At 39.8% G+C, this 72,089-nt stretch overlaps 1 long non-coding RNA gene across 1 annotated transcript; it reads right to left on the minus strand.

Moving 5' to 3' along the window:
* Nucleotides 1-18,552: 18,552 nt before the first annotated feature.
* LOC107766076 (uncharacterized) lies at nucleotides 18,553-24,118 on the minus strand. The gene is made up of 3 exons (XR_012695661.1): nucleotides 23,810-24,118; nucleotides 21,590-21,660; nucleotides 18,553-18,735 (listed from the first exon to the last, which is right to left on the minus strand). It is a non-coding gene; the product is annotated as an uncharacterized LOC107766076 (long non-coding RNA).
* Between the last annotated feature and the right edge of the window lie 47,971 nt (nucleotides 24,119-72,089).

Below are 72,089 nucleotides of genomic sequence, written 5' to 3' on the forward strand. Positions count from 1 at the left end.
GGGTTTCAAACCCTCAGAACATCATTTTCAATCATTACTCACCTCGAACCGGCTAAATCTCTAGTTCGCGACGCCTTTACCCCTCGAATCGGCCACCATGCGCGTCGAATCTATCCAAAATCAGAACGAGGACGTCAAAATATGCTAAGGGAACAAAGCCCAAGCGAAAACAATCAATAAATGGGACAAATCTCGAAATTACCAAAACCCGACCCCCGGGCCCACGCCTTGGAATTCAATAATTTTTACCTCAATAGATTCCTTATCTCCCCACGAATTCATACATATCAAAGTTCAGAAATCCGACCCCAAATGGTCCTTCAAATCCTCAATTAAAGGCCTAAGTTCCAAGCGCGAATTTTCCCCAATTTTAACCTTTGATTTCTATAATTTCTAGCTTTAATCCATGAAATAATAGCATAGGAATGAGTTTTAAGTCCAAATTTCTTACCTCAATGAAGTTCTATTGAAATCCCTCTCTCAAATCGCCCAAGAAGCTCCCAAGCCGAAGTGAAAAATGGTGAAATGGCTCAAATTCACGAAATGAAATTATATGTTCTGCCTAGTTGTTCCGCATCTGCGGTACAATAGCCGCTTCTGCGGTAACGCATTTGCGGTTATTACTCCGCTTCTGCGAAAATCACTAAACCGGCCATTTCCGCATCTGCGACTCCCCAGATGCAGTCCTCTTATCCGCTTCTTCAGTCCCTGACAAATTCCCATAAACCACTTCTGTGACCACTCTCTCGCATATACGGCGCCGCACCTGTAGTTCCCAAACCGCAGGTGCGAAAACACCAGAAGCAGCAATTTCAGCAGCTGCAATAACATCTCAACTTCTCCATTAACCACCTGAAATCACCCTGAGGCCCCTGAGACCACAACCAAAAGCACAAACATATTCCACTACCTTAGTCAAATTTGTTCCAATCACCAAAACACCTCAAACAACATTAAATCACCCAAAACACATTGGATTCAAGCCAAACTTTCTAAAATCTTCCAAATTACGCTTTCGATCAAAAACCCAACCAAACCACGTCCGAATGACCTGAAATTTTGTACATACGTCCCAAATGATACAACAGAACTAGTGCAACTCTCTGAATTCCATTCCGACCCTTATATCAAAATCTCGCCTATCAACCGAAAATTGCCAAAATATCAACTTCGCCAATTCATGCCTAAATCTACTCTGAACCTCCAAAACTTATTCCGATCATGCTCCTATGTCATAAATCACCTTCTGAAACTAACCAAACCCTCAGAACTCACTTTCGAGCCCTCTAACATATAAGTCAATATCTGGTTGACTTTTCCAACTTAAGTTTTCTTAAAAGATTATAATTAAGCGATTTTCAATAAAATGTAGTAAAAATTATAATTACTATATATACTACTAATTACTTAATTAACTATTTGTAAAATACTTGTTTTTCCTAAATTGCAACACTAATGTCGAATTTCACATAATAATCTAATTAACTAGAAATTAAAGAGTAATTTATCAAAATAATTATGTATCCTATGTAATGTATATATAAGAATTATTTTCATAATCTTAAAATAGAAAATATATTTGTAATCACATAATGTTAATACTATGCGATTAATTTTAAAAAACTAATACTTAATTAATTTGTAAAAATACGTATTTGTTCCTAGAAAACACTTTTAAAAAATATTTATTATAAATTATTAATTATAAATAAATAAATTTAAAAAGGGCGGGTCAAAATTGGTTGTCAGCAGCTGCTAAATGAGAAGGTTTAATCATCAATTTATAGAAATTCAAAATAGTTTTCTCTTAGAGAAAATACTACTCAAATATGAGAGATTTATAATTTTCTTTTCTATTTATTCTTCCTTCAAGAAAAAGAAAAACCAAATATGATACAAAAAATTGGTCACGTCCAATCCTATTCTCTATATGAAAGTAGTATTGTGACGATTCGGCCAGTCGTCTCATGGGTTACCGCTCTGTTTTCCCAATTTCTACTTCTTTATGCTTCGTTATCCGTGTTTTGTGGTATCGGGTTGGTCAGATCGAATCCGAAATGATTTTGGTAAGGTTTGAGCTATTTAGTCTCTTTAGGAAGTTTGAGTTGGAAAAGTCAACCGGATGTTGACTTATGTGTTAGAGGGCTCGGATGTGAGTTCTGATGGTTCGGTTAGCTTCGATAGGTGATTTGTGACTTAGAAGCGTGCTCGGAATGAATTTTGAAGGTTCGTAGTATATTTAGGCTTGAATTGGCGAAGTTGAGATTTTGGCAATTTCCGGTTGATAGGCGAGATTTTGATATAGGGGTCGGAATGAAATTACGAGAGTTGCAATAGCTTCATTGTGTCATTTGGGATGTATGTGTAAAATTTCAGGTCATTCGGACGTGGTTGGGTTGGGTTTTTGATCAAACGCGTATTACGGAAGATTTTAGAAATTTAGGCTTGAATCCGATGTGTTCTGGCTGATTTGATGTTGTTTGAGGTGTTTTGATGTTTGGAACAACTTTGAATAAGATTTTAGGATGTGTTGGTGCATTTGGTTGAGGTCCCGGGGGCCTCGGGTGAGTTTCGAGTAGTCTATCGGATCATTTTTGGAGTTAGGAAATTGCAGAAAATTTGTTCCAGCAGTTGCAGACATTTTGGTCTTCGCGTTCGCGAAGTGTCTACTGAGGGAGGTGGAAGGTTAGCCTTCGCGTTCGCGAGGCTGGTGACGCGTTCGCGAAGGGCATTGTGCATCGCGTTCGCGGGCGTGTAGTCGCGTTCGCATAGAAGGAATTGAAAGGCCAAGCTTCAGTGGAAATTAACCCATCGCATTCGCGGTTGAAGGATCGCGTTCGCGAAGGTTAATCTGGGAAAGTCATCGCATTCGCATGGGTTGTATCGCGTTCGCGTAAGAGAATTTGGTCAACGGAATTTCTGTGCTTCGCGAACGCGAGGCTTTGACCGCGTTCACGAAGAAGGAAATTAAGGCCTGGGCAAGATGTTTTTAACTCGTCTTGTCCGTGATTTTGGGTCTCATTTCCTCCATAGTTGGCCATTTTGAGAGATGTTTGAAGGAGGTTGAAGAGGGATTCAAGGGGAATCGTTGGGAGGTAAGTTTCTTGGACTTAAAACTTGATTATTATGTGAATTTCACCCAGAAAATCATAGAATCTTAGCCTAAAATTGAAGAATTAGGGCTTGAAATTGGAGACCAAACATTTGGGATTTGAAGGGCCATTTGTGGAAGAAATCTGATGTTCTTGGTATGTATGAACTCGTGGGGAGATAAGGAATCTGTTGATGTGAAAATTTTCGAATTTTGAGGCGTGGGGCCTGGGGGTCGGGTTTTGGTAATTTCGGGATTTGTGCCCTTTATTGATTGTTTTCGCTTGGGCTTCGTTCCCTTAGCATATTTTGATGTCCTCGTTATGATTTTGGATAGATTCGATGCGCGTGGAGGCTGATTCGAGGGGCAAAGGCATTGTGAGCTAGAGGGTTAGCTAGTTCGAGGTGAGTAATGATTGTAAATGATGTTCTGAGGGTTTGAAACCCCGAATTGCACATCGTAGTACTATATTGAGGTGATGCACACGCTCGATGACGAGCGTGGGGTCGTGCACTATTGGGGATTGTGGCTTGGTCCATCCCGATTGATGATTTTACCACGTATTTGATTGAAAACTATTTGCTATCATCATTATTTGGGCTGAATGCCATATTTGGGCCTAGTGCCAACTATTTGAATCCTACAGAGCTTTTTATTGATATATCCTCACTATTTTGACTTTACACTTGAACTCAGTCATGTTATTTTCCACCTCTTTTCATACTCAGCCATGTTTACTCAGTTTTAAGACTTAAATGATATTTTAAATGATGTTTGGGCTGAGAAACACTGTTTTACTATTGCCCGAGGGGCTTGTGAGTATTTTTGACTGAGTAAGGCCGAGGGCCTAGTTGTGAGGAAACACTGATACTGATTTGAGGTCGAGGGCCTGAGATATATACGCCACGAGGTGGCTTGATTGATATGAGGCCGAGACGAGGTGGGTTGGTTGATATGAGGTCGATGGCCTAGATTTGATGCCACGAGATGGCTTGTTATTGCGCTTGGGCCGTAAGGGGCCCCTCCAAGAGTCTACACACCCCCAGTGAGCGCAGGTACCCATTGTGATGTGAGATTGAGCCCGAGGGGCTGGTGTTGTTCTATGTGATTGCCCGAGAGGCTGGTACTGTTCTGAGATGTTGCCCGAGGGGCGAACTTTTATTTGTTTACTTTACCTTAACTACCTGTCAATTACTTGTTTACTTGTTGAAAGAGGATTTTACTTGAATTTCCACTGTTTTACTGCTTTTAAATGGTCTTACTGCTTCATTATAGAATGCCTTGTGCCTTATGTGTTTTCTTACTTTCAGCCGTTATTTACATTTGTTACTCACTGAGTTGGAGTACTCATTTTACTCCCTGCACCCCTGTGTGCAGATTCAGGCGTAGCTGGCACCGCTCCCGAGTGCTGATTCATTCCAGCTTCAGGCGGATCTTCGAGGAGTCTTTAGGTAGCTGTTAGCGTTCGCATCCTGGAGCTCCTCCCTATCTATCTCCTTTATGTTCTTAGTTCAGTATTTAAAACTCTGTAGTTACATTTGAGGATTCAGTATTGCTAGATGCTCGTGACTTGTGACACCCCAGTTAGGGCTGTGTTGGGTTGTACTTCCGCACTTTATTGACATTATCTGCTACTTAGTATTGTTATATCATGTTTTAGACTGAATTTATGTTATTTAACTGTTTAAAGTGAATTAGGTTTAATTGGCTGGTCTTGTCTTCACGAGAGACGCCATCACAACCAGGTTTGGGTTTAGGGTCGTGTCAAGTATGGTCATTCGCAATAATAAATCCAATAAATATTGGAGTCGAATCCCACATGGAGTAGGTATGTGTTAGAGTGTCCACATGTGTGTAAACTGGGTGATTCTTAATGTAATCTTTAAACAAATAAAAAAAGGCACTAGGATTGCTTGCCCTTCATGTAGACTATGTTTTTGGGTATACAAATGTTCAACTCTAGTTGATTAAGCATGTGTTATGGTATCAATTTCTATTCTACCAACTTAATGTCTTCCAACACTTAAGACGTTTTTACCCCAAGTTGCTCTTTCAAGACGATTAAGGCTCAATGATAAGTAATTGATTAACCCAAGTAGAAATCACACTATTCCTAGCTAGATTTCATTAGTCAATGGTTAACCCACTTAATTCCTTCCTAATTACGTTGTACCTAAGCTAAGTTTAAATCTTTTTGGCATTAGCGAAGCTAGTAGGATGTTGAATAAGTTCACATTTGCGAAGATTTATTCGCTTTTGCGAACATTTATTCATTTTTAGACTTTTTCCATGCTTTCATCGAAATGTCATATCATATTCTAAATTCTCATAATCAATCTATTCTTACTTGTGTTAGTCTATCCTTACATGTCTTAAATGACTTGTTTAACACTTGTTCTACACCATACTTGATAACTTGCTCTCATGCTTTAGTTGAACTTGTTGCCCCTTTTATTGTTACATGTTATTTCTTTTATTGTTGATTATCATTACTTGAAGTCATTATACGTGTCATCTCTTTCATTGTTGATTATCATTATTTGAAGTTATTGTTACGAGTTATCTCTTTCCTTGCTATTATTCTTATTTGAAGTCATGTTATCTCTTCCATTGTGAGTTATTTGTATCTAGTTTTTGGTTAAACATTACCTTTCTCATTGTTGAGCTATTGGTATTGAAGTTGTGAAAGCTGTATCATTTTGAGACGAAGTTGATAATTGTTGAGATATATTTTTCATTGAGAATTTTATATTTATTGTTATTGTTGATATTCTTGTATACGTTGTGGTGGACCGTGGGCTATTGTTGTTGTAATATTGATATTGTTGATTGTTGGTAAGTTATGATATGTGAGTACTTGTGTTACGGGTTGTTATTGTGATGTGATTGTCACACATCCTTTTCCTACCCCAGAAGGGAGTATAGGAGAGTTTTTCTAATTAAAGTGACAACAACCGAAACGAAATTATTTATTTATAATTCAGAGTCTCCACTTGGGATAATTTATGGTGTCCCAAGTCACCGGTTTAAAATCCCTAATTGAGAAAGTTTGACTCTATTTTACAGTCCGCAAAACACAGAAATCCGGGTAAGGAATTCTGTTAACCCGGGAGAAGGTGTTAGGCATTTCCGGGTTCCGTGGTTTTAGCACGGTCGCTCAACTATTATTATTGGCCTAATTATCTGATTAATTACATATTTTATTCCTATTGTGCATTTTTAACCTTTCACCGCTTTTAATTATTTATGGAATTATTCTAGAACAAGTTACGATTGTCGTACACTTGTTTGTTTGGTACACATTGTGAATCGCGTCACGGGAACCGTACCCACGATTTACAATATATTTAAATTATTAACATTATTAGAAGTAGGGGCCGGGTCACATAAATGTACCTCCGGATTTGAAAATTATGTATCACAACTACGTCACGAGAATCGTACTCGTAGCTATGATAATTTTTATTATAACGCGCCTAAAGCAAACTACGAAGGTTCATGAATATTAACGGCCTAAGCATGCTCCTAACTGGTGATGTAATAAAAGTAAAATAAATAAAACTAACAGAAATGAAATCAGTTTCATGCTCATTCCGTTTTTAACTTCTTATTTCATGCATTTGACCAAGCTCAATCCTAAAACATGAGAGCTATTAATTACTAATGGGCTTTGGTCATTCACCGCTCCCCACGGTCCCATCACATTCGCAATAATTCATTCAAACAATTTCACAATTTAACCGCAACAATCAACATAATAAGGCATCCAAGAAAGTAAACAAATAGATAAATCGAAGAAGTTAGAAGAGCATGAATCAAAGCTATCGAGGGAACCATATAAAGATCTTTCGTTCACCCCTTCCCTTCCAGTTCTTTATCAACTCTTATCACCTAGATAGTATAATCACTTAAATCGAATTCCGCATAATTAAATGAATCCAACTAACTGAAAGTATTAGACAAATGAGCTCATTTTAACACAAAAACATGTGAAATTCCCACTTCAAAACATTACTATCAGAGAAAGTGACCAAGAGATCGACTATCATGTGCGACATGCTGAAATTTTCCTATTTAATAGTGAGAACGACCTGACGAAACATGATATTTAAGCTGTAAAATATTTGACAAAATTAGCTTATTCACAAGTGACTTCACTAATACTTGGACTTTAACAAGAAAAGGATGCATGTCTAGACTAATATCTCGAACTTATCACAGTATGCATGCCTATAGGACTATTATTCGACTTAGTAGGGATTCAAATGTGCCTATTGTCGCACTTCCTTTTTCCTACACCCCCGGGAAGGTATATGTAAAGGGAGTTTTTCCAATTAAAGGACAATCGAAACGGGATTTATTTTAAGAAATTCAGAGTCGCCACTTGGGAGATTTATGGTGTCCCAAGTCACCGATTGAATCCCGAATCGAGGAAAATATGACTCTGTTTAACAGTCCGCAAACCAGAAATCCGAATAAGGAATTATGTTAATCCGGGAGAAGGTGTTAGGCATTCCCGGATTCCGTGGTTCTAGCACGGTCGCTCAACTATCATATTCAGCTTATTTATCTGATTTTAATACATGTTGAACCTATGTGCCAATTTTAGCTTTCAACCGCTTTTATTCTATTATTTTTAGAGAAAGTTGAACGTCGTTTAAAACGTGTCTTTGGATCGCGTCACATGAAATGCACCCGCAATCCTGAACACATTTTATTCAACGTTTTTGGGATTTGACTTGGGTCACATGAAATGCACACCCGAGTTTAAGAAGGTAAATTATTAAAAGCGCACCTAAAGTGACTAATGCGTTATTATCTTTGGGGAGGGCTGTGAAATTCGCTAAACGGCCCATCTCGAATTCTAAGTATTTTATTATAGACATTTAAGAGGACCCCGCAATTTATGCATTTTGTTTAGCAGGGCTCGCCTCATTTATTATTTAAAGGCCAGCCTAAAGCAAACTACAATTTTCTACTTAGTTTGTCTCTAATAATAAAAGAAAAGGCCCTAATTAATTAGTATTGTTCAAGAACTAATATACTTACGCCCTTGACTTTTATTCAAAATTTCAGTAATTCCCTTGGGCTTCAAGCTCAGCCCAGTAAGAATAAAACACAGTCAAAACTCAAGTTGGGCTTCAGACAGACTTCATTCAGGCCCAACCTTGACATTCAGGCTTATTAACTTGCAAATGATGGAGCTATTTCACATTTATTCAAATCAACACTTGACATACTCATATGCTCATCTCAATAAAATTCAAAACAGCTAGACATCTAAACCGACTGGATTGGATTTATATTCTAAAATTCAGATTTTTCTTATCTATTTACCTACTTTTGAACTTCTGGATATTACTAAAGGCAAAACAAACAGGGAAACGTGAATTGAATTTTAACAAAAATAGTCATGAATATAAACCTCAGATGAGCAGGCTAAGTAACTTAATTACGAAATTTTACTTACACTAACACGAACAGGTTAATAGCCTAACTTCACACTTTATTCACATCTAATCATCAAACAGCTAAACTAAACTACTTAATGAAACGCAGATGTTGATATGAGTAACTAATCTACTGATATTAGCTAATGCAATACAAAGTTGTTTGAGACGTCTCTTCAGCTTGAAATTAAAATTAATGTGGATATCATACGCTGATCTCAAAATCAATTGCAACACCCAAACAATTTCTGATTTTTTTTATTTTTTAAAACAAAACCGTTAAACTAAAGCAAGTTCTAAGCTATACTAAGGCTACAGCTGGATAACCACAAATTAACAGTCCCAAACAATCCAATTAGGTACAAATTACGCAGTCCGAGTTTCGTGTGAATATAAATCCAATTAGACTACACTACACAGTTACATATCATTAATATCTACTTAACTACAGATGTATAGTCGTCTAAACATGCATCATCCAGTAAACAAATGTCTGAGTACTTTCATTTCATGTTCATCTCAAAGCTACATCGATTTGAGTTCAAGTGTGCACCTGGAAATGAAAGAAGGAAGCAGAAAAATGAGGTATCAGCAGTAACCAACAGCAACAGTAGTATTCAACACCTGAAAATGAATCAGTAGACTAATTTTGAAACCAAGGGATGTGATACGATAGTCAGACCCTAATTTCAATCTTAGTGAAACAGCAGACCTCAAACCCGACTCGACTTAAACCCTTTTTATTATCAGCTAACCAGGAATTGCTTCCATACTAGGAGAAAACTTCAGAAAATACCAAATGACTCAATGAAACAGTGTATTTTTCTGAAATTCTGCAAACGTTTTTGATTTTTTTTTTCTTTATCTATTTCTGTGTATCTCTCTTCCTATATCTCTCTTAGAATCCCTTCCAAGTTTTCTTAGTTCTCTGCCCCTGTATATCCAGTGTATCCAGAATGTATATCGAGTGTATACCGCTCTCTCCGCCCCCTTCTTTTTTTTTCCTCTCTGAATTTCCTAGCCTTCTACCCTCTTTGAATGTTTTCCCTCTCTCAAAATCTCTTCCAAGTTTTCTTAGCTCTCTGCCCCTGTATATCCAGTGTATCCAGAGTGTATATCGAGTGTATACCGCTCTCTCCGCCCCCATCTTTTTTTTTTCCTCTTAGAATTTCCTAGCCTTCTACCCTCTTTGAATGTTCTCCCTTTCTCAGAATCTCTTCCAAGTTTTTTTAGCTCTCTGCTCCTGTATATCCAGTGTATCCAGAGTGTATATCGAGTGTATACAGCTCTCTCCGCCCCCCCTCTTTTTTTTCCTCTAATATGATTTTCAGATCCTTTAAATGGACATTCAATTAGTGCATTTTCCACTACAAATTCAACTTTTCGTTTCTTTAATCATCCACTTAATGTTCACTCAATTAGTGCTTTTAGTTAATTTGATAATGCAAATACTACCCTACCACTATTAGAAGCTTCTCAATTAGTAAATTGGCCCAACCAGATTTTCCTCTTCTTATTCTCAATGGGTTTGGCTGAGTTTTGGTTTTGGGCCTGGCTAAATTGGCCCAACCAGATTTTCCTCTTCTTATTCTCTTTTCCTTTTCAATTTTCTTTTCCTTTTTCTTTTCAACAATTAAAACTAAAATCCTAATTAATTATAAAACACCAAATTAACTTAAAAATACTAATTAATTCTAACTAATAATTATCACAAATAATTAAATGCCAAATTAAAAGAAAATCACACAATTTGACTAAAATTACAAAAATATGTAATTTTTTTTTTATTTTTATTTTGGTAAAACATCTAATTATTAATTAATTCCAAAAAATGTAAAAATCAAATCTCAAATGAAAATGCTATATTTTTGTATTTTTAATGCATTAACAAAATTAAACATGCACACAAACATATGTGAACAATCAGGAAAATCACACAATAATTTCTAAAAATAACACATAATTAAAGAAAAGACCTAATTATGGGAATTCTTTTAGAGTAATTCGTATGAGGCAAAATTCGCGTGCTCACAGCTGCCCCTCTTTGTCCGGAAACATGAAGAGTTTTCGTGCAAAGATAAAGTGAGCGGATACGAGCGATTTTTGCCTGTTTGAATACTCCGTGGGGAAGCATTTTTGAAAGATTTGACCGAACCTCTGCTTCAAAGGTTTCCTACATATCCTTGGCTATAAAGGAATCAGGTCAATGTAGTTCGGGAAGTTTTGGTAGCTGGGACTACCATGAAGCTGCGGTTTTGCTGTTACTTCTGTTGCTGCTGCTGATACTGCCTACGGACCTCCTTATTACACCATGACAAAAATGAAGAAGCTAGACTAAGCTATAATCTATGCTTTACAAAGATTTATTTCCAAACTTGATCTTGTGACTGATGTTGCCTTGTCAATTTGTGCTTCCTCCGCTGTTTCTTTACTTATGGCTCGACTTGTGGTCTTCCTTCTGATTTCTACTGGGGATTTTTGTTGTAACCCTCCGCTTTACTGAATTCAAACTTCAATGTATTCCTCTGTTATATGGGCGGGCTCCCAACTTCAAAACATGAAAAATGTAAAGACTTAAATGTATTCCCTGCTCTCCAGGCGGGCACCTGACCGCTAAACTTGAACTGCTTCTCCTTGTTCTCCAAGCGGGTACCTGATTTCTAGACTTGAAATGTATTCCTTGATCTCCAGGCGGGCTCCTGACTACTAACTTGAATGTATTCCCTGCTCTTCAGGCGGGCTCCTGAATTCAACCAAAATAGATGAAAACAAAGGAAATTTTGCTGCCCCAGTTTGGGTATCTGGGAACATATGTAAGTGTAAAACGAATCACATTACCAAATATCAATAAGAACTTGAAAACTAAAACTTGAATTGTACTCCCTTGTTCTCCAGGCGGGCTCCTGACTGTTGAACTTGAATGTATTCCCTGCTCTCCAGGCGGGCTCCTAACTGCTAACTTGAAATGTATTCCCTGCTCTTTAGGCGGGCTCCTGAATTCAACCAAAATAGACGAAAACAAAGGAAATTTTTCTGCCCCGGTTTGGGTATTTGGGGACATATGTAAGTGTAAAACGAATCACATTACCAAATATCATTAAGAACTTGAAAACTAAAACTTGAATTGTACTTCCTTGTTCTCCATGCGGGCTCATGACTGCTGAACTTGAATGTATTCCCTGCGCTCTAGGCGGGATCCTGACTGCTAACTTGAAATGTGTTCCCTACTCTTCAGGAGGGCTCCTGAATTCAACCAAAATAGACGAAAACAAAGGAACTTTTTCTGCCCCAGTTTGGGTATCTGGGAACATATGTAAGTGTAAAACGAATCACATTACAAAATATCAATAAGAACTTGAAAACTAAAACTTGAATTGTACTCCCTTGTTCTCCAGGCGGGCTCCTGACTGCTGAACTTGTATGTATTCCCTGCTCTCCAGGCGGGCTCCTAACTGCTAACTTGAAATGTATTCCCTGCTCTTTAGGCGGGCTCCTGAATTCAACCGAAATAGACGAAAACAAATGAAATTTTTCTGCCCCAGTTTGGGTATCTGGAACATATGTAAGTGTAAAACGAATCACATTACCAAATATCAATAAGAACTTGAAAACTAAAACTTGAATTGTACTCCCTTGTTCTCCAGGCGGGCTCTTGACTGCTAAACTTGAATGTATTCCCTGCTCTCCAGGTGGGGTCCTGACTGCTAACTTGAAATGTATTCCCTGTTCTCCAGGTGAGCTCCTTACTGCTGCTCTTGAAAGTATTCCCTGCTCTCCAGGCGGGCTCCTGACTGCTGCGCTTGAAAGTATTCCATGCTCTCTAGGCGGGCTCCTGACTTCATTGAAACAAATAAAACAAAGAAAACTTTCTGCCCCTGTTTGGAGGTTGGGAACATATGTGAGTGTTAAAATGAATCATATTACCAAATATTACTAAGAATTCGAAAGCTAGGTCCCATTATCCAGGCGGGTACTGGCAATTCTTACCTAAACGAAAATTTTAAATCTAAGTTATATCTTCTAAAGGTGTGACTTCCGCTAAATCTTGTTGTCTAAGAGGGTCTTAAAGTTATCCCATTATCTAGGAGGATCCTGAAAACTCCTAATTACATCCTATCTTAGACATGCAAACTTTGAAACCAACTTATATTCCCTAGGGTATATTCATGCTACTTATGATTGTTTTGATTTTTTTTAAACTAGGTCTCATTTTACAGGAGGGTTTTGAAAATCAAAAATTAAACTTGTTTAGTGACTGCCTTTCTCCACGGAGGGTTTCTCCGAAACAACCGAAATTTCCTGCCCCTGTTTTAATCAAAGAAAAATTTTGTCAGTTTAAAATGTGGTGGTTGGTTTGTGGCCTTGACTTTGAGGGAGATTGCTCCTTCACTTCCCATGATAACTGATTTCCACTCGAGGACCTTGCTTGTTTATGGACTAACCACTTTCTCAGTCATCTTTATCACAGAAAATACCCCTTCTCCGTTCAGACCCAATTCCCTTTATCTGTTGCATTGCTCATGAACTGACATTTACCAACCTTTGTGTTTCATCGAAAATACCTTTGATTCGTTCACCTAACACCCTCCATCTTGTTGCATTGTTCTTGGATTGATATGTACCAAACCTTTGTATTTCACATGAATCCCAAAGCACGTCAATTACGTCCACTCAATGTGCATATTGTTCTTTCCTGACTTAACCCACTACATTGGACTTGAGGTCTATTGCTCCTTCACTTGCCATGACAACTTTGATTTTTGCTTGGAAGACCTCGTTTGTCACTCGTTAAACACTTTCTTTGTTGATCTCATCACAGAGAATACCTTTGACCCGTTCACCCAACATTCTCTATCTGTTGTACTATTCATGAATTGAAATATACCAAACCTTTATATTTCTCATGGACTCCAAAGCATGTTGATTGCTACCAACTCAGTGCGCTTGTTGTTCTTTCCTAACATATGCTACCTTGATGTGCTGGCCAGATCCCATTTTGTGCAATTGGTAAGCTGGAGGCAAATTTTGAAGTCATTTCTCACTTGTTCTGACCAAACCCACTCAGAAAGAGGAAGTAAACAAGACAAAAGGAACAGAGTAAAGGACAAAGGAAAGAAATGATTCCTAACAAGAAAACTACAAAGTAGAAACCTATCAGATGTGGATACCAACTCTAATGACCATGACATGCACCTGTGGCCTATTCTGTTGAGCAAGTCTGATGTTCAACTCCTGTTACACCCCTAAACCGTAAAACTGGGCTTCAATGCTCCGATTATCCAATCTGATTCACAATCCTTATTCGACCTGTGGTGCCCGAAGGGTTTTCACCATCAAGCCTCTCTCATTTTTGATTCTTTCTCTCCACTTACCGTCGCCTTACGGTGCCCGCGAGGGTTTCACCAATAAGACTCTCTCATTTTTGGATTCTCTCATCTCACGTCGCCTTATGGTGCCCGTGAGGGTTTTCACCAATAAGACTCTCTCATTTTCAACATTTTTCTGCTTGGACCAGAGTGTTTCCCCTGATATGAATTACCTTTCCTTGCTTGACTTGGCATCTCTCGAAGACTGATCGAAAGGTCTTTCTCTGGACCGTGATGTGGGCTTTTGGATGGGGTTAGAAAGAAAGAGTATCAAAAGGCTCAAAACAACTCATCATGGGTTCACAATTACAACTTTCGGAATCAGATTTCTTACAACAAACACAACTTCTGCCCCAGTTTCTTTGCTTGGGGACTTTTGGATTTTTATTTTGATGGGACCGAACCGTGAGGTTGCCTACATATCCTTAAAAAGAATCAGGTCGAACGTAGTTCATGACATAGGAATTGCTATGTTGTTGTGATTTTTCTTTTCTCTTTCTCTTTTCTTTTCTTTTCTTTCTTCCTTTTTCTCTTTTTGTTGTTTTGTTGTTGTTTTTTTCTTTCTTCTTTTTCCTCTTTTTTTCTTCTTTTTTTTTCCTTTTTTTCAATTTTCATTTTTTCTTCTCTCCCTTTTCGTTCTTTTCTTTTCTCCTTTTCCTTTACTTATCTTTTACGCTTGTTTTTCTGATCTTTGCTACTGATTCCGAAAGAGGGGTATGAAAAAAAATAAACAAGGCTCAAAGGGGTAACAAAGGATAAGGTATTTAGATAGCAGAACAAAATTTCTTCGTTATTCCAATCATCAAAACATACCAAGTACAAACAACACAATTAAACAAACCAAGGAAAACATTCGTAACATCTTTTGATTGCGGCAGACTTGATGACCATATCCACACATTCGCCTTCTACATCTGTTACATACAAAGCACCATTGGACAACACTCTCACTCTCATTACCATGAACGACCCCTGTCAATTTGGGGCAAACTTGCCATTGGCTTCAACCTGATGCAGCAGGATGCATTTCAATAGGGTTTCTCTATGTTCTATCTGCCCCAGTTTCACGCAATTCGGGCTTGAAATGATCTCAAAATGCCTTTACTTATTTCCCTCAAATGTCCCTATCATCTTCAAAATTGTTTTATTTCTTCATGACTAAATTAACTTTTTAAGACCAGGCTGAGAATACGTGTGCATGTCATGTCACTAGAGTTAACAGGAAAAGAACTATAAAAGGAAAAGAGAACTCAACAAAAATGACTAGAAATAACAGAAAACAGAAAATTGCATTAGACAGATGGTGAAAGGGTTTGAACAGCAGAACAAATAGACTAAACCGGGGTTACAACCTTAGAACAAACCTAGACAACACTAAACGAGCTACTACGACTAAACAAACTAGGCAAAATAAAAGGATAGAAGGGTTTGAGTCACAAGATAATATCCGGATTACAACCTTGAAAATAACCCGGACAACAGAAATGACAACAAAATAAACCACTAAAACTCCTCTCCAGCTGACCAAGAAATGGAGCGTCTTTCCAATTACCAAGAACGACATCTTAGCCACTGAGTTCCTCATCAATATTGCCAAGACCATTACTAACTTCAATATCATCAACTTCAGTCAACAAGTTCCCAAGAGGGTTTGCGTGCTCCCTGTCACAGTCATTGATCACAATTACCCCTTCTTAAATCATTCTTTCTATTTCCCTTTTCAAGGAACGACAATCTTCAATGCTATGCCCTTGGACATTAGAGTGGTACATGCATCGTACAGTAGGATCAAAGACTTTTGCATATGGGTCTGGAGTATAGCCGAGGAGCGGCTCAATCAGGACAGAATGCTTTAACTTTTCAAATAAGCTTGTGTAGGACTCCCCAATTGGCGTGAAACTATTTCTTTGTCTTTGTTCCCTTCCCTGCCCCTATTTTTTTGGGTTGTTGGGTGCTCGGAAATGTTGTGAAGGCAAGAATGCATTATGCGGTACTGGCGCTTGCCATAGGGAGTGACCTGGTAGTTAGGCAGATGACCAGACATTGTTCGGAGAATAATACTGAGGTGGATTATGTGGAGCTCGGGGATAGGTTTGGGGTTGGAGTTGAGGCTGGGTATATTGGTGAGGCGTACCCTTTGGTCCATGTCGTGACTCTAAAACGACCATGGCAACATCATCGTGTTCCTTCTGACCCAGCGAGCTTCTTGTGTCGTTCTGAATTGCTTGTGTTGTGGCTTTTAAAGCAGAATAACTCATGATCTTGCTAGACTTCAGCCCATCTTCTACCATTTCTCCCATTTTTACCACATCATTAAAAGACCTACCCACATCCGTGATCAAATGCCCAAAGTAAGTTGGTTCTTGAGCTTGAAGAAAGTAATCGACCATCTCTTTTTCTTCCATGGGAGGATGGACTCTGGAAGCTTGTAGCTTGCTCTCTCCATTTGAGCCCGTATTCCTTAAAGCTTTCATTAGGCTTCTTTTGTATCTTGGCGAGGGACATGCGATCTAGGACAATTTCTATATTGTACTGAAAGTGCCTGGCAAAGGCCTGAGCCATATCATCCCACGTGTACCACCTGCCAGCATCTTGGCGGGTGTACCACTCCAGAGCTGCCCCACCCAGACTTTGACTGAAGTACGCCATCAATAATTTGTCTTTATTACCGATGCCTCTCATTTTACTGCAGTAGCCTCTCAAATGGGCCATGGGATCTCCATACCCGTCATATAAATCAAACTTTGGCATCTTAAACCTATCAGGCAGTTGGACGTCAGGAAACAAGCACAAGTCTTTGTAATCCACGCTCATCTGGCTCCCTATCCCTTTCATGTTTCTTAAAGACTGCTCTAAGATTTTCACCCTCCTGGATATCTCATCTTGCTCCACTGTCTTAGCAAGCTTTTCAGTTTCACCGGGAGGCTCAAAAGGAGGAGCGATAGAGTATGAATCTGAGATTTTGAAAGTTGGTTCTGGTGCATAGTGTTGGGCATCAAGGACTTTGAACACAACCTCGTTAGAGGATCGAGGAAAAGTAGCTGGGGGAGGAACTACAAGAGCATGAGTGGTCAAAGGGGCGGGATATGATGTGCTTTTGAGGGGTGGAGTGTGAAAAGGTTGTAGGGAGATATCAACAGCAGTGGGAACCTGGACTTGTGATAGTGATGTGATAGTTGCAGGGTTTTCAGTGTAGTTAGTGGGGAATGAAGGTGGAGGATGCCCCCTGATCCAAGACTGATACATTTCTGCCATCTGCTGTTTCACCCTTTGGAAGTCCTCTTTCAATTCAGACTCCGACTTCACAAACTCCCTTGACGGGTCAACAACTCTTGTGTCCAAGTTTTTGCTAGTCATGGCTACCTTGCCCTTTGGCCTTGTGTTGAATGGATGAGTTACCTTAAGAACCACAAACCAACCACCCTTCTTTTGTGAATATAACAAAATGAAGCTATCACGTTAGCGTTAGGGCATTTAATAGCAAAAATATCACATTGCGTGCAATGCACCTAGCAACAATTAATGATTCTAGAATGACTTCGAGGGTCATAAAGTCACTTGGCATCATCCCAATTTGTCCATTTCAACCTCCCTTTTCTTTGCTTTTCTAGCACTTGCTTGATCATTTTCCTTCCTTTTTTTTTCTTCTAATTATCACTCCTTTCTTTCCTCTCATTTCTCACGTCCCATAATTTCACCCTTTTTTTCTTTTCTTTTTCCCCCTTTTTCCCCTTCTTTTTTTCTTTTAAAAAAATAAAATGATTCGATCGAACCTTATGTAGGTTGCCTACGTATCATGACGCCGCATGAATCAGATCTTTGCGTAGTTCTGGAAGAACCGGAATAAAGTAAACAAACTGACATTCTCCTTTTTTCTTTTTTATCTTAGCGACTACTCTGATGAGAAAAGAGAAATAAAACCAGCAAATCCTTTTTTTTTTTTGAATTTTCTAGACTTAAACGTTCTATGACCTATTTTAAACTCAAGATTAACGGGCATGTTTTTTTTTGTATATATCCTTTTGACACAAATACTCTATTAAGGAAATATCCTAGAAGAGAAAAATATTTTTTTTTGATTCTTTTTTTAGGAAGAAAATCTAAATAATAAACCACAGAAAAAATGTTTTGAATTTTCATTTGATATCCTGACGCAAGATTTCGAAACAAGCAATGAAAAAGATAAAACAGAATATTTTTGGATTTCAATTTTGATGGCCTAAAGAAAAAATTCTAATGATAAACAAAAGATAAAGTATGCTTTTTTTCTATGTACAATATCCTAAAGGTCTAATGAAAATAAAAAGAATTTTTTTCATCTTTCATTAATTTCCCAAAGAAACACCTCACAAGAAAAACTTTTTGAATTTTAGAACTAACACCTTAAAGAAAGCTTTTTAAAGAAGCACTAAAATAAAATTCTCTTTTTTAAAAAAATTTTTGGTCCTAATATAATAGAGGAAATATAAAAACAATTCATTTTAAGTCCTAGATATTAATTGCCTAAAGGAAAAACCATCTCAAAGGAGAATTTTTTTTTATTTCTTATAACAAAAACGCAAAATTTCTTTTTTTTTTTTTTTGGATTTTCGACTTGTAACACATTTCCACAAACAAAATAAGAAATACAATAACAAAAGACTCGGTAAACTTAACTTGACTATTACAAACTCTAACATCACTTAAAAGACTAAATACTACTATACAGGACTAGAAAATAAAACAAAAACAATTGACTCAAAAACATAAAATGGCTCCTCGAGCAGCTCCTGAATGCATTGATCCTGTGGTATCTGTCATGCTCAAACTTCAGTAAGTAGATCCACACCTGTATGAGAAAATTTAAACTAGCACTATGTGAGACAATAACATTCCCTAAGACACATGCAAGACATGATTGAGGCTATTTTTGCAAAATGACTTATTTGGCCAAAAGGTGGCTAGAAGTGCAAAATTTGGTTATGACCCCGCAAAGCCAAGAACCTAAGATTTACTAGGAAGACCTGGGTTGCCTACGTATCACGCCCCGAAAGACGAGAATCAGGTATGCGTAGTTCGGGCAGATTGGATACGGGCGAGAAATAAAAATAACAACTAATTCAGAGAAAAATATTTTTTATCTTTTGTTTTGAAAAATGATGAAACATGTAAACTCTTTTTGGATTTTCTTCTTTTTCCTTTTTTTGGTTTTCTGATTTTCGAAAAATGATGAAAAAGTACAAAATCTTTTTTTTTTGAAATTTCAAGCTCTTTTTCTTTTCTTTAACAACAATGTGACAGAAAAACATAATTGGGCCTTCCTCGCTTTATCCTCACACTTCACCTCTCTTTTTCTTTTTCATCTACCCTCAACTATCATTGGTCTGCCAAATGACCCTTTTACCCTTGAAGAAATGCAATATGTAGCACATAGAATGCATCAAGATGGTCTGTTATTTTGGGTACACCTGTCCTAGACGGACCCAACCCCTATGTTGAGTCCCCAAAGTCAAATTCACGTGATGCAACAAACGTACCTACTAGGGATCCGGCATGAGATTGTGTTATTCTAAATTTAAATCTTGGGTGTATTGTTCTAGACCTGGCTTACCCCAGCGGATAACTCGAGCCGGGGGGAGGGGGCAGTGTACCGGGAATACAGAAGTTTCACCGGCTTTGCAACTTGTCCGAACCTCGTTCTAAAATTAGGATATGACTCTAACAGAAAAGAAGTCACGCGAAGTGCACACTTCCCAGATGATTTAGAAGACTCAGAGAGAGGAGGGTTTCGTAACAATTTATATATAGTCCAACCAAATATCAAAGCGGTAAAAGCAGCATTTAGCACATTAGGCCCAACCATGTAAATAAAACCAGACAATAAATAAAGCCAAATATAACAATTATTCTAAGCTCGAATTCTTGAACCCTGAACCAGAGATTCTAGGTTCGATCCCCAGCAGAGTCGCCAGAGCTGTCGCACCTCCTTTTTCCTACACCCCCGGGAAGGTATATGTAAAGGGAGTTTTTCCAATTAAAGGACAATCGAAACGGAATTATTTTAAAAAATTCAGAGTCGCCACTTGGGAGATTTATGGTGTCCCAAGTCACCGATTGAATCTCGAATCGAGGAAAATATGACTCTGTTTAACAGTCCGCGAACCAGAAATCCGAGTAAGGAATTCTGTTAACCCGGGAGAAGGTGTTAGGCATTCCCGGATTTCGTGGTTCTAACACGGTCTCTCAACTGTCATATTCAGCTTATTTATTTGATTTTAATACATGTTGAACCTATGTGCCAGTTTTAGCTCTCAACCGCTTTTATTCAATTATTTTTAGAGAAAGTTGAACATCGTTTAAAACGTGTCTTTGGATCGCATCACATGAAATGCACCCGCAATCCTGAACACATTTTATTCAACGTTTTTGGGATTTGATTTGGGTCACATGAAATGCACACCCGAGTTTAAGAAGGTAAATTATTAAAAGCGCACCTAAAGTGACTAATGCGTTATTATCTTTGGGGAGGGCTGTGAAATTCGCTAAACGGCCCATCTCGATTTCTAAGTATTTTATTATAGACATTTAAGAGGACCCCGCAATTTATGCATTTTGTTTAGCAGGGCTCGCCTCAATTATTATTTAAAGGCCAACCTAAAGCAAACTACAATTTTCTACTTAGTTTGTCTCTAATAATAAAAGAAAAAGCCCTAATTAATTAGTATTGTTCAAGAACTAATATACTTACGTCCTTGACTTTTATTCAAAATTTCAGTAATTCCCTTGGGCTTCAAGCTTAGCCCAGTAAGAATAAGACACAGTCAAAACTCAAGTTGGGCTTCGGACAGACTTTATTCAGGCCCAACCTTGACATTCAGGCTTATTAACTTGCAAATAATGGGGCTATTTCACATTTATTCAAATCAACACTTGACATACTCATATGCTCATCTCAATAAAATTCAAAACAGCTAGACGTCTAAACCGACTGGATTGGATTTATATTCTAATATTCAGATTTTTCTTATCTATTTACCTACTAGTGAACTTCTGGATATTACTAAAGGCAAAACAAACTGGGAAACGTGAATTGAATTTTAACAAAATAGTCATGAATATAAACCTCAGATGAGCAGGCTAAGCAACTTAATTACGAGATTTTACTTACACTAACACAAACAGGTTAATAGCCTAACTTCACACTTTATTCACATCTAATCATCATACAGCTAAACTAAACTACTTAATGAAACGCAGATATTGATATGAGTAACTAATCTACTGATCTTAGCTAATGTAATACAAAGTTGTTTGAGACGTCTCTTCAGCTTGAAATTAAAATTAATGTGGATATCATACGCTGATCTCAAAAACAATTGCAACACCCAAACAATTTCTGATTTTTATTTTATTTTTTAAAACAAAACCGTTAAACTAAAGCAAGTTCTAAGCTATACTAAGGCTACAGCTGGATAACCACAAATTAACAGTCCCAAACAGTCCAATTAGGTACAAATTACGCAGTCCGAGTTTCATGTGAATATAAATCCAATTAGACTACACTACACGGTTACATATCATTAATATTTACTTAACTACATATGTATAGTTGTCCAAACATGCATCATCCAATAAACAAATGTCTGAGTACTTTCATTTCATGTTCATCTCAAAGCTACATCGATTTAAGTTCAAGTGTGCACCTGGAAATGAAAGAAGGAAGCAGAAAAATGAGGTATCAGCAGTACCCAACAGCAACAGTAGTATTCAACACCTGAAAATGAACCAGCAGACTAATTTTGAAACCAAGGGATGTGATACGATAGTTAGACCCTAATTTCAATCTTAGTGAATCAGCAGACCTCAAACCCGACTCGACTTAAACCCTTTTTATTATCAGCTAACCAGGAATTGCTTCCATACTAGAAGAAAACTTCAGAAAATACAAAATGACTCAATGAAATAGTGTATTTTTCTGAAATTCTGCAATCGTTTTTGATTTTTTTTCTGCATCTATTTCTGTGTATCTCTCTTCCTATATCTCTCTTATAATCCCTTCCAAGTTTTCTTAGCTCTCTGCCCCTGTATATCCAGTGTATCCAGAGTGTATATCGAGTGTATACCGTTATCTCCGCCCCTTCTTTTTTTTCCTCTCCGAATTTCCTAGCCTTCTACCCTCTTTGAATGTTCTCCCTCTCTCAGAATCTCTTCCAAGTTTTCTTAGCTCTCTGCCCCTGTATATTCAGTGTATCCATAGTGTATATCGAGTGTATACCGCTCTCTCCGCCCCCATCTTTTTTTTTTCTCTCCGAATTTCCTAGCCTTCTACCTTCTTTGAATGTTTTCCCTCTCTCAGAATCTCTTCCAAGTTTTTTTTAGCTCTGTGCTCCTGTATATACAGTGTATCAAGAGTGTATATCGAGTGTATACCGCTCTCTCCGCCCCCCTCTTTTTTTTTCCTCTAATCTAATTTTCAGATCCCTTAAATGAGCATTCAATTAGTGCATTTTCCACTACCAATTCAACTTTTCATTTCTTTAATCATCCACTTAATTGTCCACTCAATTAGTGCTTTTACTTAATTTGATAATGCAAATATTACCCTACCACTATTAGGAGCTTCTCAATTAGTAAATTGGCCCAACCAGATTTTCCTCTTCTTATTCTCAATGGGTTTGGCTGAGTTTTGGTTTTGGGCATAGCTAAATTGGCCCAACCAAATTTTCCTCTTCTTATTCTCAATGGGTTTGGCTGAGTTTTGGTTTTGGGCCTAGCTAAATTGGCCCAACCAGATTTTTCTCTTCCTATTCTCTTTTCCTTTTTCTTTTCAACAATTAAAACTAAAATCCTAATTAATTATAAAACACCAAATTAACTTAAAAATACTAATTAATTATAACTAATAATTATCACAAATAATTAAATGCCAAATTAAAAGAAAATCACACAATTTGACTAAAATTACAAAAATATGTTTTATTTTATTTTTTTGAATTTTCATTTTTGTAAAATATCTAATTATTAATTAATTCCAAAAAATGTAAAAATCAAATCTCAAATGAAAATACTATATTTTTGTATTTTTAATGCATTAACAAAATTAAACATGCATACAAATATATGCGAACAATCAGGAAAATCACACAATAATTCCTAAAAATAACACATAATTAAAGAAAAGACCTAATTTTGGGAATTCTTTTGGAGTAATTCGTATGAGGCAAAAATCGTATGCTCACACCTATGACTTCATTTTTAATGCATATGACGACCTTAACGTGGGATGTGGACCAGGTCTATGAGATAGGAAATTAATGGACCTAATCTACACAGGAAAATGAAGTCAAAGAGTAATTCTTGGAGGTTCACTGTCTTACCCTTAACTTTATTAACAAAAAGCTATTTCAGCAACTCATTTATGAATCTTAAAGGTTCTAAACTCTAACAATGAGTGAAATGCTTCTTCAACAAGATTTTAACCATTAACTCATGGATCCAGACAATAGAAAGCATGGACGTGAATCTCACTTTGGACAATGAACAAGCAGAGAACTATGTCATTTCACTGAACAACTTGTTTTAAGCTCGGAATTATTCACAAACGGAATACACACTGATAATGATAGATTCAGAACTATAGAAAAACAAATGAGAACACATAATTTCTAGATAAACAAATTTTTAGAAGTCAATCAGTCACTGAAGCAACTCACACGTAAAATTCTACCCTTCCTTTAATGGCTCTTTTGAAGCTCGATTCAAGTTAATAAAATCAAGATAGAGAAAACGAGACAGAGATGAACTTGCTAAACTGAAATTCTTTTAATTGACAATGAAAAATCAGCAAATGTAAATTCTTTCGATCATAAAAATCCACCGAGAAACAGCAACAAGAAACATGACCTAACAATCAACGAACGAACCTCGATCGGCACTACAAATCTCAGCTGGACTCACACTCGGACCGAATGTTCATTCAAACTCCGTTTTTTTAAATCAAAATCGAGATTTAAAAAAAGAAATAGAAGAAATAAAAGAGTTATCTATCCTTTTCCCTCTATTTCTTTCTCTCTTGCTATCTATATGTGTGTGTTGCGGCTGCGTGCTCTTTTAGAATGTGATAAGAGCTCTTTATCTCTTGGTTTGGAGAAGAACGATGATAAGGAAGGGATTTTTCGGATCATCTATGGTCAGAGTCGGTTGCTGCTCTTTTTTCGTCGACCAAAAATGCTGGGGGGGGGGGGGGTCTCTCTTAGTCTAAAAAACGGCTCCAGCTCACCTAGGGTTCTATGTTTTTTTGAGTCTTAAGAAGACTAAAAAGAAGGGTCTTAGGGTTGGTCTTGGGCCTATAGGAATTATGGGCTAAGGTTATTTGGGCTAGATCCAAAAATTACGCCTAGAAAATGGGTTATTTGAGCCCAAATTGTATTCTTTCTCTTTGAACAAGACTAAAAAAAATACTACCTCATTTACTTAATTAATCATACTTAAGTAAAAATAACTAAAACAAAACTAACTATTAAAACAAACCTATTTTTGTTATATTTTTTCAAATATCACACTAAAAGACCAAAATGGAATTAGATTAAAAACATCACAAAAATTAAAATAATATTCTTAAAAATAAAGTGGAACTATTTTTGTATTTTTTTTTTGAATTTTATGTAAGGTAGTTAAATTAAACGTGACTAGATAAAATATTAGTTAGCTAAATAAAAGAAAATATTTTTGTAATTTTTATTTTTGTGATAAAATAAAGTAAAAGAGTCAAAACTACTTGAAATAACTATATTAAACCTAAACTAAATATTTAAATGCTAAAATATATAAACTCTTGGAGAGGGTCAAAAATCACATGTCTACAGCTGCCCCTTTTCACTGGAAACACGAAGTATTTTCAGACAAAGAACGACTAGACAGGTTTTTTGATCCGACACTTATTTAGAGAGACCAAAAACTAAAAGAAAGGAGGATGTGACCGAGCCCTGGTATCTGAGTTGCCTAGATATCTTTGGCTATAAAGGAATCAGGCCACGTGTAGTTCAAAAGTAGGAACAGTGATGGAGTACCGAGGTGGAGAGCCGGTCGATGTGCCGTTCCGTCGAGGTTCCGATCCACGATCCTATTATTACATAAAAATCAAAAAATGAAAAAGACTAACTAAGCCTGGCAACTATGAGTTACAAGATTCCTATTTATAAGTCTTCTGAACCTTGATCTTGAGTCTTGAATGGTTCTTCATGCAGACGTTAGATTTGAACCTTGACGCTTGCTAGCTGCAGGTGTTAGTTCATTCTTACACGGATTCTTCGGATCAAGACTGGACATGCAGTGCTCGTGACTTCAGCCATGTCTTGAACAACTCACATCTTTCATCTGCTTCTGCATTGGGATTCACTTCCCTCTTTTTTCCTTTTCTTTCTTTTTCTTGGATTGAGACTTCTTCTTTGGTCATCTCAAACCCCCGTGCCTCGAGGTAAAAACCTTATTCTTCAAACAACTCGTGCTACCTCTGATTTGAAACTTGAAATGAATTCTGAAATGACTTTCCCCATTCTCCAGGTGGGTACCTACTATTGACTGGAAACTTGAAATGAATTCCCTTGTTTTCCAGGGGGGCGCCTGATGCCAAAACTTGAAATGTATTCCCTTGTTTTCTAGGTGGGCTCGTGATGCCAAAACTTAAAATGTATTCCCTTATTATACAGGTGGGTGCCTGATGCTAAAACTCGAAATGTATTCCCTTGTTATCCAAGTGGGCGCCTGATGTCAAACTTGAAATGTATTCCCTTGTTTTCCAGGTGGGCGCCTGATGCTGAAACATGAAATGTATTCCCTTGTTATCCAAGTGGGCGCCTGATGCTGAAACTTGAAATGTATTCCCTTGTAATCCAGGTGGGCGCCTGATGCTGAAACTTGAAATGTATTCCCTTATTATCCCGGTGGGCGCCTGATGCTAAAACTTGAAATGTATTCTCTTATTATCTAGGTGGGCGCCTGATGCCAAAACTTGAAACCTATTCCCTTGTTTTCCAGGTGGGCGCCTGATGCCAAAACTTGAAATGTATTCCCTTGTTATCCAGGTGGGCACCTGATGTCAAACGTGAAATGTATTCCCTTGTTTTTCAGGTGGGTGCCTGATGCTAAAACTTGAAATGTATTCCTTTGTTATCCAGGTGGGCGCTTGATGTCAAACTTGAAATGTATTCCCTTATTTTCCAGGTGCGCGCCTGATGCCAAAACTTGAAATGGATTCCGTTGTTGTCCAGGTGGGTGCCTGATGCCAAAACTTCAAATGTATTCCCTTGTTCTCCAGGTGGGCACCTACCATTACAATAAAATAGACAAAACAAAAGAAATTTTTCTGCCCCAATTTGGTATCGGGAACATCTGTTAGTGTTAATCGAATCCTGTTATACAAAAGAGCTCTAAGAATTTAAAAGCTAAATTCCATTATCCAGGAGTGACCTGAAAATTAAAATTAAATCTCATCTTAAGAGTGAAAATCTGAAAGCTAAATTCTATTTCCTAAAGGTAAAACTTACGCTAAATCTCATTATCTATGAGGGTCCAAAAAAACTTAAAACTAAATCTCATTATCCAAGAGTGTCCTAACAACTTAAAACCAAATCCCATTATCCAGGAGGGTCTTGACAACTTAAAACTAAATCTCATTATCTAGGAGGGTCCTGAAAATTTGAACTTAAATCCCATTATCCAAGAGAACCTTGAAAACTGGAAACTACATCACATTATCCAGGAGGGTCCTAAACACTTAAAATTAAATCCCATTATCCAGGAGGGTCCTGAACACTTAAAACTAAATCCCATTATCCAGGAGGGTCCTGACAACTTAAAACTACATCTCATTATCCAGGAGGGTCCTAAACACTTAAAAGTAAATCCCATTATCCAGGAGGGTCCTGAACACTTAAAACTAAATCCCATTATCCAGGAGGGTCCTGAACACTTAAAACTAAATCCCATTATCCAAGAGGGTCCTGAACACTTAAAACTAAATCCCCTGAGCTATGCTCTCTTCCTTACGAACAAAATTCCTTGCTCATGAACCATGCTTTCCTCATGGAAGGTTCCTGCAGATCGAACAAATTTTCTTTCCCCTTATCAAACCGCCTTTGTGCTGACAAAAATTTAGCACGACACTTGAAAAATTCAAGCTTTGATTTGGACATATAGTCTTCGTCCTTGTTCCAAACAAAGAAAACTTGTGAGTTTAAACATGGTGGTTGGTTTGTGGCCTTGACTTTGAGGGAGATTGCTCCTTCACTTCCTATGATAACTTTGATTTCAACTAAAAAGACCTTGCTTGTTTATTGACTAACCACTTTATCTATCACCCTTATCACAGAAAATATCTTTGATCCATTCAGACCCAATACCCTTTATCTGTTGCATTGTGCTCATGAATTGACATATACCGAACCTTTGTATTTCACATGAATCCCAAAGCACGTCAATTGTCGTCAACACATTGCGCATACTACTCTTTCCTGACTTAAGCCACTTTGATGTACTAGCCAGACTCCGCTTTGTGCAATTGGAAGGCTGGTAGAAAATATTGAAGTCATTTCTCGCCTGTTTTGACTAAAAAGACTCAAGAAGAGGAAGTAAACAAAATAAAAGGAACAGAGTAAGGGACAATGGAAAGAGATGATACCTAACAAGAAATTACAAGATAGAAACTTATCAGATGTGATACCAACTCTAATGACCATGACATGCACCTTTGGATTAAGTGGTCTAATCTGTCAAGAAAGTCTAATGTTCAACTCTTGTTGTACCTCTTCGCCGTGAAACTGGGCTTCAATGCTCCGATTATCCTATCTGATTCATAATCCTTATTCGACTTGCAGTGCCCGAAGGGTTTTCACCATCAAGCCTCTCTCATTTTTCTTTCTCTCAACTTAACATCGCCTTACGGGGCCTGTGAAGGTTTCCACTGATAAGACTCTCTCATTTTGTTCTTTTTCTTTTTATTTCCTCTAATTCTGTAGATGACAAAGCATTGACCATAGTAGAAACATCATATGCTCCCGGCATGTTTAGCTCGACACTCTCAAATATTATCTAGGAGATCTTTTTAGACTGTAATGTGGCTTTTGGATATGGATAGAAAGAAAGGATATCATAATGACTCAAAATAACTAAGATAACAGGGTTAATTTATTTAAAACTTTTGGAATCCATTATAAAACTTTGCCCCAATTTCCAAAACAAGAGAATTTGATTCTTTTTTTATGGAATTACTAAGAAAGACTGCCTCACTCTCGACTTTTTGGGATAATGAAATATTTTATTTGATATGACCGAACCATAAGGTTGTCTACGTATCTTGTGGTGATAAGAATCAGGTCAAACGTAGTTCACAAGACTACTTTTGTTACTATTTTCCTTTTTTTTCTTTTTCCTTTTCTTTTTCTTTATCTCTATTCTATTTTTTTTCTTGAATTTTCCTTTTGGAATGAACTTTCTAAAACAAACCTATGGGGACATCAATTTTTTTTTATTATCACTTGATTCCAAAAGAGGGGAGGTCCAAAAATTTAGCATAGGCTCAAAAAGGGGTACCAAAAGGTATAAAGTGTTCAGGTAGCTGAAAGAGGGCCTCACAATCTCTGAAAATGCCAAGTACAACACATGCAACTTAAGAATGAAAAAAGAAGATCATGCACAACATTTCTTTTGCAGCTTCGGCATTGATATCACTGATATGCCTTCCACTTCTTTAGTGCCTTGTCAAGTACAGAACCTTCGTTGGGTGATTCCTTTTTCATAATAGATGCCCTTCGTCAGTTCAGAGCAAACTACATTGGCTTTATCTTGTTACATGAGGTGCACTTGAACTCAAAACTGTTCGCTTCAAATTGTCTGGGATGTACCCTCCTTTAAAGAATTCTTGTCATCCTATTAACTTCCCAAATTATCTGCCCCAGTTTCACACAGTTCGGGCTTCAAATGATCTCAAAATATCCAAATCTATACTTATTTCCCTCAAGTGTCCCTATCATCTTCAAAATTATTTCATTGCTTCATGATTAAACTAACTTTTAAGACCAGGCCTAGAATTATGCGTGCATGTCGTGGCACTAGAGCCAACATGAAAAGAACTATAAAAGGAAAAGAGAACTAAACAAAAAAAATGACCAGAAATAACAGAAAATAGAAAATTGCATCAGACAGATGGTGAAAGGGTTTGGACAACAGACCAAGCAAAATAAACTAAGTTACAACCCTGGAAAAAACCTAGATAACACTAAATGAGTTACTACGACTAAAGGAACTAGGAAAAATAAAAGGATAAAGGGGTTTGAGTCACAAAACAATATCCGGATTACAACCCTGAAATAACCTGGACAAGTGACAACAGAAATGGCAACAAGATGAACCACCAAGACTCCTCCCTGGCTAGCCAAGAAAGGAGAGTCTTTCAAATTACCATGTTCGACATCTTAGCCAGTGAGTTCCACATCAATATTACCAAGACAATTACCAATTTCAATATAATTAACTTCGCAAATAACTTTTGGGTCCCTTTTGCCAACTCATTCTTAAGATCTACTTTTGGAACTGAGACTGATAGCGCTAAAGCCTTTGCGACAAGTGGCCCTCCAAGAAGCTCAAAAGAGTTCTCATATTCATTTTCAACGAAAATCATGTCCACCACATGCTCTCATTATGAACAGGCAATGAACTTTGGCTAGTATCTGCTGCACTTGGATTTTACACGGTAATGTCACCTGCATCAATAAGCTTTTGGAATGCTCTTTTCAGATGCCAACAATTTTCTATACTGTGCCCCGAGGGATTTTAGCAATATGTACACCTCTGATAATAATCAAAATTCTCAGGAAGGTGGTTGGCGTGGCTCAACAACATGTTTTCTGTTTCCCTTTCTTCCACCTATACTTACTGAGATGTTTTGAATGTCTTTTGTAGTATCTCTCAATGTATAATAACTCATGATTTTGCCAGACTTGATTCCTTCCACTTGTCACTACCCGGATTTCCCACCCTCGAGAGTCGTGATGGCGCCTACTCGTGAAAGCTAGGCAAGCTGAGTATTGTAGATTCACTCACTCTTTTATTTAGCCCTTTTAACAGTTTAAAACAACATGTGATCAATAGTGACATATTAATAATAATTAAAGATATGCGGAAGACGTAATACGATAACATAGCCAAAAAAACAAGTACAACAATACCAAGTACATCTCTACCCGGAACCAGTATCACAATGTCACAGACCATCTACGAATACTACAAACAATTGTCTGGAAAGAAAGATACAATCTGTCTCTGAAGTAAATGAAAATAGAATATAAAGATAGAGGAGAATGTCGTGGCCTGCGGATGCGTGCATGACTATCTCGGGATCTCTGACTGGACTGAAGGCAGCTGCCCAAAGCTATTGTCCAAAAGCTGCCACTCCAAGATCTGCACACAGTGCAGAGTGTAGTATCACCACAACCGACCCCATGTGTTGGTAAGTGCCTGCCCTAACTCCGGTGAAGTAGTGACGAGGATAGGACCAAACTACCAAATAAACCTGTGCAGTTATATCATATACAACGGAAAATAAGCATAAATAGACAATTAAAGATAGAAGGGGGACATGCTGCGGGGAATATCATTTACCAACAGTAATTTAAGAGAAAAGCATAAAGAACTATTTAAAATTCATAGCAAAAGAATAAGGAAATTGTTATCGGTCGATAAACACTTTTATTATCTATTGTTGCGGCACGCAACCTGATCTAAATCATAAGAATATTGTTGCAGCGTGCAACCCGATCCATATCATTTATCACTGTTGTGGTGTTCAACCCGATCCAATTATATTATTGTTGCGGCATGCAACCCGATCCAAACATAATATTGTTGCGGCGTGCAATAGGATCCAAATATAATATTGTTGTGGCGTGCAACCCGATCCACATATACATTTCAACGCCAATCACAAAGAGAGTCCCAGCAAGGGATCAATAAAGAAACAACTTTATCCCGGCAAGGGAATTAACAGTATAAGTAAATACGTCCCGGCAAGGGAAAATCAGCTATAACCAAACTGGTTCCAACATCCAACTTCCTCAACTATAGCCAATACTCAATCATAAGTAATTTCCACAAGAATAATCATAATCCTTTCTCAACACAAAGAATCAACAACTTAGCATTCGTAGTATTTATTAAGAAAACAATAATTTCAATTTAAGACTCACGGTCATGCTTGACACCAACGCATAGATACTCATTACCATACCTATACGTCGTACTCAACAAATAAGACGTAGCAAATAGGACACAACTCCTAATTCCTCAAGCTAAGGTTAGACCAAACACTTACCTCGAACTTCCACGGCCAATTCAAGCCTCAAACACCGCTTTTCCTTTAGAATTCGCCTCCAAACAACTCGTATCTAGTCCAAATTGATTTAACAACATCAATAAATGCTAAAGAATTCATACCCAATGCTCAATTATAGGTTTTCTATCATTTTCTCCAAAAATTTAAAAATCGACCCCAGGCCCGCTTGGTCGAAACTCGAGGTTCAGACCAAAACCCGATCACCCATTCACCCACGAGCCCAAATATATAATTAGTTTAGAAATCCGACCCCAAAACAAGGTCTAAATCCCAATTAATCAAAAAGCCCTAACTCTACCCAAATTCCTAATTTCTACCTTAAAACCCCTATATTTTAGGATGAAAATTGATGAAATGCAATGGGAAATCGAAAGAAAAAGGTTTAGAATCATTTACCAATGTTTTGGGGAAAAAATTATTTTTTGAAAATCATCTCAATACTCCCAAATTTCGAAAATATGAAGTAAATGGGTTCTTCCCGTTTTTGCTTCTGTTTTAAAATCACTGGGCAGGCCTTCATCGCGTTCGCGATAGGCCTGTTGTGTTCGCGATGGGCCAGGCCCAGCTAATTATCGCGTTAGCGATTAGAAGCTCGCGTTCACGAAGCTTTAGCTCCCAGAGTCATCGCGTTCGGGGTCAGGTGGCCGCGGTCGCATAAGGTAAAGTGTGAAATCCCTCCCCCAGGCCACTAACCCTATGCGTTCGTGAGGCCCTGGACGCATTCGCCTAGGTTATTCCCCCCACGAGCTCGCATTCGTGTCCCAAGATCCGCATTCGCGAAGAACAAATTTTCCCCTGAGGGAGATTGCCTTCCGCGTTCGCGAGTGTAACCACGCGAACGTGAAGCACAAAATCCCTATGCACCAGAACCGAAAACCTGCAGCTTTTCCTAAGTTTAAAACCTTCCGAAACCTATCCGAAACTCACTCAAGCCCTCGAGGCTCCAAACCAAACATGCATACTAACTCAAAAACATCATATGAACTTACTTGTGCGATCAAATCGCCAAATTAATATCAACAAGTATGAACTTAGCATCAAAATCATGAAATCACTTAAGAACCTCAAATTTTCCAATTTTCTCAAATACGGTCCGATTCATGTCATTTCAAGTCCGTTTCTTACCAAATTTCACAGACTCAACTTAAATCACATATAAGACCAGTACCAGGCTCCAGAACAATAATACGGGCCCGATACCATCAAATTTTAAATAAATTTCATTTCCAAAAACTCATAAATTTTCTTCAAAAATTCATTTCTCGGGCTTGGGACCTCGGAATTCGATTCCGAGCACACACCCAAGTCCCATATTTTCCTACGGACCTTCCGAGACTGTCCAATCACGGGTCCGAGTCTGGGTTTGTTTACCCAAAATATTGACCGAAGTCAACTTAAACTAATTTTAAAGGCAAAATTTAGCATTTTCACAGATTATCACATAATGGCTTTCCGGCTACGTGTCCGGACTGTGCATGCAAATCAAGATGAGATAAAAAGAGGTTTGTAAGGCTTTGAAACACAGAATTTGTTTTTAAAACAAGTGATGACCGTTTGGGTCATCACATTCTCCACCTCTAAAACAATCGTTCGTCCTCGAATGGACATAAGAAGGAGGTACCTGAGTTTGGAAAAAGATGGGGATAACGGCTTCGCATGTCGGACTCGGACTCCCAAGTCAATGCCTCAGCGGGCTGACCTCTCTACTGAACACAAACAGAAGGAAAACTCTTTGATCTCAATTGACGAACCTGCCGGTCTAGAATAGCTACCGGATCCTCCTCATAAGACAAGTCCTTGTCCAACTGGACAGTTCTGAAATCTAACACGTGGGATGGATCGTCGTGATACTTCCGAAGCATAGACACACGAAACACTGGATGCACTGTTGATAAGATCGGCGGTAACACAAGTCTATAAGCTACCCTCCCACTGATCAAGGATCTCAAACGGGCCAATGAACCTAGGGCTAAGCTTGCCCTTCTTCCCAAACTCATCACTCCCTTCATAGGCGACACTCGAAGCAATACCCGCTCACCGACCATGAAAGCCAAATCACGAACCTTACGGTCGGCATAAAGCTTTTGCCTGGACTGAGTTATACGGAACCTATCCTAAATAATCCTGACCTTATCCAAGGCATCCTGAACTAGATCTGTACCCAACAACTGAGCCTCTCCCAGCTCAAACCATCCAACCGACGACCGACACCGCCTACCATACAAAGCCTCATAAGGAGCCATCTGGATACTCGATTGGTACCTATTGTTGTAGTCAAACTCTACTACAGGGAAAAACTGATCCCACGAGCCTCCAAAGTCAATGACACAAGCTCGGAGCATATCCTACAAAATCTGAATGGTTCGCTCGGACTACCCATCCGTCTGAGGATGAAACGATGTGCTCAACTCTACCCGTGTGCCCAACTCTCGCTGAACTGCTCTCCAAAAATGTGAGGTAAACTGCGTACCTCGATCCGAAATGATAGACACGGGCACACCATGAAGACGAACAATCTCCCGAATATAGATCTCAGATAACCTCTCGAAAGAATAGAAGACTGCCACAGGAATGAAATGTGATGACTTGGTCAGCCTATCAACAATAACCCACACTACATCGAACTTCCTCTGAGTCTGTGGGAGTCCAACAACGAAGTCCATAGTGATGTGCTCCCACTTCCACTCTGGAATCTCAATCTTCTAGAACAAACCACCGAGCCTTTGATGCTCGTACTTAACCTACTGACAGTTCAAACACCGAGCCACATATGCAACAATGTCCTTTTTCATTCTCTGCCACCAATAATGATGACGTAAATCCTAATACATCTTAGCGGCACCCTGATGAATAGAGTATCGGGAACTATGAGCCTCTTCTAAAATCAACTCTCGAAGTCCATTCACATTTGGCACATAAACTCGACCATGCAGCCTCAAAACTCCATCATAACCTGCTTGGCACCTCCGTGCTGCACTGTGTCCCTAAGGTCATACAAATGAGGGTCATCATATTGCCGATCTCGGATACACTCCAATAATGAAGAACGAGCGACTGTGCAAGCTAACACATGACTGGGCTCAGAAACAACCAACCTCATGAACTGATTGGCTAAAGCCTAAACATCCAAAGCAAGCGGTCTCTCACCGACCGGAATGTAAGCAAGATTTCTCATATTGGCTGACTTCCTACTCAAGGCATCGGCCACCACATTGGCCTTTCCCGGATGATGTAAGATGGTGATATCATAGCCTTTCAACAGCTCCAACCACCTTCTTTGCCTCAAATTTAGCTCCTTCTGCTTGAACAAGTACTGCAGACTCTTGTGATCCATGAACACCTCACATGCCACGCCATACAGATAATGCCTCCAAATCTTCAACGCGTGAATAATGACTGCTAACTCTAAATCATGAACCGGATAATTCTTCTCATGAATCTTTGACTGCCGCGAAGCATAGGCAATGACCTTGCCATCCTGCATCAACACCACACCAAGCCTAATACGAGATGCATCACAATAAATTGTATATGGCCCTGAACCTGTAGGCAAAACCAACGCTGGTGTTGTAGTCAAAGCTGTCTTGAGCTTCTTAAAGCTCGCCTCACACTCTTCCGACCACCTAAACTTGGCATCCTTCTGGGTCAACCTGGTCTTTGGGGCTGCAATAGACGAAAATCCCTCCACAAACCAACGATAGTAGCCTGCCAAACCCAAGAAACTCCGGATCTTTGTAGCTGATACAGGTCTAGGCCAGTTCTTGACTGCCTCTATCTTTTTTAGATCAACCTGAATACCCTCCGTTGGTACAACATGACCCAAGAATGCAATTGAACTCAACTAGAACTCACACTTCGAAAACTTGGCATACAATTGACTATCCCTCAAATTCTGAAGAACCACTCTAAGATGATGCTCGTACTCCTCCCGGCTGCGGGAATAGATCAAAATATCATCAAAGAAGACTATCACGAACGAATCCAAGTAAGGCCTGAACACTCGGTTCATCAAATCCATAAAAGTTGCTGGGGTATTAGTCAACCCGAATGACATCACCAAGAACTCATAATGCCCGTACTGAGTGCGAAAAGCTATCTTAGGGATGTCGGATGCCTAATCTTCAAATGATGGTAGCCAGATCTCAAGTTGATCTTCAAAAATACCTTGGCACCCTGAAGCTGATCAAATAAATCATCAATCCTCGGCAATGAATATTTGATTGTAAACTTGTTCCTGCTTGTAATCTATACACATTCGCATCAATCCATCCTTCTTTTTAACAAACAACATCAGCGCACCCCAAGGAGAGACACTAGGTCTAATGAAGCCATTCTCAAGAAAGTCTTGCAACTGCTCCTTCAACTCTTTCAACTCAGGCAGGGCCATACGATACGGAGGGATAGAAATAGGCTGAGTGCCCGGAGCTAAATCAATGCAGAAGTCAATATCCCTGTCGGGTGGCATACCCAGCAGATCTGAAGGAAATACCTCAAGAAACTCACGAACAACAGGCACAGAGTCAATAGAAGGAACCTCGGCACTAGAATCACGAACATATGCCCAATAGGCCAAACCCCTTTTTGACCATACGTCGAGCCTTCACATAAGAGATAATACTACAGGTAGAATGACTAGGAGTCCCTCTCCACTCTAAATGGGGTAAACCCAGCAAGCCTAAGGTCACTGTCTTGGTATGACAGTCCAAGATAGCGTGGTAAGGTGATAACTAGTCCATCCCCAATATGACATCTAAATCAACCATGTCTAGAAGTAACAAATCTACACGAGTCTCAAGAAACCCAATCACAACTATGCACGAATGATGGACTCGATCTACCATAATAGAATCACCCACCGGTGTAGACACATATATGGCAGCACTCAAAGAATCACTAGGCATGACCAGATATGGTGCAAAATAAGATGATACATAGGAGTATGTAAACCCTGGATCAAATAGGACTGAAACATCTCTACTACAAACCATAACAGTACCTGTGATAACGGCATCGGAAGCCTCAGCCTCAGGCCTAGCTGGAAGAGCATAACATCGGGGTTGGGCCCCACTACCCTGAACTACATCTCTAGGACGGCCTGTTGTTGGCTGGCCTCCACCTCTAACTGCCTGACCTCCACCTCCACCTTTAATACCTCTATCTCCACCTCTAGCACCTCTACCCCCACCCCTAGCTGGCGGAGCGGGCGGTGGAACACCTAGTGCCTGAACCATAGCACGGGAACCCTGCTGCTACGACTGAATACCCACCAATCTCGGACAAGCCCTCTAGATATGACTATACTCACCATACTCAAAGCATCTACCTAAGTGTTGCGGATGAGGAAACTAAGACTGACCCTGACAACCTGAATGACCACCCCGAAAACTCTGGAGCAGCGGTGCACTGATAGGAGCTGGTGGTGCACTGTAGGGCTGCTGATCATAATACTACATATGAGAACCACAACCACCTCAAGTATCGTGAGAAACCTAAAGTGCTTACTGGAAAATCCTAGGAGGATGACCCCTACCATACGAATCCCTGCCTCCAGATGAGGCACCACTGAATCTGCTTGAATGACGAGGCCTCTTGTCAGACCCCTGACCACCCCCTTGCGACTGAACCATCTTAACTCTCCTGGCCATATTAGTCGCCTCCTAAAAAGAAATCTCACTCCATATTTCCTTAGTTATCTGAAGCCGAATCGGCTGAATGAGTCCCTCAATGAACCTCCTCACCACCTCTCTCTCGGTGGGAAGTATGATAAGAGCATGACGGGCCAAGTCAATGAATCTGGTCTCATACTGAGTAACAGTCATAGAACCTTACTAAAGATGCTTAAACTGCCTCCGATAGTTCTCTCTTTGAGTGATAGGGAGAAATGTCTCCAGAAATAGCTGAGTAAACTGCTTCCAAGTCAAAGCTGGTGATCCGATGGTCTAGCCAAACAATAATCTTTCCACCAAGTCTTGGCGAATCCAGACAAACAGAAAGTAGCAAAGTTGACCCCATTGGTCTCCACTATCCCCATGTTCCTAAGAACCTCATGACAGCTGTCTAGATAATCCTGGGGATCCTCAGAAGATGCACCGCTGAAAGTAGTAGTGAAGATCTTGGTGAACCCGTCCAATCTCCACAAAGCATCGGCAGACATAGCTGCTCCATCACCGGTCTGAGCTACCACACCTGGCTGAACTGATCCAACTGGCTGAGTTGTTGGAGTTTGAAACTGGAGAGCCATCTGCTCCAGACTGTCAGTAGCAGGAGTCTGGGCTTCTCCTCCAGCCTGAGAGACGGCTGGTGCTACAGGAAGCAAGCCTGCCTGGGTGACACTCTCCATAAGGCCCACTAGATGGACTAGAGCATCCTGGAGTATTGGGGTAGCAATAAACCCCTCTGGGACCTGAGCTGGGCCCACCAGAACTGTCTGGGCCGAAACCTCATCATCAAAGTCAACCTGAGGCTCTGCCGCTGGTGCTGTTGCTCTGGGCTGAGCTCTACCCCTACCTCGGCCTCTAGCACGGCCTCGGCCTTACCCTCTGCCCCTTGTAGGAGCTGCTGCTAGGGGCTCGGGTTGCTGATCGGTGGATGAGGAAGTGCGTGTTCTCGCCATCTGTGAAAGAACATAGTAGAAATTCAATTAGCATTGAGTAACCAAACCGCACGACAGTAAAGAATAAATGTGAAGTTTTTCCTAACTCTGTAGCCTATGTGGGATAAATACAGACATCTTTGTACCAATCCTTCGGACTCTACTAAGCTTGTCCGTGAATCGTGAGACCTATATAACCTAGAGCTCTGATACCAACTTTTCACGACCCAAATTTCCCACCCTCGGGAGTCGTGATGGTGCCTACTCGTGAAGGCTAGGCAAGACGAATATTGTAGATTCACTCACTCTTTTATTTAGCCCTTTTAAAAGTTTAAAACAACATGCGATCAACAGTGACATATTAATAATAATTAAAGATATGCGGAAGACGTAATATGATAACTTAGCCAAAAAAACAAGTTCAATAATACCAAGTACATCTCTACCCGGACCTAGTATCACAATATCACGGACCATCTACGAATACTACAAATAATTGTCTGGAAAGAAAAATATAATTTGTCTCTGAAGATAATGAAAACAGAATATAAAGATAGAGGAGAATGTGAGGGCCTGCGGACGCATGCAAGACTACCTCAGAATCTCCGACTGGACTGAAGGCAGCTGCCCAAAGCTATGGTCCAAAAGCTGCCGCTCCGGGATCTGCACAAAGTGCAGAGTGTAGTATCAGCACAACCGACCCCATGTGTTGGTAAGTGCCTGGCCTAACCCCAACAAAGTAGTGACGAGGCTAGGACTAGACTACCAAATAAACATGTGTAGTTATATCATATACAACGGAAAATAAACAAAAATAGACAATTAAATATAGGAGGGGGACATGCTGCGAGGAATATCATTTACCAACAGTAATTTAAGAGAAAAACATAAAGAACTATTTAAAATTCACAGCGAAAGAATAAGAAAATCTTTATTAGTCGATAAACACTTTTATTACCTATTGTTGCGGCGCACAACCCGATCTAAATCATAAGAACACTATTGCGGCGTGCGACACGATCCATATCATTTATCACTGTTCTGGCGTGCAACCCGATCCAATTATATTATTTTTGCGGTGTGCAACCCGATCCAAACATAATATTATTGCAGTGTGCAACCCGATCCAAATATAATATTATTGCGGCGTGAAATCCGATCCACATATACAGTTCAACACCAATCACAAAGAGAGTCCTGGCAAGGGATCAATAAAGAAACAACTCTATCCCGGCAAGGGAATTAACAGTATAAGTAAATGCGTCCCGGCGAGGGAAAATCAGCTATAACCAAACTTGTTCCAACATCCAACTTCCTCAACTAGCACCAATACTCAATTATAAGTAATTTCCACGAGAATAATTATAATCTTTGCTCAACACAGAGAATCAACAACTTAGCATTCATAGTATTTATTAAGAACACAACAATTTTAATTTAAGACTCACGGTCATGCTTGACACCAACATATAGATACCCGTCACCATGACTATACGTTGTACTCAACAAGTAACACGTAGCAAATAGGACACAACTCCTAATCCCTCAAGCTAAGGTTAGACCAAACACTTACCTCGAACTTCCACGACCAACTCAAGCCTCAAACACCACTTTTCCTTTAGAATCCGCCTCCAAACAACTCGTATCTAGTCCAAATTGATTTAACAACATCAGTAAATGCTAAAGAATTCATGCCCAATGCCTAATTATAGGTTTTCTATCATTTTTCCCAAAAAGTCAAAAATCGACCCAGGGCCCGCTTGGTCAAAACTCGAGGTTCAGACCAAAACCCGATCACCCATTCACCCACAATCCCAAATATACAATTAGTTTCGTAATCCAACCCCAAGATCTAAATCCCAATTAATCAAAAAGTCCTAACTCTACAAATTCCTAATTTCTATCATAAAAACCCTAGATTTAAGATGAAAAATGATGAAATGCAAAGGGAAATAGAAAGAAAAAGGTTTAGAATCATTTACCAATATTTTGGGGAAGAAATTGCTCTTTGAAAATTGGCTCAATACTCCCAAATTTCGAAAATATGAAGTAAATGAGTTCTGTCCATTTTTGCTTCTATTTTAAAATCACCGGGCAGGCCTTTATCGCGTTCGCGATAGGCCTGCGCGTTCGCGATGGGTCAGGCCCAGTTGACCATCACGTTTATGATCAGAATCTCGCGTTCGCAAAGCTTTAGCTCCCAGAGTCATTGCGTTCGCGGTCAGGTGGCTGCATTCGCATAAGGTAAAGTGTGAAATCCCTCCCCCAGGCCACTAACCCTACGCATTCGCGAGGTCTTGGACGCGTTCGCGTAGGGTATTCCCCCACAGCCTCGCGTTTGCGTTCCAAGCTCCGCATTCACGAAGAACAAATTTTCCCCTAAGGGAGATTGCCTTCTGTGTTCGCGAGTGAAGCCACGCGAACGCGAAGCACAAAACCCCTGTGCACTAGAACTGAAAACCTGCAACTTTTTCTAAGTTTAAAACCTTTCGAAACCTATCCGAAACTCACCCGAGCCCTCGGGGCTCCAAACCAAACATGCATAATAACTCAAAAATATCATATGAACTTACTCATGCGATCAAATCGCCAAAATAACATCAACAACTATGAATTTAGCATCAAAATCATGAAATCACTTAAGAACCTCAAATTTTCCAATTTTCTCAAATACGGTCCGATTCATGTCATTTCAAGTCCTTTTCTTACCAAATATCAGAGACTCATCTTAAATCACATATAAGACCTGTACCGGGCCCCGAAACCAGAATATGGCCCCGATACCATCAAATATAATCACATTTCATTTCCAAAAACTCATAAATATTCCAGCAAATAATTTTCTTCAAAAATTCATTCCTCGGGCTTGAGACCTTGGAATTCGATTCCGGGCATACGCCCAAGTCCTATATTTTCCTACAGACCCTCCAGGACCGTCGAATCACGAGTTCAGGTCCGATTAACCAAGATGTTGACCGAAGTCAACTTAAACTCATTTTAAAGGCAAAATTCATCATTTTTTACAGATTTTCACATAATGGCTTTCCGACTACGCGTCCGGGTCATCACACTCTACCATCTCCCCCATTTGTACCACATCATTGAAAGTTTTACCCAAGGATGATATCAAATGACTGAAGTAGGTAACCCCCTGGGCTTGTAGGAAAAGCTCAACCATTTCTTCTTCACCAATCGGGGAACTGACTCGAGCAGCTCGTTCCCTCCATCTGAGTCCAAACTCCTTAAAACTTTCCTTGGGTTTCTTTTCCAACTTAGATAAGGAGGAGTGGTTTGGGATAATGTCTAGATTGTACTGAAAGTGTCGAACCAAATCTTGAGCCATGTCATCCCATGCATGCCACTTCTTGTCATCTTGACGAGTATACCATTCCAAGGTTGCCCCACTCAAACTCTCACTGAAATATGCCATCAACAAATCATCATTTCCGCCAACACTTCTCATTTCACTGCAATAACCCCTCAGATGGGCTACTGGATCTCCACCCCATCATAGAAGTTAAACTTTGACACTTTATACCCCGCAGGCAGATGAACATCAGGGAACATACACAAGTCATTGTAAGACATGTTAATCTGATTTCTCATCCCTTGCATGTTCTTTAAGTATTGTTCTATACCTTTCAGCTTCCTGAATATCTCATCTTGTCCTTCTTTTCCTATGAACTTTTTATTTTCCACATGAGGCTCATTCCAAAAGCTATGATTGTATAAGTCAGGGACCTTATGGGCAACCTCTGAGGGGTAATATTGGGCGTCATAAGTTTTGAGTGGGTGTTCATTGTTGGATTTATGAAGGAAAGATTGTTGAGAAGTTATGATCGTATGGATAGTATATATGACAAGAGGACAATTTTTGGGAAAGGTAGTTGGAAGACGAGTGTTGGAGCTACTAGGGTGGTTGGGAAAGCTATGATAAACGGGAGAATCTAGGGAGTATGGGGGATCATCTGGACCATGATAGGAGTTAGGGTAAGGGTAGCATCTGGGAATCTAGGTGGTGGCGGGGGTGGTGCCTTTTCAGTCACCCAAGCCTGATACATGTCTGTCATGTGTTGTCTTAACATCCTTACCTCTTCAATCAACCCATTGTTCTGTTTAACCAATTACTTTTTGGCACCAGCATCAACCAACTCAATTTTGTTGTCGTTTGCGTGCGACTTTATGTTGTAGAGAAAAGTTACCACTTTAAGAACCACAAATCAACCACCCTTCTGCTTTATGAAGATAACAAAGAGGAACAAAATGAAGCCACCGCGTTAGCGTTAGGGCATTTAACATAAGATAATCTCACATTATGTGCAATTGCACCTGGTCATAGTTATCGGTTCTAAAAATGACTTCGAGGGTGTGAAGGTCATATGGCATCATACCAATTTGTTCATTTCAATCTTTTTATTTTCTTTCTTTTCTAGCATTTCTTGGATTACTCATTTTCCTTCCTTTTTTTTCCTCTAATTATCACTCTTTCCTCTCCTCTCATTTCTCACATCCCATAATTTCATCTTTTTTTTCTTTTTTTTATTTCCTTCTTTTTTTCCTTTTTCTTTTAATAGAAAAATGATTCTATCGAACCCCATGTAGGTTGCCTACGTATCTTGACGCAGCATAAATCAGACCAAGCGCAGTTCTAGAAGATTGGGAATAAAGCAAACAAACTAACGTTCTCATTTTTTTTGTTTCTTTTTTTACCGTAATGACTACTGTGATGAGAAAAAAGAAGAAAATCTCTCTCTTTTTCTTTATCTTTTTCTTTTTCTTTTTTGAAACAGATGCTCTATGAGAAATTATTAAGGAAAAACCCTAGAAGAGAAAATATTTTTTTGATTCTTTTTTTTTTAGGAAGGAAATCTAAAGAATGAACCAAAGAAAAATATTTTGAATTTTCACTTGATATCTTGAAGAAAGATTTCGAAACAAGAAATGAAAAAGATAAAAAACGTTTTTGGATTTCAGTTTTTGATTACCTAAAGGAGAAACTCTAAAGATAAACAAAAGATAAAGTATATTTTTTTCTTTCTATGTACAATGTCCTAAAGTTCTAGTGAAAATAAAAAGAATATTTTTTTGTTTTATATATTTCCCAAAGAAGAACCTCAAAAGAAAGTCTTTTTTTTTTGGATTTTTGGAATTAATATCTTTTGAAAACTTCTAAAGAGGTATTAAAGAAAATTCACTTTTTTTTTTGAATTTTTAGTCTTAATTACTAAACGAAATATAAGAGAAATATTTATTTTGAGTTCTAGATATTAACTTCCTAAGGAAAACCACCTCAAAAGAATTTTTTTTATTTTTTTTATTTCTAGAATTAGTATTCTAAAGAAAACTTCTAAGAGAAATATAAAGCACAAAATCTCTTTTCTTTTGGATTGTTGAGTTATAACACACTTTTTCAAATACAAAATAGTAAGTACAATAACAAAAGACTCGACATTACTGTACAAAACTAGAAGGTAAAAGACGACATAAAAAGAAAAACATACTCAAAACATAAATAAAAAAATCTCCTTAAGCAACTCCTGGATGAGCGATCCTGACTGAATGGTCCCGGGGTGTCTGTCATGCTCAAACTCCGGCAAGTAGATCCACACTTGTATGAGAAAACTGAAACCAACACTATGTGAACAATAACACTCCCTACTAGACACATGCAAGACATGATTGAGGCTATTTTTGCAAAACTATGGCCAAAAGGTGGACTGAAATGCAAACTCGACAAAAGTGACATTTAAGACATGGCAAAATTACTTTGCAGAAATGGTTCAATTTTATAGAAATGGTCTATGTGGACAAAAATAACTAAGCATGCAAATTCAACATAATGGACTTTAAATAGAGAGAAGATCTTGTTGTGGACTTAGAACTCTAAAACATGGGTCACTGAACCACTTTTGCGAAAATTACCCCATTTTGCAAGAACGGCCGATGTGGCCACAAGCGGCTATATATGCAAATTCGACAAGGACAGACCTTTAAAGTAAAGAGACACCTAATTATGGATTGAAGGCTCTCCAGACACAATTAAACAAACCACTTTGCGAAAACCACTAGGAAGGCAAGAATTGGCTACGACCCTCGAAGCCAAGAAACTAAAACTCACTAGGAAGACCAAACTCTATGTGGGTTGCCTACGTATCACGCCCCAAAAGACGAGAATCAGGTATTCCTAGTTCGGGAAGATTAGATACGGGCGAGAATTAAAACAGCAACTAATTTAGAGAAAATATATTTTTTTGTCTTTTTTTTTTGAAAAATGATGAAACATGTAAACTCTTTTTGGATTTTCTTTTCCTCTTTTTTTTTGGAAAATGATGGGAAAGTGCAAAATCTTTTGGATTTTTCATGTTTTTTTTCTTTTTCTTTTAAAAAGAAAATGTGAAAGAAAAACATAACTAAGTCCTACTTGCTTTATTTTTTTACACTTCACCATCTTTTTTTCTCATTTATCCTCAACCATCATTGGTCCGCCAAATGACCCTTTTTATCCTTGAAGAATGGAACATGTAGCATCCAATGGACCATCACATTCGCAATAATTCATTCAAACAATTTCACATTTTAACCAGCAACAATCAGCATAATAAGGCATCCAAGCAAGTAAACAAATAGATAAACCGAAGAAGTTAGAAGAGCATGAATCAAAGCTATCAAGGGAACCATTTAAAGATCTTTCGTTCACCCCTTCCCTTCTAGTTCTTTATCAACTCTTATCACCTAGATAGTATAATCACTTAAATCGAATTCCACCTAATTAAATGAATCCAACTAACTGAAAGTATTAGACAAACGAGCTCATGTTAACACAAAAACATGCGAAATTCTCACTTCAAAACATTACTATCAGAGTAAGTGACCAAGAGATCGGATATCAGGTGCGACATGCTAAAATAGTGAGAAAGACCTGATGAAAGATGATATTTAAGCCGTAAAATATTTGACAAAATTAGCTTATTCACAACTGACTTCACTAATACTTGGACTTTAACAAGACAAGGATGCATGTCTAGACTAACATCTCGAACTTATCACAGTATGCATGCCTATAGGACTATTATTCGACTTAGTAGGGATTCAAATATGCCTATGACTTCATTTCTGATGCATATGATGACCTTAACGTGGGATGTGGACTAGGTCTATGAGATAGAAAATTAATGGACTTAATCTACTCAGGAAAATGAAGTCAAAGAGTAATTCTTGAAGGTTCACTGTCTTACCCTTAACTTTATTAACAAAAAGCTATTTCAGCAACTCACTTATGAATCTTAAAGGTTCTACACTCTAATAATGAATGAAGTGGTTCTTCAACAAGATTTTAACCATTGACTCATGGATCCATACAATAGCAAGTATGGACGTGAATCTCACTTTGGACAATGAAAAAGTAGAGAACTATGTCATTTCACTGAACAACTCGTTTTAAGCTCGGAACTATTCACAAACAGAATACACATTGATAATGATAGATTGAGAACTGAATAAAAACAAATGAGAACACATAATTTCTAGATAAGCAAATTTTTAGAAGTCAATCAATCACTGAAGCAATTCAAACGTAAAATTCTACCCTTCCTAAAATGGCTCTTTTGAAGCTCGACTCAAGTTAATAAAATCAAGATAGAGAAAGAGTGACAGAGATGAAGCTGCTAAACTGAAAATCTTCTAATTGACAATGAAAAATTAGCAAATGTAAATTCCTCCGATCATAAAAATATACCGAGAAACAGCAACAAGAAACAGGACCTAACAATCAACGAACAGACCTCGATCTGCACTGCAAATCTCAGCCGGACTCGCACTCGGACCGAATGTTCATTCAAACTCCATTTTTTTCAAATCAAAATTGAGATTCAACAAAAGAAATAGAAGAAATAAAAGAGTTATCTACCCTTTTCCCTCTATTCCGTTCTCTTTTGCTATCTATATGTGTGTGTTGCGGCTGCATGCTCTTTTAGAATGAGAGAGGAGCTCTTTGTCTCCTAGTTTGGAGAAGAATGACGATGAGGAAGGGATTTTTTGGATCAACTATGGTCATAGTCAGTTGCTGCTCTTTTTCCGCCAACCAAAAACACTGAGTATGGTCTCTCTTAGTCTAAAAAATGGCTCCAGCTCACCTAGGATTCTAGGTTTTGTTATGCCTTAAGAAGACTGATAAGTTAGGATTTTAACATATTTTATGCCCCTACATGCCTATGCTTCGATCATATATTGTTACAAAATAGTCCTAAAAGACTCAAAAGTTGTGCTTGATCGCAGGTTTGATCAACAAAGTGACGAAATGTCAAAGATCGGCTCAAAAAGGAGTGAAACCTATTCAAGTATCAAAGACCAAGAAATCTAAGGAAAGAAGGCCTAGTGTGGACCGCGCAAGGTTGAATGCGGCTGCACTAGGTGGTTCAGAGAGTTGGTAAACAGGCTAGAGGCAATGCGGCCGCGGTACACATCTCGCGGTCCGCGATGAAGGCTCTGCGGCCACACTACTCTTTTGTGCAGTCCGCGGTCATGAGATTCATTTGCAAGCCAACGCCATGCGGTTCGCGGTTGTGATTGCGTGGACCGCGCCAGCTCCCTCCGCGGCCACGGTCTATTCTACGCAGTCCACGAAGTCCAAGTTCAGAGAAGCACAAGTCAAAGTCAAAGAGCCCAGTGCGGCCACGGTCCATTTAGTGCGGCCCGCACTGACCCCGCAAGGGTATTTTTGTCCAGTTTTTTCAGCCTAGTATAAATAAAATATTTTACCATTTTTTAGGGAATCAGATATATCAGAGTTGAGCTGCGCTCGTGGGAACATCATTTGTAGCCATTTTTGGCATCTTAGCTTCAAATTAACAATAGATTCTCTGTATATACATTAGCATTTAATTAATATGCCTTGTTCTTTATCTATTTCTTTATTTTCTTCTTCAAGCATGAGTAGGTAAACCCATCAGCTAGGGTTGTGGTTCTACCCTATTGTGGGTAATTGATGGGTGTTGCCATCTAATGTAGATTGACTATGGGTGTTTGTTATTTAGGTTGATTTTATGTTTTAATCTAGAATTGGTGGTTGCAAACACTTATTCAAGCTTTGTGGGTTTAACTCTTCTTGAGAAAGAGGGTCTATGACCCCAAAATTGACCCAACAAGGAATTGGGGTGGACTCATGAGAAATGATAGTCCCAATTAACGGGTTAAACCTTGAGAGAGTAATTACCCTAGTTGCTTGGTCTAATTTGCCTACCCATTTGGTCTCGAGAGAGTCAATTAGGCAAAATCACTTTCTCTACCGAGAGGTGTGAGAGTGGGTAAAATTGTACAACGGTTATAGCATAATCCCCAATTATGTCAATCGAACCTTTGTAACATCTACCCATCAATTAGCCACCTAGGTAGTGTCACGCCCCTAGTGCCCTTCTTCCCACTAGATACAACTTAGCAATATTCTCGTAGCATAATTTAGTGTTAATCAATAGTTTTATAAAAATAGTTATAATTCAAAAACCCAAAAATATTTGAAGTGACATTAGGAGTACAAACACATCTCTAGGCTAGACAGACAATCCAACTCCACTACTAGCTCCTTGAGGAAATCGATCCCGACCCTCATATCGGATAAAAGCTATTACGACCCGCTCTTCCTACCTTAGTGTAGCGTCGAGTTGGCAGCGATCAAAAACTAAAAAGAAGGGTCTTCGGGTTGGTTTTGGGCCTATAGGAATTATGGGCTAAGGTTATTTGGGCTAGATCCGAAAATTAGGCCTAGAAAATGGGTTATTTGAGCCCAAATTGTATTCTTTCTCTTTGAACAAGACTAAAAAAAATACTACCTCATTTACTTAATTAATCATACTTAAGTAAAAATAACTATTAAAATAAAACTAACCATTAAAACAAACTTATTTTTTGGTATTTTTTCAAATATCACACTAAAAGACCAAAATGGAATTAGATTAAAAACATCGCAAAAATTAAAATAATATTCCTAAAAATAAAGTGGAACTATTTTTGTATTTTTTTTAATTTTATGTAAGGTAGTTAAATTAAACGTGACTAGATAAATATTAATTAACTAAATAAAAGGAAATATCTTTGTATTTTTTATTTTTGTGATAAAATAAAGCAAAAGAGTCAAAACTAGTTGAAATAACTAGATTAGACCTAAACTAAATACTTAAATGCTAAAATATGTAAAATCTTGGGGAGGGTCAAAAATCACATGTCTGCAGTGATATTGACGCGCATGCGGCGGTATAAGGCTAGGGTTAATGTGCATGCGGCAGCATAAGGTGGGACTTATGTGCGTGTTTCATGTAACGGAATTACGTGAAGCCACACAACATCATAAGGTGGGCTAAAGTGCGTGTAGATATTTCAGGAAAACTATTTTCAAAACATATTTAAATGTAAGGCTTACGCGGTATAAGGAAAGATTGCGATTGCGATTGTGAATTGTGAATACGAGGCAGTACCTCGGTTGTGATTTTTAATATATACACGAGGCGATACCTCAGTTGTGATTCTTATTATATAGGAGGGGCACCTCGTTGTGATTCTTGTTGTTTATCTCATGTTGCAAAGAGTTTCAGTGGGAACACTTCTTGTTGTTTGTTCTTCCTTGTTCTATCAGTTATTGTCCGTGTATGATTATTGTGGTATCATTAATTGATTTATTTATGTTGTTTCCATGCTTACAATTTCGATATTAGTTCATGCTATTAACTTATTTTGCATCAGTTATTTCTTTGCCTTCCATTATTTATCCTTATTATGTTTTCATACTGCTTAATTATATCGTAGTAAGTGTCTTGATCGTCTTGCTTTAGTATTTCTACTAATTATTTCTATCAAGTTAATATTAAATGTTAGGCTTACCTACTTTTTGAGACTATGTTCCATCACGACAACCTACAGAGGGAAATTGTGATCGTGACAAGTTAGTATCAGAGCTCTAGGTTCATAGGTGTTACGAGTCATAAGCAGGTTTAGTAGAGTCTTGCAGATTGGTACGGAGACGTCTATACTTATCTTCAAGAGGCTATGGAACTATTAGGAATACTTCACTTCTTTGATTCCTCATCGTGCATATTGGTTGACTTCAAAAATTGAATATTTGACTTTCTCTTCTCTCACAGATGGTGAGAACACACACTGTTGGATCTGACAATCAGACACTAGTACCCCCTGCTAGATCCACGAGAGGCCGAGGTAGAGGCCGAAGAGGGGCACGTGGTGTAGCCAGAGCACTTGCCTAAGTTGCGATAGAGGAGCTACCAATAGCTCCAGTTGGGGTACTGGCACCCGAGGCGCCTGTTGCTACCCCTACACTTCAAGAAACCCTCACACAGTTCCTGAGCATATTTGGTACCTTAGCTCATGCGGATTACCCTTACACCAACCACATCTCAGGCCGGGGGAGGAGCTCTGACTCCTGTGGACCATACCCCAAAGTAGTGGGTCCATGTTAACCAGGTCCCAGAGATTATTCCAGTATAAAATGTTGCTTCGGTTCAGCCATCGATTGGGGAATAACATTTGAGGAGGAGCAGCTTAGACTTGAGAGGTTCAAGAAGTATCATCCTTCTACTTTCAGTAGTTTAGCTTCAGAGGATGCACATGGTTTTCTAGAGGAGTGCCACCGCATTCTCCACATCATAGGTATTGTGGAGATGAGTGGGTTACTTTTACTATATTCCAGTTGTCAGTAGCAGTGTATGAGTGGTGGCGGGTGTACAAGGAGGGTAGCCCAGCCGATGCAGCTTCACTTACATGGACTCAGTTTTCAGAGTTGTTCTTGAGAGAGTTTGTTCCTCAGGACCTTATGAATGCATGGCATGCTGAGTTTGAGCAGCTGCACCAAGGTACTATGACAGTATTGGAATATGCTGCCCAATTCAATGATTTGTCCAGACATACACCTGCCTTGGTTTCTACTATCAGAGAGCAAGTCTGTTGATTTATCGAGGGGCTCAACTATGGTATTAGGTTCAATATGGCTAGAGAATTGAAGACAAATACCCAATATCAGCAGGTGGTGGAGATTGCACAGAGGTTGGAGGGTCTGTGGGGCTATGAGAGAGAGGATAGGGAGGCCAAGAGGCCTCGAGGTACTAGAGGATTTAGTGGTGGTCACGCTACAGCTACATCCTATCATGGCAGAGGCTATGTGAGTCGTCCAGTTCACTCAGTACTTCTAGCTTCTAGTGGTGCTCCGGTTGTCCTGAGGTCTCAGGTTGCACACTTTACTCAGCCCACTTTCTAGTGCACCTCCCACACATGGTGCCTTCAGCGGTCAATCCAGCCGACCAGGCCCGAGCCAGTCCCAGCGGCCATGCCCACCGAGGGCTTGTTTTGAGTTTGGTGATACCCGCCACATAGTTAGAGACTGCCCTAGACTTAGGAAGGATTCACCCAACAGACTACTCAAGCTCTACGGATTCAGTCAGGCCCACAAATGTCTCAGTCCATGATTGCTGCCCCAGTTGCTGCTCCACCCGCACAACCAATTAGTGTGGGGGACGGGCAAGTAGAGGTCACCCTATAGGGGGATACCATGCTAGATTTTATACTTTTTCGGGTAGGACGGAAGCAATTGCTTCACAAGGAGTCATTACAAGTATGGTTTCGCTTTTCCATAGAGATGCATCAGTCTTATTTTATCTAGGATCCACTTATTCATATGTGTCATCTTACTTTACTCTGTATTTGGATAATCTTGTGATTCTTTAAGTTCCCTAGTTTATGTGTTCATGCCTATGAGAGATTCTATTGTTGTGGACCATATGTATCGCTCATGTTTAGTTGTTACTGGTGATTTTTAGACCAGAGTTGATTTATTGTTGCTTAGTATGGTAGACTTTGATGTTATCTTAGGCATGGACTAGTTTTCGCCCTATCATGCTATTCTGGATCGTAATAGAAAGACTGTGACATTGGCTATGCCAGGTCTACCACAGTTAAAGTGGAGGGGTGCATTGGATTATGTTCCTAGCAGGGTTGTGTCATTTCTAAAGGCTCAGCGGATGGTTGAGAAGGGGTATAATGCTTACTAGCCATTGTGAGAGATGATGGTGCCAATACTCCAACTGCTGAGTTAGTTTCCTTAGTGAGAGACTTCCCAGATGTATTTCCAGTAGATCTTCCGGGCATGCTGCCAGATAGGAATATTGACTTTGGTATTGACTTGTTGTCGGGCACTCAACCCATTTCTATTCCACCATATCGTATTGCCCTATTGGAGTTAAAGAAGTTATAGGAGCATTGCAAGAGTTGCTTGATAAGGGTTTCATTCGGCCTAGTATGTTGCTTTGGGGTTCTCCGGTCTTGTTTGTGAAGAAAAAGTATGGTTCTCTGCATACGTGTATTGATTATTGGAAGTTCCAATGAAGAACAGGTATCCATTGTCACGCATTGATGACTTATTTTATCAGTTACAGGGTACGAGAGTGTTCTTGAAGATTGATTTACGGTCAAGTTATCATCAGCTGAAGATTCAGGATTCGGATATTGCGAAAACTGCCTTTAGGACTTGTATGGTCACTATAAGTTCATCGTGATGTCATTTGGGTTAACCAATGCCCCAACAACATATATGCACCTGATGAATAGTGTATTCCAGCCTTATCTTGATTCATTCATCATTTTATTTATTGACGACATCTTGGTGTACTCCCGCAGCCGAGAAGTTCATAAGCAACACTTGAGGATCGTGCTCCAGACCTTGAGAGAGAAGAAGTTGTATGCAAAATTCTCAAAGTATGAATTCTGGCTTGATTCGATAGCATTTTTAGGTCATGTGGTATTGAGTGTGGGATCACGGTAGATCTGAAGAAGATTGAAGCATTTTAGAGTTAGCTCAGATCGTCTTTTGGCCACTAAGATTCGAAGTTTCCTTGGTTTGGTTGGGTATTATCATCGTTTTGTAGATGGTTTTTCATCTATTGTTGCACCTGTGACTAGATTGACCCAGAATGATACTCCTTTCAGATGGTCCGAGGAGTGTGAGGCAAGATTTCAATACCTCAAGACTGCTTTGACTACAACCCAGTGTTGGTGTTGCCTACAAGTTATGGGTCTTACTCTGTGTATTGTGATGCATCACGTATTGGCCTTGGCACAGTGTTGATGCAAAATGGTAGGGTGATTACCTATGCGTCTCGATAGCGGAAGACCAATCCGATCCACAACTTTGAATTGGCAGCTATTGTTCATGCCTTGAAGATTTGTCGGCACTATTTGTATAGTGTCCCTTGTGAAGCCTTTACCCATACCAAAGTCTACAACATCTGTTTAAACAGAAAGGTCTTAACTTGCAGAAACGAAGGTGGTTAGAGTTGCATAAGTAATATGATATTACTACTCTATATCATCTTGGGAAGGCTAATGTGGTGGTTGATTCCTTGAGTCGAAAGGCGGAGAGTTTGGGTAGTTCAGAATATCTACAGACAACAAAGAGGCCATTAGCATTGGATGTTCAGGCCTTAGCTAACTAGTTTGTTAGATTGGATATTTTGGAGCCCAGTCGAGTTCTTGCTTGTGTGGTTTCTCGGTCTTCTCTATATGATCGTATCATAGAGCGTCAGTATGATGACCCATATTTTCTTGTCCTCAAGGACACTGTTCAGCTCAGTGATGCTAATGAGGTTTCGATTGGAGATGATGGTGTGATGCGAATGCAGGGCCGATTATGCGTGCCCAATGTGGATGGATTATGTGAGTTGATTGTTTAGGAGACCCACAGTTCGCAGTACTTCATTTATCAGGTGCCTCTAAGATGTATCAGGATTTAAGGCAGTACTATTGGTAAAGGAGAATGAATAAAGACGTAGTGGAGTATGTATCTTTGTGCCTTAATTATTAGCAGGTGAACTATGAGCATCAGAGGCCAAGCAGTTTGCTTTAGAGACTCAAAATTCTCGAGTGGAAATCGGAGCGTGTCACTATGAACTTTGTTGTTGGGATCTCATGGACTTAGAATAAATTTGAAGTGGTATGGTGATTGTGGACAGGTTGACCAAGTCGGCTCATTTTATTCTAGTAGTAACTACCTATTCTTTAGAGCAGCTAGCTCAAATCTATATCCACGAGATTTTCCTACTTCATGGCGTGCCAATATCCATCATCTCTGACCGGGGTACATAGTTCATATCACATTTCTGGAGAATTGTACATCATGAACTAGGCATACGGGTTGAGCTGAGTACAACATTTCACCCCCAGACGGATGGAGAATTCGAGCGCACCATTCATATATTAGAGGATATGCTTCATGCCTGTGTTATGAATTTTAGGGGTTGTTGGGATCAACTCTTAACGCTTTTGGAGTTTGCCTACAACACTTGCTACCAATTGAGTATTCAGATGGCTCCTTACGAGGCTCTATATGGGAGATGGTGTCATTCTCCAGTTGGTTGGTTTGAGCTGGGAGAAGCTAAGTTATTAGGCACATATTTGGTTCGAGCAGCCTTGGAGAAGGTCAAGTTGATCCAATATCGGCTTCATACAACCCAATCTAGACAGAAGAGTTATGCAGATCAGAAGGTTCATGATGTTGCATTCATGATTGGAGAGCGATTCTTGCTCCGGGTTTCACCCATGAAGGGTGGGGCAAGTTGATCCATAGGTACATCAGACATTTTGAGATCCTTGAGAGGATTGGTGAGATGGCCTACAAGCTTGCATTGCCACCTAGTTTATCTGCGATTCATCTGGTGTTCCATGTAACTATGCCCCAAAAGTATTATGGTGACCCATCTCATGTTTTAGACTTCAACACAATTCTATTGGACGAGGATTTGACTTATACAGAGGAGTCGGTGGCAATCTTGGAAAAACAGGTCCAAAAATTGAGATCAAAGAACATTGCTTCAGTAAAAGTTCAATGGAGGGGTCATCAGGTCGAGGAGGTGACCTGGGAGACCGAGAATGACATGCAGGGTCATTATCCTCATTTAGTCATCACTTTAGGTATGTCCTTATGCACGTTCGAGGACGAACAGTTGTTTTACGAGGGGGGGGGGGGGAATGTAACGACCTGATCAGTTTGTGTAATTACCTCCCCTTACCCTTTTTATGTGCTTATGGTTTTATGACTTGCGGGGTTGGTTAGTTTTGTTCCGGAAAACTTTCGGGTTGTTTTAGACCCTTTGATTCATGGCTTAGAAGTCTAAGTTAGGATTATTGACTAAACTTTGACTTTTGTGAAAATGAATCCAAAACGGTGTTTTGATGGCTCTGATAGCTTTGTATTATGATTTTGGACTTGGGCATATGCCCAAAATTAATTTTGGAAATTCGTAGGTTGATTTGTATTATTTTGCCGAAATTTAGCAATTTGAAGTTGAAAAGTTTGATAGTAGGTTGAATTTTAGCAATCAAGTTCAGAATTTTATTTTGGGACTTGGGATAGGTCCGTTATACTATTTGGAACTTGTCTACAAAATTTGGTAACATTTGGTATTGACTTGGTAGGATTCGGACGTCTTGTTGCAATTCTAGAAATTCTTGAAATTTACTTTGAAATTCATGCGTTTTAGTATTTGATTTGTAGTTTTAGATGTTATTTTGAATTTTGATCTTGCGAGACAAATTGTAAGAACCAATCTCGCAATTGCAAATGTGATAGTGGGGGCACATATGTCGCAATTGCGACTTCTCCTTCGCATTTGCAAAGTCCATGGGATTTTGACTAAGTTCGCATTTGCGAACATTTGTTCACTTTTGTAAGGTTTCCAGTTTGGCAATTGCGAAGCCTCTTGTCACAATTGCTATGTTGAATGAGGTTGTTAGGATTCGCAAATGCGAGCCCTAGTCCGCAATTGCAAGGGGTCACACTGTGCCGCAAATGCGACAACTGCAACTGGTACAAAGGGCTGAGAGACGGGATTTTTCAACACATTCTCTCATTTTAGAACCCTAGACTTGGTAGGAGGTGATTTGGAGATGGGATTTTCATCGACAAACTTTGGGTAAGTGATTATTATCTATTTTAATCATATTCCATCAATATATCTTAGATTTTAACATCAAAATCCTGTGACTCAAAGTGAATTTGTGAAACTTTGTCAAGTTTGTGAAAAATAAGAAATTGAGTTTTGAGAGTCAATTTGGGCTCTGATTTTGAAACTAATCACATATATGATCTCGTGAGGTCATGGGTAGTCGGAATCTACCATTGGATCCAGGTTTTTACCGGGCGAGCCTCGGGTTGACTTTTTTATGAAAAGTGTAACGATCTTAGCTTTACTTATTATAATTAATTTTTCCTGCATTATTTGATGATATTAAGTCAATTTTGGTTAGATCTGAGCGGTGTGAAGGCGAATTTTAGGGAAAAAGCTATTTGAATTGGCCTACTTAAGATAATCACCTTGCCCAACTTTGTGGGGGGGGGGGGGGGGAACTACCCCTTTAGGATTAGTAATGATTGACTCATTCGTGCTATGTGAAAGCCATGTACGCAAGGTGACGAGTGGGTACGCGAGTTGTACGTGGTATTTGACCGGTTTAGGATACTTAAACTCTTTCCATACTTTAATTGAAATGTCATATCATGTTCTAAATTCTCATAGTCAATCTATTCTTACTTGTATTAGTCTATTCTTATATGCCTTAAATGACTTGTGTTTACCATGAAAATGGTAATAACAATTAAATTTGTTGTTGGGATTCTAAAAATATGTGATCTAATTTTATGCTAGTTGTTAGAGCAGTTGATGCTAGATATGAAGTTTAACGGCGAAATACGAACTGAAACAGAGTTATAATCAAACCGAGGGCTAGCTATCTGGGCCTTGGGCTATCCGATGAAGGGCATCGTGGTCGACATCTGGGCTCGAGCTCGAGCTATCGGGAGTAACCTGGAAGGGACTAACAGTTAGGATATAATTAAAGGAGGCTATTTATTACCGATATTAAACAATAAATGAAGAACAAGTATGAAAGCAACAAATGAAAGAGGTAGTCTCAAGCGAGTAAGTTAGAGAGAAGAGAGAGAGAGAGAGAGAGAGAGAGAGAGTTGTTATTGATCTTGTGTAGAGTAGTTGGAGCAACAGCAACCCTTTACAACTGGTGAGGATACCCTATATATATGAGGGGAAATACAAAATAGTACAGAATGCATTATTGTAAAGATACGGAGATGGGACGGCAGACATGATATTAGACTTTCCGGTGCTATCTGCTGCCCTGAGGAATTTTCCACCCTCGGTATCGTCGTTGGGTCGAGCATAAATGAACCTCGAGTGAGAGAACCCGAGCGCAACCCCACAGCCTCGAGATCTCGATATGACTCCCCAAAAACACCTTAATGGCGAGAAATCGGACCCTCCAATTTTACCGTAAACAGATAGTCTCCGTGTTTCCTGGGATGAAGTAACAAGAAACGATTTTGAGCCATCATTTCGAGGTCATCATTGCCGTGACGTCAACCGATAAGAGCATTAAATGCCATGTTCCAAAAATCGTGCAAGAGTCACAGTCAACTGCGATTATCGAGGAAACCATGAACTGCTTATTGGCTCGCCCTTTCTGCTGCCTAGGCAGTTCCTATAAATACATCAATCGTTTGACACTCCTTATTTTCACCCCATCTTCAAATTCACGAGTCAGAACCCATTGTCTTCTATACTATTTCATCTTGTTTTATAGAAATTTTTACCATTGATATGGCTAGGACCTCTAGAACGGTTCCTCGGCGGAACGAGGTTGCATCATCATCTCGAACGTCTATGGGGAAAATCAGAGTGATTCCTACCTTACAACAGTGTACATCGCCTAATATTGATATGTCGAAGGATTTTAACATCGATACCACTTCATCCACACCGGGCCAATGTGAGCATGTGTCCCAGTATATTAGCATCGTGACCAACATACAAACGGTGATTAAAGACTATCGATGGAGCAAGGCGGTAGGGGTGGAGATTCCCGGTCCCTATGAGAATATAACGGACCATAAGGCTAGCTTCCTCTACGTGTATACCTACCTATTCACCATGGGTCCCGATAATTCTTCCGAATCCTCTCCCCCGAAGATAGACCCGGTTATCCTTGACTTCTGTTACAAGTACCAAGTGATGCTTGGTCAGATCTATCCTTCTTTCTGGAGGATAGTACTGATTCTCCGCCATTTCACCGAAGGGTTGGGGGTGAGACTTTTACCCTCAATCATTTGATCAGGATGTATAGCCCTCGATTTTATCGAGGTTTGATCAAGCTCCATCATCGGTCCAAAAATTCATTTTTCTCGAGCATCGACGAGAGAAAGGATCGAGGGTGGATGAGCAGATTTGTCAGGGTAAAGACCTCGGATATTATCCCGGACCGGAGGATGCCCTTTCCGAAGAAATTGAACACGCAACGTAAGCAATTTTCCCTTAACCACTTTTTACTATTTTTCTTTTGAAATAACGACCTTTCTACGCTTCCTGCAGCTGCTGCTTGGTACCCCGAGGCGATTCCGGATTTGTCGGGATAGATCAAGCGGTTGGACAAGGCGTTCCCATATCTTGTTCGGTCTTGGACCAACCTAGACAAGGAGCGATGGGTGGCCAAGAATCATGGTAGAGTTTCATTACCGCCTACGCCTCATATTTGTGTTTCTACCTGTGCCCTTAGTGATGGCATCCTGTGGTTAGTGTGCTTATGTAGGTCTTGGCGAGAATATGCAGATGAGGCCTCCCCCTGGCAGCGAAGTGGAGGCTTCGGAGCCTAGCGAGGGCAAATAGAGAAAAAGCAAGGCAAATGTCGCCCTTCCTACGGCAAAGAAACCCAGGTCACTCGAGCATCGTACCGCTGCTGGGACCTCTGATTCAACTTCAGGGGCGAATCCCAACACCGAGGAAGAAGATGACGATGAATGCCAGCTAGCGCGGAGGACGAGGTCGAATGCAAAAGCCTCATGGGTGCCTCGATCGAAGGCTGCTGAGTCCAAAACGGCTGACTCCGATTGGTCTCATAAATTAGAGACCCTTGAAGAGGGTGTTATTGCGACCTCAAATCGTGCAATTGGGTTCGATGTTGTTTCCCTTGGGGGGACCGCTGCCATCGATCCTGAAGAGTCGGGGCCCGGAGCATTTCAAGAGCAGGGTTTCCTTTTGGGGAAGTCGGCGACATGAACGAATTCATCTCATGCTTCCAGGTATCGTCAGGGGAACTAAGGGATGCTCAAGAAGCGGTCGGCGTCAAAGTAGAAATTCCTCTCTAAGGGGGTGACTCTATTGCCAACATCTTTAGCGGTGTTAGTGATAGTGTCGGTCTTGATGTTCTCGACGTCGTCAAGGCAGTGGAGAAATTCATGCGGTAGGAGATAGCCATCTTTCGTGCATTTCTTTTAGTCTTTGAGTGTCGTTCTCTATCTTTCTAACTTTTTCAATATACCGCAGTGCAAGGATATGTACGATCATGCCTTCCTTCATCTCCGCTAGGAGCTTTCTTACCATGAAACGGAGTGTTAGAAACTTACCTCGATGCTGCAAGATTCGGAGGCTTGCTCTGCCCGGGGAGGGAAAGAACTAGGAGAGCTCCGAGCTGCTTTGGAGACAGCGCTCTGGGAAAAGGCCGACCTTGCTGTACAGGTAATTTGCCTTGCTTGTACCTGACTTCTACTACCGTATTCTGACATAAGTTGGCTTACCTTTCTTTTTTGGGTTAAGTAGAATGGTTCACAGATTATCCAACTGAACACGGAGATTTCTGGGCTGAGGAAGCAAAGTGAAGTAGAGACTGAGGAGTTGGCGACATCCCAGGATCTTATCAGGAATGCTCGCGAGGAGGTTGCTGCCTTGGCCGCTGCCAAGTACGAGGTTGAAGGAAATGCTACCACTTATCTGGAGGACACAGCCACGACGCACAAAATAGCTTGTGACATATCGATAGCAGCTGAGCAGAAGCTGGCTCGAGCCATTAATTATGCTAAGGCAGCGGCGAGAAGGGAGACCCTGGAGGAGATAGGGCAAGAGGCATCGACTTGTCAGCTGATCTCGAGGAAGCCCGCGAATTGGAGAGGGAACTGGCGCTTTTAATTGTCCCTGATAAGGGCGAATATAGTAGTGATGAGGAGTAGTCCCCAAGTCATTTTGCATCCCCTCTTTTTCCCTTTGCCTGCAACCCCCAGGGGATGGATTTCGTACAGATGTTTCTTGTGGATACGTTATTGGCAATGTAAAAAAGAGGGATTTTCCTCCTGTCAGCTTGTACAGTCTCTTTTTTCTTCGCTCTTTTGCTTTTGCGGATTGGATTTTGACTTTCGATGTTGGCCTTTCAGAATCTGTCCTCAGAGCAACCGGGACCCTCAAACTGGCCATGCCTGGGGTTAAATCGATAGCTCCTAACGGATCGGTGCTGGTGATATCAGGGAGCCCCCAAGGCCTCACAGTTTTTGAGTTATACGAGGTAGCAACATTCCCTCGATCCGGTAAAGGGGGGCCTTGGGTGATTCCGTCAGTACGTTTCCCTAGGAGAGGGTGACCAGAATTAATTGGCCTTTTTGGGTAGGTGGGCAGTTGCTTCTTTGCCCCTATATATTCATTCATCCGCCTTTCCAATGGTGATTCTACTGCTTTGATAGACTATCTCTTCCGTAGAGCCTGGCGCTTTGTTGTAGTCCTTCCGCTCCCCCAATTCAAAGTTTTTTTGCTCACACCCACATATTTCCCCTCCTATTTTACCGTAGCCATGACTGCTACGTCGACGTCCGATTGTCGGGTAGACGGGAGTTCTTCCTATGTTCCGCACTCGGTTGGCGATAGAGACTCACCTCCGATGTCCGGTGAGCAAGACTCGGGGTGCCCTGCCTCGAGGAGAGTTGTCACGGTGGGGAGACCTCCTAATGTTTCAAGTCACCGGGAGCATGTGTCGAGGATCATCTCATCTGTGGGAGAGGAAAACCTCAAAATGATCAGAAAAGACTACGGATGGGGAGAAGGCGTGGTATTACAAGTACCTTCTCCCGAGGAGAGCGTCAAGACATACATTGAGGGGTTTTTGAGCGTATACACGCATGTTTTTACACCGGGTTCACCCGATCGGGTCGTGCTTGATTTCTGTCGGAGATATCAGGTTACACTGGCGCAAGCTCATCCCTTCCTTTGGAAAATAGTGCAGGCGATGAGATATTTTGCCAATAAGGCCAGGATAGAGTTTAACCTTAGCCATTTCGTGAGGTTATATCGACCACTGAGTTACCGGGGTTTGATTGCTCTTCAGCGTCGATCCACTCGAGCTCCCGTCGTCGGTAGCGAGGAGGACAAGGACCATTGATGGATGAATCGGTTCGTTAGAATTCGAATGATCGATGTTATTCCTAGAGTATTTCTGCCATTTCTTGAGAAATGGAACTTTACACGTAAGTGTCTCCTCCGAACTGCCATAGTTTTGACCGAAGGCAGGCTCCGCAATGATATCTTTCCGTTCCATATTTGTACTCATTGGTCGCCAGATGAGGTCCCTGATTTAGCGGAGTGGTCTCATAACTAGCAGCTTGCTCGATTTATTAGCCGCTAGTGGCGAGATCTGTCCAAAGGGGGATGGGAGGTGAAGCATCGTGGTAGGTGTCTAGCGGTTTGCTTCCTAGAAAATGGCACTTTTTTGTTGGCTTATTTAACTCAACTGTCGCAGGTGTTGGGGGTTCTTTCGAAATGAGTCTGTGTCCTCCGTAGGAGAAGGAAAGATTGCTGGCCTCGGGATCGAGGAGTGATGACAAATGAAAAGATGCTCCAGGTTCCGAAAGGGCTTGCAGTGAGGCGACTCCTTCTCAACGGATAAGGAGAAGTGATTCGATTGATCGGCCACCTTCTGAAGGTGGTACGCCATCGGATGTTGCTTAGGCCTTTAGCGAGGCTCAGCGCTTGGCCTTATGGTGAGTTTTGATTGCTGTAAGATTATTATGGCCCCGTGCCTTTCTCTTTTTTTTTATTTAGCTTTCTTTCATAGGCATTTGATAGGCTTAAATTCGAGCTGCTTCGTAGTGAAGCCCCATTGCGAGAAGCTTTGGGTAGGGAGAAATCCCTTAAACTTCTTTGTGCGGAAAAGGAAAGCGAGCTGGTTTCCCTGCAGTGCAAGGTGGACCGGAGCCGGAGCCGCGAGATCCGTCTGGAGAAACAGGTGCCATGTATTTCATGTTGGCTTGCACTCCCCCTTTTTGCCTTGGTATCTTAACATTTTGATATTTCAGTTGGAGGACACGGCGGAAGAGCTAGGACGGCTCTAGGGTGAGGTTGGTCGAGCCAAACGTGAATTCAATGAGCTGTAGGTGCATGTAAGTGCCCATTTTGCGGCCAAAGAGAGTGCTCTAGCCACGGTTCTACTCTTGAGGCGCAAATCCAGACTGTTTGCGCGAATGATTCTGCTCGGGTGAATATAATCGCAAGGCTCTCATCCGAGATTTCGAAGGCAAAGACCAAGGTGGTGAATATCCGGGCCGAGGTTATGATGAGTAATACCAGGGCGGGGCAGAAAGTGGCGGCCTATTCGAAGAGCATTGCCATTTCTAAAGCTAAACTGAATAGAGCCCTTGATCGTGCAAGCAGTAGTAAGGAGTATGCGAGGTGTAGATCCCGGAGGGAAGTTCTTGAGGAGATTCATATCATGGGCTTTGTTCTCTCGGGGGAGATCGAGCAAGCCAAAGGGGAGGAGTATGATGCCAAGTTCCTTCTGTCTGATGCAAAAGACGGCGAGGAGGGGGCCGCCGGGCCATAGTCACCGAGGAGGGACGTTTATTCCCTGTCTTGTTCTTGTGTACATAGCTTTCATAATATGTTGTAGACGGAGCTTGTAATTCACTGCCTGTATGTAAAAAGGGGGGAACCCCGCAATTTGTGTCTTCTATTTTTCTATTTGCCAAGATCTCAATCAGGTCGATTCGACCTTTGAGTTAGTAGGAATCCTCAAACCTATGGTACAACCCTAAGGTTTGTTAGGCTGGCGATAGCGGCTTTCATCTTTTGCCCTTGGGCATATGCATTTTAACTGTTTTGGGTTCAGTCTCCAAATCGGGCTTCGACTCGAGCTCAATCGACCCTCAAGTTTTATATCTGCATGGGCTGGCGACATTGGCTTTTACGCCTTAGGTCGAAGTGACCTTTTATGTATGTAGCCCTAAGGCTCATGAAGCTGATAGCGATGGCTCTTAAATGTGCCCTTAGGCATGTATAGTTAACTATTTTGGATCCGGTCTCCGAATTGGGTTACGACTTGAGCTCACTTTGACCCTCAAGATTTCAAAGTTTTAAGCTGGCGACTATGGCTCTTACGCTTTTGGTCGTTGTGACCATTTAGTATGTGTGGCCCTGAGGCTCATTAGGCTAGCGACCATGGCTCTTATGCTTTGCCCTTAGGCATATGTAGGCTTTGTTTTCCTCTCGTTAAGTACTTTTGAAATAATTTTGCCTGACCCGTCGTCGGTTCGGGAAGAACCTCGATTTCAAGTTGTATGCGGCGATGTTCGAGCACCTCGGAAGGTTTAGCTCGTAGTATGAGTAGCCCGAAGCCTTGTGATTTGAAGCTAACATGGTCGAAGCTCGTTTGCATGTCAACGGTAGCCTGTTTAACCGATTATTTTCGAAGTAGATTCGAAGTAATGGCCTATGATTTTATAGTGACAGTAGGGCATCCCCGAGTCGCGTTATTTGGCTAGTGCAGCCGTATTGACCATGAGGCCATGCGGGTATCAAATTATTAACGCTAGTCTCCGAGTATTTTGGGACGTACTCGATGGAGGGACCCTTGCTGTGAACATGCTGAATTTTCTTTGGAGTACGAGATGCTTTTGGTGAAAGATATTCTTTGATTGCTTGGCATAAGTACATGTTGTTTTGTTGCCGTAAGCCCGGCTTATGCGGACATGGTTCATTCGACTGTATGGCCCGGTACATTATTTCCTACTAGAACCTCGTTTGTCATTTCCTGGTACAGGGTTGATTGCAAAAGAAGCCTTGTAAGCTTGTTGGGTCCTTCTTAGGTAGCGCGTGGACATTGGCTCGTTAAAAACCTTGCAAGCAAAAACCCATTTCGGGACAAAAACACAGTCGAAGGAAAAGAGTGCAACAGATGCTTTGAAACCTCAGTGCCCTCGAGCCGGATCGGCATCACGACTACTTTGGTCATTGGCCTGTGCAAGAGTTACTGTGAAGTAAAAGATTGAAAAAGGGAGAGATGATTATACCTTAGTGGCATTCATTTGGCGAATGCGATGTGGCCCTTCATTCGAATACGGCCGATGGCGTGCATTAAAAAATTGTGTGGATAACGTGTTGGGGTTCGTCTGCTTTGTTCTTTTCGGTCGTTTCTCTTTCTCGGGACTGGTTTTTAGTTCAGTTGCTGAGGAATTCCCGAAGGTGCCCGTCATCGAGTAGCCGAGCCATTTCCTCCCGGAGTTTCCTACAATCCTTGGTTTTGTGCCCATGCGAGTTGTGAACCTCACATATCAAGTTGTAGTTCCTTTGGGAAGGATCCGAGTGTGTAGGTCTGGGCTATCAGGCATCCTTGATTTTGCTGATGGTGAACACGATGTCTGATACATCGACGTTGAAGTTATATTCTGACAGGCGAGGTGCCCCCGTTAGCCCCGTGTCCCCATCGAAACCACCTCTGTTGATGGGTCCCCGAGAGTTTTGTCCTTTATTCACCAATCGATCGTTGCGAGGCGGATTGTGTCTCGAGGAACTCCTCCTCTCATTGGGGTACGACTGATACCTCTCTTTATTCGATTTTGACTCCTTCACCAGGAGTATGATCGGATATACTGATCCCAAGGGAGCTCCCAACTAGTCATCCTCGACCCTGATCTTTGACTGATACCGATTGTGGATGTCCGACCAGGTTACGGCGAAATATTCGATCAGATTCTCTTTTAGCTTCCTTGAGGCTGCCAAGCTTCATTCATTCAGGCCTTGAGTGAAGGCCTACACCGCCCAGTCGTCAGAGATCGGGGGTAGTTCCATTCGTTCTGTTTGGAAACGAGATACAAATTCTTGCAACATTTCGTTCTCCTTCTACTTAATCTTGAATACATCGGAATTCCTTGTTGCTACCTTGATGGCACCGGCGTGTGCCTTTATGAAGGAATTTGCTAGCATGGCAAATGAATCTATGGAGTTGGGAGCTAGGTTGTGATACCACATCATGGCCACTTTTGAGAGCGTTTCTCCGAACTTCTTCAGTAAGACGGACTCGATCTCGTCGTCTTTTATGTCATTGCTTTTCACCGTGCACGTATAGGCAGTGACATGTTCGTTGGGATCTGAGGTCCCATTGTATTTTGGGAGTTTTGGCATTCTGAACTTCTTTGGAATGGGTTTCAGAGCCGCTTCCTCTGGGAACAGCCGTTGTACGAACTTCTTCGAATCTACACCTTTCAGGACCGGGGGTGCGCTCGGGATCTGGTCGACTCTGAAGTTATAGGTTTCTACCTTCTTGTCGTTGGCTGCTATCGTTTTCTCACCTGACTTGATCCTTTTAGTGAGGTCCTCTAGCATTTTCACGATGGCAGGATCGACTACTGATCTGTTGTTACTCGATCTCTCCGGTACCCATTCGGCCAAGGGAGTAGTTTTCGATGCTACTGTGCTGGGAGTCTTCTGGTGGCTTTGCAACTGAGCGATAGCCAACTGTTCTGTATGCAATATTTCGAAAATAACATGAAGGATAACTTCTCGATCTTCCCGAGCTTGCGTTCTTTGGGCTTCCTGTTGGTCGTCATGTTGTATGCTCCTATGGGTGTGTGAGGTTTCATCGACCTGTTGCGCGTCTTGCGAACCCGCGTCCACTAGAATCGGTCCAGGTGCGTTGTCGGGGTTTTGTGGTGGCACGCCAATAGTTGGAACAGCCACACCGTTTTCTCCATGGTCTTCAAGGTTGTTATTCTCAACTCTGTTCATTGAGCCAAACATTCGAACATAAAATCGAAGATCTTGGACAAGAATAAGTGTGAAAGATAACTTGCGTTGTGTGACGAAACCAGCAAAAAAATAATCACTACTAGTTTTATCCCCACGGTGGGCACCATACTGTTTACCGTGAAAATAGTAATGATAATTAAATTTGTTGTTGGGACTCTAAAAATACGTGATTTATTTTTATGCTAGTTGTTAGAACAGTTGATGCTAGATATATGAAGTTTAGCGGTGAAATACGAACTGAAGCAGAGTTATAAACAAACCGAGAGGCTAGCTATCTAGGCCTCGGGCTAGCCGATGAAGGGCCTCGAGGTCGACGTCTAGGCTCAGGCTCGAGCTATCGGGAGTAATCGGGAAGGGATTAACAGTTAGGATATAATTAAAGGAGGCTCTTTACATCCTACATGATAAATTGCTCTCATCTCTTTGTTGAACTTGTTGCCCCTTTTAATGTTACATGTTATCTATTTTATTGTTGATTATCATTACCTGAAGTCATTGTACGTGTCATCTCTTTAATTGTTGATTATCATTATTTGAAGTCATTGTTACAAGTTATCTCTTTCGTTGCTATTATTCTTATTTGAAGTCATGTTATCTCTTCCATTGTGAGTTATTTGTATTTAGTTCGTGGTTATTACACATTATCATTCTCATTGTTGAGTTATTGGTGTTGAAGTTGTGAAAGTCGTATCAATTTGAGGTAAAGTTAATAATTGTTGAGATATCTTTCTTGTTGAGAATTTTACATTTATTGTTATTGTTGATATTCTTGTATACGTTGTGGTAGAGCCATGGCATATTTTAGTGAAAATATTAATATTGTTGATTGTTGACAAGTTGTGATATATGGGCAGTTGTGGTGTAAGTTGTGATTGTGATTTAATACTAAAGCACATGCGGCAATATAAAACTAGGGTTTAATATGCATGTGGTGGCACAAGGTGAGACTTATGTGTGTGTTGCTTATAACGGAATTATGTGAAGCCACGCGACATCATAAGGTGGGCTAAAGTGTGTGTAGCTATTTCGAAAAAACTATTTTCAAAACCTATTTAAATGTAAGGCTCACGCGGCGGTATAAGGAAAGATTATGATTGAGATTGTGAATTTTGAATAAGAGGCGGTACCTCTGTTGTGATTCTTGATATATACACGAGGATGTACCTTGGTTGTTATTCTTATTGTACACGAGGAGGTACCTCGTTGTGATTTTTGTTGTTTATCTCATGTTGCAAAGAGTTTTGGTAGGAACATTTACTTGTTATTTGTTCTTCCTTGTTCTATCAGTTATTGTCCGTATATAATCATTGTGGTTCTCTTTAATTGATTTATTTATGTTATTTATATGCTTATAATTCCGGTATTAGTTTATGCTATTAACTTATTTTGCATCAGTTATTCCTCCGCCTTCAATTATTTATACTTATTATATTTTCTTACTGCTTATTTATATCCTAGTAGGTGTCTTGATTTGGCCTTGTCACTATTCTACCAAGTTTAGGCTTGTTACTTACTGGGTACCATTATGGTGTACTTATACAATGCTTTTGCACATCTTTTTGTGCAGATCCAGGTACGTCCACTCGTGACGGACGTTAGTGATCGACTGTTAGCTGCTTACAGAGGCTTCAAGGTATGCCTGCTCAGCGTCCACATGCCTCGAAGTCACATTCCTTTACTTTTACTGCTGTTGTATTTTCATTCAGACATTGATGTAGTAGATATTTTAGCTTACTTTGTAGAGCTTATGACATAGTTCTATCGATTTTGGGAAGTGTATTGCTGAGATTCTATTTTGGGAGATTTTATTTGTCTTGTTTTAGTATTTCTGTTAATTATTTCTGTCAAGTTAATATTAAATGTTAGGCTTACATAGTTTTAGAGACTAGGTGCCATCACGATATCCTACGGAGGGAAATTGGGGTTGTGACACAAAATAGGCATAGATTTAGTATTTGCAACCACAAAATCAATCAATAAAATTTGGAGTAATTAGAAAACACAAAGCTTAATCAATTTGTGAATTTATATTAACAACCCAAAAACATAACCCCATTTAGGATTCACGATCCTAGCTTAAGAAATTAGCTACTCATACGAGAAATAAAGAATAAAAGATGAAATAAGAAAATAAGTATAATTAAATACTAAAGTTGTAAGAAAATTCAAACAAAGTATTGTTGATCTCCCAATCCTTCCAAAATTGCTCAAAAGTTGTAATGGAGTACAACAGAATGAAAAATGACCTAAGAAATCTAGCTAAAAATCTATTTATAGTCATCTAAAAATTATGACAAAATTGCCTCTCGGATGTCAGCGTAGCTCCACAAAAAATGGTGCGTAGCTACGCATGACAACTCTCTCTTGCAATGCTTCAGGTCTTCAGTTGGCGTAGGTAGGGAGTGTGACAACGCAGAGCAACATAGCTAATTCCATAAAACTGTTACACCCTATGTTTTTGTACGTGAAAGTACGCCATAAGTAAATTGATGGAAGCTCGAAAAATGATATGTTACATCCCGCATTTTCATACGTTAAAGTTTCGTCGTAAGTTAATTGGCATAAGTTCGGGCATGAGATTATTTTGAGATTATAAGTATTATGCTATTTCAAACATGTGATTAGTAAATTCATGAAGGTTAGAGGGTAACAAAAACGAAGAAAATTAATTTTGTCAAAGTTTGACAATTTGGGATAAAATACGGTCTGAGCTATAATTTCCGGTATTTATGTACTAGTGTCATACAAGCTACCACATGACCGTGATTATAAGGTGTATAAAGTGTGTTAAAGGTGAGTGGTATTTTAAGTAATTTGAGATAATTCACAATAATATGGGTAATTAGTTAATTATTGGATAGTGGGAGATTATTAAGTTAATCAAGAGATTAGTGGTTAATTAATTATAATATTTGGCTAAGCTTAAATAAGCCAATGTGGCAGCAATTGGAATTAGGATAAAGACCCAAATTATGACTCTTAAATTACGTGTATATATATATGTATATATATATATATATATATATATATATATATATATATATATATATATATATATATATATATATATATGGGATATGGAAAAGGTTATGGCGTTATATACGCACCACCACCTGATCAGCTGGTATACGTTGATGATTTTGTCTACAGTGGCCGAGATAGTATGATGGGATGCCCTCAAAGGCTTGATGATGTTATGAACACATGTACCTATACACGACATGACATTTATATGCATATGCATGGCATTATACATATTAATGATTCACAAAGTTATTCAGATTTACATGTCGAGTATTTTACTCCATGTTTCTCTCATGTCTATTATTTACTAATTTTCATTCCTTACATACTCGGTACAATATTTGTACTGACGTCCTTTTGCCTGGGGACGTTGCGTTTCATGCTCGCAGGTCCTGATAGACAGGTTGAGAGTCCTCCAAATAGGCTATCCGCTCAGCGGAAGATGTTGGTGCGCTCCATTTGCTCCGGAGTTGCTTATTTTTGTCAGTATGATTTGGACATTCATTGTTTAGTATGGCGGGGCCCTGTCCCGGCCTTTATGGTATTTATCTACTCTTAGAGGCTTGTAGAGATATGTCATGTACGTAAAATATTGTATGGCCTTATCGGCCTATGTTCAGTATACGAGTGGTCATTTTGGTCTTATAGGCCTGCATGTCTTATGTATAAGTTGGTATTACAAATTTTATTCTAGTTATCCTGCGGCAGGCCTTCCATCTCATTTACCTATGATAGCATGATACAAAAAGATACGTTTTGTTGGTACTTGGTTGAGTAAGGTACCGGGTTCCTGTCGCGGCCCATTGATTTGGGTCGTGACAAAAGTGGTATCAGAGCAGTTCTGTCCTAGGGAGTCTACAAGCCATGTCTAGCAGAGTCTTATTTATGGGTGTGTTGTGCACCATACTTATAAGAAGGAGGCTACAGAAAATTTAGGATTGTCACTCTTTCTTTTTACTCTAGATCGTATGGTATTGCTCACTTGTAAAACTGCTAAATTCTATTTTATTCGTATTAAGACGATACCTACATCCAAAAAGACGGTTGGTAAAAGATATAGTTGTGGAAGAGTTAAGTTAGAGGAACCCGATTTTGCATTATGCTTATGATGAGTAAATGTGAGGTCTTCAGTAGATCATGAGTGTACTAAAAATGTGTAAGGTTCTTGATAAGGAGATTTAAGGAAAGAATATTTATCCACTTTGATGGTAAAAAGGAATAAGAAAAATGGAAGGTAGACACAAGTTTCAGCAAGTAAAAGAAGCAAGGTGAAGAAGGGTACGACATACACAGTTAATGAAGATTATCATTATTTACCATTCAGGAAGAGAGATATAAGCATTTTGAGTTACCTTCAACAGTAACAGATGTATGTACAGTCGGCCACACCGATCTCAGTTATGCCATAGGGGAGCTACAGATATGGTTTGAGAAAAGGACAGGATATCAGGATCCAGCTGGGGTTAGAGTGACCCAAAATGGTAAATGGACTACTTGTGTTAGTTGACATTTCCGAAGGATATTACAAAGGTGTCAATAGATCTCCTTATGAGACACCCAGATGGTGAACTCTAAATTAGTACAGCTAGATATGAGTACTACAAAGATAGGCACTGGAAGCCTGAAAGAGATAAATATTACCTTAGTGTGGCTCTCGTCCCTAGTAGAGAGAAAATGTTAGGCAACCCGAAGAGCCAGCAGATGGAGCAAGGGGAGCAAAAAAGCAAAAGAATGTCTTGATAAAATTTTCAGAATAAAGTGATAGACAAAAATATTAGCAGGGAAATAAGAAGAGAGACAATGAAGCATTATGAGTAAGATGTGATACGTGGATGACAACGATAGATAAAAAATGACAGTATTACAGAGTCTATAGTCAAGTAAAGGAAGGGACGAGGGGTGATAGGCTTTGAGACAATAAAAGAGTATAGGCCATAAAGTCATATCCTCATTTCGAGAAATAATTTCGTGACTAAAACGTGATTACCAGAAGAAAAAGTTAGACCCCAAAGTAATAGAAATTAGTATGGACTGGTGAACAAGATAAACTAAACATGAATTAGGGAATGAGTGATTTGATAATAATCGGCATCATGAGAATTTTAGATTTCGTTCTGGCAATAATAGAATGGACAACAAAAGAAGATTCATGAGAAATTCAGAGAATGGTCAGTCAGTAAGACTCTTCCCTAAAGCAAGCAACGTGAGAAAAGTTAAGCTTAAAGGACGTATGTGCCAGTTATACTAAGTGTCACCCTCGTGAGCAAGGAATTTTGGTACAGGAGGATTACCGCAAGGCAAGTAAGGGTCATCGATGATGTGAAAAGACGCCAAAAATTAAGAAGTAAAACATCTATAGTTAGATCGTCGTAGCTCTAAATCTTAGTACTCCCCTAAAGGGGGGAATATGGAGTGATGTGTCATTAAGTCAGAATTAAGTGGTTCTAGTAACTATGGAATGGTAAATGAAGAATAAGATTGCACTTATCCAAACCCTACAAATATGCTACGATTTCAGAACATTATGCAAACACGACGTCAAGGAGAGGAAGTAAGGGTTCCTACCCGAAATGTTATTGATAGATAAAGAGCTAGTGTAGGATGTAAGTTAAGACAAAGGAATAACCCAAGAAAGATTACTTGGAATATTGATATGAGAATGGGCCAACGAGCAGTTAGTAGTTGATTCAGGAAGAGCCTAGTTATGGTTGGATAAGAGGATAAAGACAAATCAACAGATCATGCAAGATAAACATAGTGAACCTCAACGTGGGGAATTCAGTCTTGTAGATATGACATTGTGACCCTCGAGAAATATTCAGATAGGAGTTAGGTTAGTTAAAGGGGTCGTATGAGTATTACGAAAATAAAAAAAGTTCCATTGGGAAGACAGTCAAAACTTCAGTTCACGAGCAACCATACGAGCAGATGAGTGTGGAGGCAAGTAACTAAGAATGAATATAGGTGAGTACGAACATCAAAAATTCTATTAGGAATATGATATAATAAGCTCGCAGCTTTATAAGAGTCAGAGGGTCCTCCCTAAGTACTATAATGAAAGACTAGCTGCGGAAATAAGGAAGAAGGCTTCAAACTAAACATAGTAACCTGATGAAGAAATTGTCTTGTAACAGCAGTCTCACTACGACATCGTATGCACTCCATAATAAAGTGACACATATCGTGGCTAATGAATGGGAAGTAAAGTCTAAGTAATATTTGAGATCATGTGAGTTGCACGAAAGTTCCGGCATGCGTTGAACTAAGATAAGCCAAGTATGTATGCAACAAGTAGTAGAACGAATAGGAAAAGTAATTGCTTACATCTAAAAAAAGTTGAGAAGCAACACAAGGAATTATTCGATCACTGATCCAGAGTTAGTTATGTTATGAATGCACTTAAGATTTCGGAATATTATTCATGCAACATATATACTGACATTCATATAGCCGTAGAAAACTCCGATATAAGTTAAAAGAAAGAATTGAACTCAGGGCATAGACGAAGGATTGAATTGCTAGAAGATTGTATCATGGATACTCCATAGTGCCCAAGAAAGGCTAAAGTAATAAATAATGCCAGGAGCCACAGATCGGAAGATAGCTTAAGCCTACATGAAGGCTGATCAGAAGAAAGAGGAAACTAAAGAGTTACATCAACAAAGTACAGCAGGAAATCTGATTATTAGACCCAAACAATTATAGAAATCGTGATTGAGAACATTGCAGGATCATCCTTAATATCAGAGACACAAGAGAGATAGTACAACAAAACTACCAGATTGTGTATGCATTAGAGGTGCAAGTATTATAAGAGAGCTTCAAGTTGTGGATGTGAATTATACCCATGTGGAAGGGAGGTCATGAAAGAGATAGAAGATATGATGTGAGACTTTAAGATAAGTAAGGTAAAGGTGGACAACGTATGAGATACTCCAATATAGAAGGTTGTGAATAGTCCTTACTACGGATAGAAGGCTAGAAGTGCGGGAATTCAATATCCAAGAATGATAGCAGTGTTCGTCAGTGGCATATCTTCTAGTCAGTGATTTCTGGGTATCGAGAGGTCTAGTTAAGAAAGTAAAGAAGAGTTAGAGATGATGTGATGTCTCGGTTGATGTTCTAGAATAACATAAGGAACTCTATGGTGTAAACAAGTTGAAGGAAGGTTGCGAGTAGTATAAATAGCTATGTGTAGGTTGCAAGCTATAGTATGGTAAAGCGACAATGTTTTTTTGGGAGACATGAGTAAGGATAAGAAAGGGAGAGTGAGAAGGTGACGATAATGGATAAGTCCTCAGGATTAAGCC

The sequence above is a fragment of the Nicotiana tabacum genome, chromosome 10, assembly GCF_000715075.1.
Source record: "Nicotiana tabacum cultivar K326 chromosome 10, ASM71507v2, whole genome shotgun sequence".
Lineage (NCBI taxonomy): Eukaryota > Viridiplantae > Streptophyta > Magnoliopsida > Solanales > Solanaceae > Nicotiana > Nicotiana tabacum.